A 72089-nucleotide genomic window follows, 5' to 3' on the forward strand; every position below is an offset into this window, starting at 1 on the left:
GTTTTCCAAAATAGGATCCCTCAGGATGGGAATCTTTTACCCGGAAAGCTTGGACTTGTGTGTGTGTGTGCGCGTACAGGGTAATCAGATGTTATAACTGCAAAGGTAGACAAGGCACCTCAAAATGTAGGCACATTCAAGCAAAATTGGAGGACATGACCAAATAAAAGCTAAAACACACTCCTTAGGCTCACTTAAAATTGAGGACATTTTGCATTTTTCCTGGGCAGAAAGCTGACATGTAGGACATGTCCTGGAAAGGTAGACGTCTGGTCAACCCAGAATATGGGTAGTAAGTGGAACAAGATATTGAGTTCTCAACTCTAGATACAAGCAATACACACACACACACACATATATATTTCCTGCTTTGTGGGGCTGGCTTAATAAAGGTATTAGCACCACTGGGAATAACTAGCCCTTATCTTTAACAGGGCAGGTCTCATTCCCTAATACCAGCAGGAGCCTCACTGTGGCCAAGACTCCTGTCCTGGAAAAGGAGGACATCTAGTTACCCTGTTTGTGTGTGTATGCAGTGTGTATATGTCTGCATGTTCCATAATACACACACACACACACACACATATACATACATACATATATTGTATATTAAGCCAACCCTTGCTCTGTGGGGCTGTCCTAATAAAGATCCCCGCACCATAGGGAATAACCATCTCTAAAAGGCATTATTCCTAAATGCCCCCAACAGGCGAGGGCCCAGGGGATCCTGGGAATGGTAGTTTCCCCGCGGCCCGCTGCCTTCCCCTAGTTCTCACCCACCCTGCAGGGCCCGTCCGGGAAGAAGACGGCCAGCGGGAGGTTGCAGGCGATGAGGGCGGTGGGCAGGTCGTGCAGCGACATCGTCGTCTCCATGCCCACGAAGGTCCACTCCAGCGGGTCCTCCTCCGCCACGGCCACCGCCTCCGCCTCGTCCTCCGCCTCCTCACCAGCCCCCTCAGGCTCCTCTTCCCCCTGGCCGCCTTCGCTCTCCTCCTCCCTCCGACAGCCGCCCCCCAAGGCTTCCATGCCGGCTGAGCGGAGGAGGAGGAGAAGGAGGAGCCTCCGTGGCCGACTGAGGGAAGGAGCGAGGCAGCCAGAGGCCTTAACTCTTTCCCTGAGGAGGCGCCCAGGCCTCAGATCCCCCGCCTGAGCCAATCAAGCCGCTCAACAAGTGACCCGTCTCCAAGTGGCTAGGCTTTGCGGCGGCCATTTTGTGGGAGAGCATCAAGGGCGATGCCCGCCTCTGAGGCCTAGTACTACTACTACACTCGTCCCTGTGGAAAAACCGCAAATAGCAAAAACACTATCATGCAGATGATGATGATTATAATTATTACCACTGCACTACACTCTTAAAATGGGGGCTAACCCCACTTTAACTGCCCTGGATGCCTCCTGTTGCATTCTGGGACTTGTAGTTTAGGAAGGGGACTCTGGCTGCCTCTGTCCTGTTGCATTCTGGGACTTGTAGTTTAAGAAGGGTCGTTTGGAATATTATTCAGCCAGAGAGGTCTTATAGGCCTCGCTGAACCACAAACTCCCACAATGCAACAGGAGGCTGTAAAAATGCATTAGCCCTGTTTTAAAAGTGTATTGAAGTGGTCCCCAAACTGCGTTTTTTTAAGGGATTTTGGACTTCAGCTCCCAGAATTCCAGGCTATTGGCTGAGGCTTATGGGAGTCCAAAAGGTCTTAAAGAGGCACAGTTTGGGGACCAATGTTGTAGTGCAATAATCTGCACTCATCTAGGGTTGCCATAATTGTCCACTTTTACCAGGGACAAAATGTGGAACAAATTCGAGACCAAACTGTTGGACAACTGCAGGGCAAAACTCAACCCAAAATGTAGGACATTGAAGAAAAATGGTAGACCTTAAATGTCATCCCTCCATATTTGCAGATTTGATTATTCACAGATTTGATTAATATGTTCTCTCTAGGAATATATAAGTCCTCCAATGCAACTCTATAGTCAACTTTAAATAATCAGCAACAAATCATTCACAGGATTTCACCACGAATGAATTGTTGCTGGTTATTCCCAGGATAAGTCATCTTTAATCACGATACATGTAAAAATCTTCACTGCAATTGTGTGAATATCACTAGATAATGCCTGTTTAAACCCCTGATTTTCCCCATGTGTGATAAACTCCATAGTTAAAGACTTTTCCTGCCTTGGATCAAAGACTGATCAGAAAAAGAGGCTGCAGCCAAGAAACAAGCAGCCTAGGAATGGGAAGGGCAGCTATGAAATAACTAGATAAGCTCCTAAAGCATAAAAGATACAACTGGGCACTGAAGTTAGAATTGTACAAGCCATTGTGTTCCCCATCACCCTGGACAGTGAAGAAAGCAGATAGAAAGAAAAGGACTCATTTGATTTGTGATGCTGGAGAAGAGTGCTGAGGATACCATGGATGGCCAAAAAGACAAATGAACAGATCTAGACTGAACTCTCCCTGGAAGCAAAGATGCCAAAACTGAGGCTGTTATATTTTGGCCACATCATGAGAAGGCATGACTCACTCAAAAAAGACAATAATGTTAAGGAAGATAGAGAGTAGTAGAAAGAGAGGAGTGGCACATGCCAGAGAGATAGATGTAGGGCAAAAATAGACAGCCTTTTAAAACTGGCTTCTAGCTGGCTTGGGGGTGTGGTGTTTAGACACCCCCGACTCACCCGGAAGCCACACTGGCGATTACATGCTGGCTGGCTTCCAAGCAACTTGGGGGCATGGCATTCAGATGTCACTCGCCCCAGGGCTGGTGAAAAGCTGGCTCTAGAGGTGAAGGGATGTGCCTTTTTTCCACCCCAAATAGGAGCAGATTTTTTCTGTTCCTATTTCGGGCAGAGGCTGGCTGGATTGGGGCCGCAGCGTGTGGTTGCCGTGGCCCCAATCCAGCTCTTTCAGGGACAGTGTCATGCCACCCCTTTAGAGCCATCTGTTTCTCTCCTCAGTCTGGGAGGACATGAGCCTGGGCCTGCAAGAAATATGCAGAGCAGTTGAGGACAGTAGGGCTTGGAGATGTCTCTTCCACAGGATTGCTGTGAGTCAAGGCCAACTTGAGAGCAGTTAACAACAACAACAAAAACATATACAGTCCAACCTAAGCATTTGTGGCTTTGACTTCTGTGGATTTGACAAATATGTTCTCTTTAGGAATCTCTAGGTCCTCCTGTGCAGCTCTGCCAGAAGATGACCATAAAGTTAGGTTAGCGATTACTAGAGAAAACTTCTGTAGGCATTTGTAGGTCCTTCAGCCTGATGGTATGGTCCAAATTCTTGCCACTGTTGACCATAGAGTTGTGCTGGAGGCCCTAGAGATTCCTAGAGAGGTGTTTTTGCAAATTTAAAAAAAGTGTTTTATTTTTATTTGTGGTTTTTTCCCCCCACTTGCACAGGGTTCCTGTGCTCCTAACCTTTGCAAATGTGGAGAGCACACCATATACTTTATTCATTTTCATTGAAGTATTTACTTGTCATCTCTCTCAGCCCACCTCATCTCCTGAGGTGAGCTGCATCAAGTAAAAACATAGCAGGTATATGCGGGCTGAAACCTTTTTTAAAAAAGTTTAAAAAATATTTTCTGAAGGTTTCCAAAACGTCACAACAGTATCTGAGTGCCCATCCTTCATAAAACAGATACGAATCACTGCTGAGTGGTTTGGATGTGTATAAATGATTTATTTGGCCAAGGAAGACATCAACAGTACTTAGCAGATGGCAGTGGGAAGGAATACTTGATACACTCTGTTCTCACAGCAAAGATAGTTGCTTAAGCATCCCACTTTAGCTCCTTCTTTGGCAACTGTATATGAAGCTCACAGTAACAATTCACTTTTTGATAATGTAACTGCTATTCAGGATAGAATTCTAATATACATATGGGAGCAAGCCCCATTGCCCAGAGTTGGACATACTTCCAAAACATGCATTAGGCAGTTCTACGCATTTTCAAATTGTTGAAGCTAATGGAACAAATGCAACATGGTGAGTGGGAAGCAGAAAGCTGTGATGGCCACTAGTTTTGACCATTTTAAAAGAGGATTTGGCACAGATGGAGAAAACGGACAAGGCCATCAATGACTGGATCATAATGGTTGACTATTACCTCCAGTGTTGGAGACACATTCCAGATTGTTCTAAAGAAGCAAGATCTCATGATACAGCTACTTGGGTTTTGCTGTTTATGGTTACCTCCTTGCCTATTCATTCTATTCTCTGTTTTGGACTGAGGGAGTAACATCAAGTCCCATTAAATACAATGGCATTGTAAAATGGTGTCTCTTATATAAAATGGCAAAATCAAGGTTTGCTTTTTGGAATTTATATATTTACATATTTTAAAAAAATATTTTGAAGCTATGGTTGAATCCATGGATAAAGAACGCCTGGCTACAGAGGGCTGACTGTATTGTGCAGGAGAACATGGTTGATTAGAACTGGGTAGCAATACTCCAAGTAAAGTGTTGTAGTTTTTATTTTGACATGGTTTATAAATTCATAGTTTTGCCATTATCTAGACACCTAATATCTACAACTATGTTGTTTATTGTTGTTCTTTAATCTTCCTTTGGCTATGTTACTTTGTTAACACGGTGGAACCTCACTATCCACAGGCTTGCCATCTGCAGATTTGAACATCTGCAGACGGCAAGGCCCATTGTCCTAAATGGCAGCACATGCATGCAGCCACACGAGCGGCCATGCATACATCACACCAACATTAATGGCAATGGGACTTGAGATCAAGAATGGATATGTATCCCTGCGGATATGAAGATCCGACTATATTAATTGACTTGTCCTCACATTAATTTTAGCCTTGTGCTGAAGTATCATTCTGCACTTCTATAATAACATTTAGCAGGCCTCTCATCAAAAGGGTGGCTCCAACAAATGAAATGCTATCCAACGTACAGAAAGATTTGCCTTACCTGGGAGCAAAATCTATTTCATTAGTAGGTTTTCGCCTGGAAACTTAGAATATTTACCCCTTGAAAGAGCCTGGAATATTATTCATATGATTATTTTGATACAGTGTTACAGAGTGTTCAAAAGCATGTTTGTTTGGAAGCAAGTTTTACTGAGTTCAAGAGGCATGACCTAGATATGCAAATATTTAGGACTGCACCACTGGGCAAATAACTATAACTCAGAACTTGAAAATGGGACAAGAGATTTTTTTTGGAAGGATACATACTGGAAATCTCAACCAGTTTTTAATTTATATTGTACAGTATTGCTATAGTAGAAAATAAACAACTGTAATCTTAAAAAAGCAAAGCAAAACATATTTCAAATCTATTATCAAACACCGCCACCTAGTGGTTGCTAAGGGAGTATACAAATGGCAATAGTTTACCCCAAGATTTTGTTCCTTATCAGGTAAAGTAGGCACTCATCAGAAGAGGAAAAGCCATTCCAAAGGCAGATTCCACTTCCTGTACCAGGACAAAGACATGACATATGGCACCATTTTCAGTGGGATTGCTTTTACACAATACAATAGATAGTAAGGTCTATAATAGTATACAAATAGAGTAAATGCTGATAAGACTATCTTTGTTTGCATCTGATTCCCCACATCAAACACTCAAAGGAACCCAAGAATGAAAGCTTGATGCTATTGTATAGAGGGGTTGCTATGTATTCAATTTATATGGAGGAAATGCCATCTAAACAGCTGTCTAATAGAAGAGTATGAATGTTATCAAGCCTCCCTTCTCACCCACCTGCATTCCATTATTTTATCTGCTCTTACTTTGTGTGTCCTGTTGAACTTTTCACCCTTCTTTCTAATGTTTGAACCATGATTCAGTATGAACCCTCTTCCTTTTTTTCCTCTTTTCTTTCCTTGTTTCCTTTCTTTACATCCTATTTACCTTGAGGGGGTGGAGGGTATTTTGTCTACCACTGGGCTAGCTACTCTGACCCCAAACTAGGAAGGAATTTGTTACAAGCAACCTAGTTAACTCTGTTTACTGTTTGGGTAACAAAGATACCTTGAAGTTGCATTCAAAAGTAATACAAGTAATAATCAAGTTATCTTTATTGGTTTAACAACTAACATTTTATAGTTTCTATTAAATATTATTTCTAAAGGGAATTTCTAGGCATTTTTACAGGTACTGAACTTTTTTCATGTTTTATGCCATTCTCATCAATCCCAGGGATTCCCTCCTCTCCAGTAATGGAAAGTAATACAGATCAAAATATGCTACTTTATAAAACACTACTGTGAGTTCTGACAACAAACAAGAAACACCAGCAAGCTGTTTTTTAAAAGTAATTTTCCAAATTTTCCTCTTACAAAACATGGAAGCTGTTCTGTTGTATTAGCCTAAACATTGGAATGATTATGGAGAAATTGAGAGAATCTCAGATTCAGAATTCCAAGTTCATGAGCAACTTTTGCTACTTTCAACAGTGCTAGATACTATCTTTGCTTACTAGGCTTTTCAATAATTATTGCCTGATATATTCTTTCCGCCTTGTTTGTAAGCTATTTTGTATTTAACGCTGTATTTTGTTGTTGTTGTTATCCCCCCCCTCCGCGAACAGCAAGATTAGCTGCAAAATCAAACTACAACTGTAAGAAATAAAATTAATTATGCTGCAGCTTAGTTTGGAGTTCTCAGATTCTCTTGGCTGAAAAGAAGAGCTTTTATGCTCAGGTATGCAAATACAAAACCTCTTGAAATCCTTGCTAGTAAACCTAAAGTCATTTAAACTGCCATAATGTTAAGCGCCAAGAATAGCGTGCTTGAAATGTTGTGAAGGTGCTTGCTAATGCTAATTGTTCTTCATGCTCCTCCATTATCCCACTGCCTCTTTCTACTCATACAAATACTTTTCTTCCATCTTGTGAAGCAAACTCCTTCTCAGCAGGATGAATTTAAGCAGCTGGGAAGGGAGCTGATTGCCCCTAAGCAGCTTACGGAGGGGGAGCTGAGAACGTTATACACAGATGGCGTCCTTTTTCTTTTCTTTTCTTTTTTGCCTTGCTGATTTTAGACACTAACTAAACATAATACAGGTCAAGTGTTCTTTGTCTGTTGAGAGCCAGCATGGCTTAGTGGTTTGAGTGTTGGACTACGACTCTGGAGAGCAGGGTTTGATTCCCCACTCGGCCACGAAACCCACCTTGAGCAAGTCATATGCTCTCAGCCTCATAGAAAGGCAATGGCAAACCTCCTCTGAATAAATCTTGCCAAGAAAACCCCATGATTGGTTCCCCTTAGAGTCACCATAAGTAGGAAATGACTTGAAGGCATACAACAAGAACATCATTTGTCCAAAACCCTGAAATACTCCATAATCTGAAATTGTCCACATGGGTGGCTGAGACAGTGACTCCTTTGCTTTCTGACAATTCAAGGTATACATTTTTGTTTCTTATTAACAATATTGTGTATAAAATTACCTTCAGGCTATGTGAATAAGATGTACCTGAAACATAAATGAATTTCATGTTTAGATTTGGGTTCCATCTCCAAGATACCTCATTATGTATAGGTAAATTTTCCAAAATCCAAAACACTTCTGCTCCCAAGCATTTTGGATAAAGGCTACTCAACCTGTATGATGAAGTGCACCACTCAGTCTAAAATTGTACAGTTTGACTATGGGGCTTGAGTTCTAGGGCATAACAGCCCAATTTTCAATCCTCCCCTTCCCCCCTTATCTGCCCAAGCAATCAGTGTACAAATATATACAAAACAGGAGGTCTGCGCAGCCTTTCCAAGCTCTCCCATTTTAGCTCACGCAAGGCATGCGCTCAGCAAGCTTTTATTCCATGACAGAACAGAGAGTCACAGATGTCCCATTCCACACCACAGTCTTATGTGGCCCTGTGTGTACTCTGTTATGCCTCATGGAGTTTAGTTCCTGTCTGGCTATGTCACTATGCCATTGTCAATGGACTGAACCAAATCCATAGTAAACACTAAATAATAGTTCTTTTTCAATCAGTTTCCCTGCCTAAAAACCCTATAATCAATCAAATCTATATAAACAACTATAATCATGCTCACTGTAACACGGATTGTCATAGGCCAATCCTGAAACCATTATGCCATGCTGGCTCGCCATCAAGACCTAAAACGCAAGAAATACTGTGAATTTGGGTTCAAAAGTAGGTTAAACTGCATCTGGAAGATAGGTACCCAGACAACTCATGACAGAGACGTGTCTGAAGAGGACACAATGTTCTTATTTTTCATATGACAACCTAACTGATAAGTCTGCTCTCTATGCTGGACAAAAAGACTCGGTGAAAAAACTAAACCAGTAAAAATCTGTCACAAAGAAGGAAACATTCCACTTTCCTATGACATTCTGCTGTTGACCTGAAAGTCCTTGGTCTTCAGTAAAAGGACTTCAAAGGAATTCTTCAATCTGAGACAGCTCCACTGGTATTTATCAGCAGGTTGGATTGCCTTTGTTTTACTTTAGGACTCTGTCCAAAAAACAGCCTTTTTATCCCACTACAGGTGCTACATTAGCATAGCAAAGCTAAGAAGATAGTATTATCACCAGTTACTGTTGTTGTGAAGGTAGACATTTTAGCTTCAAGAAATACTGCAAACTGTTCTTGAATTTCATGTCCTTTTCTATAGCCCCCTTCCCTCCAATTAATGGGCTCTAGTCCCACCACTAGTCTTAACTTAATGGTTTTATTTAATTGTTATTATTAATTTAAAATATTTATTAACAATTTTTATGCCCATTAATGCTCCTATAACTCACATACAATGCAGTTTTAAAAAACAAAAGTTTATATGGAACAATACAGTTTGGGCTGCCATTGAAAACTCAGCCGAAATACAACCAACTTGCTGTTTGGTGCAAATGTGTCTGAAAAACCTCCCACATTTGTAGGTTTTTTCTAGTTTTAAATCCTGTTTCTGAGCAGGATTCATCTAGTGTTAGAAGGTCCATAGAGGAAGACAAATCCCTTCTGAACAAATCTTGCCAAGAAAACCTCATTATAGTCAGAAACAACTTGAAGGCATACAACAATGAAACCAATAAATATGGCTTCATTTTATAAAGAAACACTGGCACTTGTCTTCTATGGTATATAAATAAGTCCTACATTATTGGTCCTCCCTTCCTCAAATATGATTATGTCTAGCTCATAAAGAAGCAGAGACCTCTTTTTTTTACTTATGCCATTGATCATGTCTGACATGTATAAGGGAGGTTTTTTACAGGGATATTATTCTGTGCCATTAAATAAGTTTTGTTTTATGGTAACCTTATGAGAGACCTCCAAAATATGTTGTCATTAACAGTAGTATTTACATCTTGCAAACTCAAAACCATGGTTTCCTTTATTAATTCAATCAATCTGTAATGCAATATTTCCCTTTCTCTACTGTCTTCAACTTTCCCCAACATTTCTAATGATGTCTGACCAAATAGTGGATGATTTCAGGCTTGAATTATTCTCAGATCTGTTCATTTGTATTTTTAGTTGTCCATGGTCTACAAAACTCTTCTCCAGGACCACATTTTAAATTAGTAGATATTCCCCCCACCCTGCACATTTTCTTCATTGTCCAGTTTTCACAACCATACACAGAAAATGGAAATACCATGGCACAAAGTATGCTGATTTTGGTACTCGATTATTTATCTTTCACTTAAGGATCTTATCTAGATTCTTTATAACTGTCCTTCCAAGTCTTAGACTTTATCCACACTGCAGAAAAAATCCAGTTTGGCATCTCTTTAACTGAATTCTGGGAACTGTAGTTTTGAGAGATTTCTGTGTTAGAAAGCACTGGTATCACAACATAGTATAATTCCCAGAATTCCATAGCATTGAGATGTAGCCTTAGTTGTCTTCCAATTTCTTGACTACAGTCTTCCATTCTGACTGACAACCCATCCTAGGTATAGAAAATCTTCAGTAATTTTGTTGTCTTTCATCAGCTTTAAGTCTTCTGTAGTCGTTCTTTTTATCTTTTCGTCTTTAGCCACAACCCTTAACTTTGCCGGTAGTTATTCCAAAATAGCATAATCGTCTCTGCTATTTTTTGCTAGTAGTATGGTAATACTTGCATATATTACATATTTCTTCCTCTAGTTTTTCTATCCTATTCGGTCAATATACTGTGAAACCAAACTAATTTAAAAAAATACTGTGAAAAGTCATTTACTGACCTGTCTGTTAAACAGATCCCTATATTGATGTCCTACATTCTTCTCCTTCAGGCAAAGGTAATTTTTAAACTCCTATCACTTTGTCTGACTCTAACAAGTATTTGTAAAACTAATCTATTGTTTCATGGAACACTCCTGAACTTTCGTGAGCAAATATTGTTAATCTCAGTAAGACTGTTGGAGTTTGTCCTTGAAATTCTCTCTCTCATTTGGTTCCCACTCCAATGTTAGTTTCAGTCTTCATATTTTTCTACAGTCTTTATTATTTAAATTATTCCTTCAAGGCAAAGTCTCTCTAACACAGTTAACAAATAAGGAAATAGGAACAAAAACATGCAGTTAAATAAGACAACTGTGGAAAGATGGGATTTTGTCTGATTTAAGATGAGATTGTATTTATTTATCAGCTATGTTTATAATCTGTCCTTCCACCAATGTGTTAAAGATGACATACATGACTTACTTATTCCCCATTTTATCATCACAACAACCCTGTGAAGTAAGTCAAGCTGAGAAAATGTGACTGGACCAAAGTCATCTAGGCTGCATCTGCATTTCAGAAATAATGCAGTTTGACACCACTTTAACTGAAATGGCTCAATGCTATGGCATTCTGGGAACTGTAGTTTGTTGTGGCACCAAAATTCTCTTGAGAGAGACAGCTAAATGTCTCACAAAACAGTTCCCTGAATTCCGTAGCATTGAGCCATGGCAGTTAAAGTGGTGTCATACTGAATTATTTCTGCAGTGTAGATGCAGCCATATGAACTTCAGTTTTTCAAGTCCCACTTTAACCATTACTCCACATTGGCCCTTGTTATTGTTCATTGCCATCAAATGGGCTTTAATTTATGGTGGCCCTATGAAGGATAGACCTTGAAGACACTCTTGTGATCAAGTACACTGCTCAAGTCCAGCAAACCCAGGGTTATGGCTTCTTTGATTGAGTCTATCGCCATGGAATTCAGTCTTCCTCTTTTTTCCTACTGTTTCCACTTTATGAACCATTGACATCTTTTCTAATAATCACATTACCACATGATATGGCCAAAGTACAATCAGGCTTGATTTGCACTAGGACCCATTTATTTATATTTTTTGGCAGTCCATGGTATCTCCAGCACTACACTTTAAATGGATTGATTCACAACCGTACATAGAGATCGGAAATATTATGTCATGGATGATGCTGACTTTGCTGTTTAATTATATATCTTTACATTTGAGGGTCTTACCTAGTTCTTTCATAACTGCCCAGTTCCTAGGGTTTCCGCCTGATTTCTTGACTACAGTCTCTATTTTAACGACTGAGCCAAGGTATAGAAAGTCTTTGACTATTTCATTATCTTCATCATCCACTTTAAAGTCATGTAAATAATCTGTGGTCATTATTTTTGGCTCTTCATGTTCAGCTGTAATCCTGCTTTTGCATTTTCGTTCTTTTCCTCAATAGTTGTTCCATATTTTTGATATTTTCTACTAGTAGAATGGTATCATAGACTCATAGAATCATAGAGTTGAAAGAGACCACAAGGACTATCCAGTCCAACCCCCTGCCAAGCAGGAACTCTCAATCAAAGCATCTTAAATTTTCCTTCCTCCAGTTTTCACACTTGCTTCCTTTGAGTCTAATCCAGCTTTACATATGCTTTGTTTTGTTTAGATAGATAGGGGGGCAAAATGCAGCCTTTGTCCCCTTGTCAATTGTAAACTAGTGTGTTTTGCTATATTCTGTCTTGACAACGGCCTCTTGTCTTGCGTATAGGTTACACATCACAGTGATCAAATGTTGTGGCAAACACATTTCTTTTAGAGCACTCCATAGTTTTTCATTATATACACAATCAAAGGTTTTGCAGAAATCTATAATGCTCAGACTAATTTACTTTCAAAATTCCATTGGTGCATGGTACATTCCATTTTCCAGCATATGTTTTGGAATATGCCTCTTCCTTTTCTGAACCTAGCTTGGACATCCAGCATTATTTGCTCCATATCTGGTAAAAGTCATGTTAAAGCTGCCTCTTCCCACTAAAAATGTGTAGGAGAATAATGAAAGGCAGCTTTAACATGACACCTTCCAGATGTTTGGGATCACAAACCTGATTAGTCACCATGCTTACAAGGGATGATGGAAACTGGAGTTCTAAACATCCAGAAGACACCCCATTAGGGGAACACTACTATAAAAGATTTCCAAACAATATAGATGGCCACTAGGAGCCTTATCACACTAGACGAATCCCACTCAGAAAAGGGATTTTAAAAGCAGGAAAAAAAAGTGAGACATTGGATGTTTTTCAGACGCACTTGCAACAAACAGCAATAAAGCAAACAGAAAGTGGACAAAAATGACACCTTTTTACTTTTGGGAAGTTCCCAAAAGTAAAAAGGTGTAGTTTTTGTCTACTGTCTGTTCACTTTATTTTCGCCTTACTGCTGTTTGGAAGAAACATCGTCTGAAAAACATCCTGCATTTGCAGTTTTTTTCTACTTTTAAATCCCATTTCTGAGCAGGATTCATCTATTATGATAAGGTCCTAGGTCCACATTGATCTCAGTGACATCACAAATGGATTTACTGCTACTCTTTTTGACCAGCTTTGTGATGTCTCTGGTCAGGTCTATTTCTAACTGGCTACATTGTGAATGTGTGCTGAGTGGTCAGGGCTAACTCAAGACACTCATTATGTAAAACTGGCTAATTAGCTTACTTGCTGTTTACCGCTATGATCTTTGGAATAGCGGTATATAAATAAAACAAATTATTATTATTATTATTATAAAAGGAAATGAGGAAACAAGGTTACCCATCCATTCAAACTACAGGTTTTGCTGTTGTTGTTGTTGTTGATGATGATGATGTTGTTATTTGTGACTTCAAGTTGATTCTATCATGGGGTTTTCTGGGCAAAATTTGTTCAGAGGAGGTTTGCCATTGCCTTCCCCTGAGACTGAAAGCATGCGACTTGTCCAAGGTCACCCAGTGGATTTCATAGACAAGCTGGGGATTGAACCTTGGTTTCCAAAGTCATAGTACAACATTCAAACCACTACATCACTCTGGTACCAGAAAAGGTAAGTTATTCTGGTACATGAGGCATGAAATGTGACAAATGCAGCTCCTCTCTCCTTGAAGTAAAAATGCAAGAAGAATAACACAAATAACACTTTGCTGCCCACTCATGGCACACAAAAGTCATCTTGGACTAATGATAGGGCTGGCCCTCAATGAACCACATTTACTGCGCTATCACAAAGTACTACACAACCACAAGTGCCCCAGTGGGCTGAATAGTAATGGTGGGCTAGTGATCATGGTGTCTCCCCTGCCAGGTAAGTAATGGTGGGCTAGTTAGGTGTGTGCTGTACCAGAGGTTGAGGGTGCATTGAACTGGATATCCATGGACATTTCAGCACATGTGAACATTGCACAAATAAACCCATATGCAAAGGAATCTGGTAGTAGCACCTTGAAATGAAAGGGAAAAGCTGGTAACATAGCTTTCACAGACTTGAGTTTACTTCCTCAGATGGAGGAAGTAGACTCAAGTCTATGAAAGCTCATGCTACCAGCTTCTTCCTTTAGCCTCAAAGTGGCTGCTAGATCCCTTTGCATACTGATTTTCCAGACTAGCAGGGCTTTTTCTTTGAATTCTACTCAGCCCATGTTCAGAACATGCCCTGCATGTTGGGCTCCTAATCCAGTTTTCATGTAGGACAAAATGTCTGTCTCCATTCTAACGCAATAGTTTGAATAGAAATGTTCAAAACCAGCCAGAAGAGAAGGAAAAGCAACAATGGGCATGAAACCATGTGTGATGAGATCATTCAAGATAAGTAGCTGCACCCCTAACCGTTCTGTCCCAGTTTCCCCATCTGCTCCCTCTTGTGCTTAGCCTTTTGCCACCTGCTCAGACTTCGCTCCCATTTGGCCCTTTCCCCCCTCAGTATTACCTTTGGATTCCCCTGCAGTTAAAAACTCCCCTTCCTCTGCCACCCACACTTTTCTTTTCTACTTTACACCACGTTTTCCTCTCCATTCATGTTTCTCCTTCTCCTTCTCTTGGAGTGACCAGATGTTATAACTGCAAAAGGAAGACAAGGCACCACAAAATATAAGACACTGAAGAAAAAGGTAGGATGTGACCAAATAAAAATTCAAACTAGAAATATAAATTCATGCGTCTTAATCCTGCTCAAAAGGAAGGACATTTTGGAATTCCTCCTGGACACAAGGCTCAAAAGTTGGACGAGACCTCGAGGGCCATCCAGTCCAATTCCCTGCCATGAAGAAGCACAGACCCAAAGCATCCCAACAGATGGCCACCCAGCCTCTGTTAAAATGCCTCCAAAGAAGGAGATGTAGGGCATCCCCAGGAAAAAAGGGGCCACATCCAACATAATGTAGGTCGTGTTCAAGAAAAGAAGGACGTGGGAGTCAGTGTGGTGGAGACCAGGGTTCAAATCCCTGCTTGGCTCTGTAAACCCACTGGATGACCTTGGGCAAAAGTCACACTCTCTCAGCCTCAGAGGATGGCAAGTTGGCACTCCCCCCGAAGAAACTTGCCAAGAAAAGCTCATGATAGGGGTCGGAAACGACTTGAAGGCACACAACAACAACAAGCACTGCCTCCTCCCCGCCGTTTTAGCCCTTGGAGAGAAATCCCCTTGAAGAAGGAAGGCCAGGCAAGGCAAAGGGGAGGAGGAAGAGGAGGGCGAGCTCTTCATCATCTGTTCCTCTGGAGCATGCGCACACCTCCCGGGATGGAGAGTGGGGAATGTGTGACCCGGCGGGGGCCAGTTCTGGGCCAGTCCAGCAGCAGCAGGAGCGCCAGGCCAGGCGGCAGCAGCATCAGGAGCAGGAGCCCAGGGCAGGAGGCGAGGGCAGGGCAGGGCAGGGCAGGAGGGCGCCCCTGTCATCTGCAATCAGCAAAGCCTCTCCCTGAGGAGCAGCAGGAGCTCAGCATGGCAGAGGCGCCAGGGACAGCGCTGCAAGCAGAGGCAGCAGGAGAAGAAGCACCACTTGCCCCACCAGCAGCAGCAACAGCAGCAGCGCAGGAGGAGGAAGGCGGGAAGGGCCCAGAGGAAGTAGGCGCCAAGCCCCCCGAGGAGGAGGAGGAGGAATTGGGGACCCCCGGGGGCAGCCCCCCTCCAAAGCAAGGGGACCCTGAGGGGAAGGGCGAGGAGGGCGAGGCTGGGGAGAGGGGGGCCCCGCAGGTAGCCCAGGGTCTGGAGAGGAGCCCCGGGGGCTTCGAAGAGGAGAGCGGGGAGGCTCCAGGTGAGGCGGGGGAGAAGGAGCTCCCAGGGGAGGAAGGGGGGAAGGCAGGAGGGGAAGAGGAAGAGGAGGGTGAAGGAAAAGGAGAGGAGCCCGAGGAAGAGGAGGAGGGAGAAGGAGAGGAGCAGGGGAAAGCAACGCCTGAGGGAAAGGAGCAAGAAGGAGGGAAGGAAGAAGCAGCAGCTGAGGAGGAGGAGGAGGAAGGAGAGGGAGAAGAGCTGAGAGGAGTAACGCCTGAGGGAGCGAAGGAGGAAGGAGGGAAGGAGGAAGGCGCAGAGAAGGAGGAAGGAGAAGGCGAGGAGTCGGGAAAAGTCACGCCTGAGGGAAAGGAGCAGGAAGGAGGGAAAGAGGAAGGGGCTGAGGAGGAGGCAGGAGAAAAACTGAGAGAAGTAACACCTGAGGGAGCGAAGGAAGAAGCAGGGAAGGAGGAGGGAGAGGGCGAGGAGCCGGGAAAAGTCGCGCCTGAGGGAGAGGAGCAAGAAGGAGGGAAGGGAGAAGGAGCTGAGGAGGAGAGAGAGGAACTGGGAAAAGTAACGCCTGAGGAAGAAGATCAAGAAGGAGGGAAGGAGGAAGGGGCTGAGGAGGAGGAAGGAGAGAGAGAGGAGCTGGAGAAAATAACGCCCGAGGGAGAGGAGCAAGAAGGAGGGAAAGAGGAAGGTGCAGAGAAAGAGAAGAGAGAAGTCGAGGAGACGGGAAAAGTCCAGGAGCAAGAAGAAGGGAAGGAGGAAGGCGCAGAGAAGGAAAAGATAGAGGAGCTGGGGAAAGGAACGCCTGAGGGAGAGGAGCAAGAAGGAGGGAAGGAGGAAGGAGCTGAGGAAGAAGAGGAGAAGGATGGAGAGGCGGGAACCGAGGCGGCGGAGGCTCCTTCGGGCGGCGGATCGCGGAGCCAGGCTGCATCTGGAGAGAGTGGCCCCGAGGAGAGCCTCCCTTCGGTGGATGGAGGAGGAACCCCCGAGGAAGGAGAAGAAAGAGGGGAAGATGCTGCTTCTGCGTCCCTTGGAGACCCCCAGGAGGAAGAGGAGGAGGAGGCCGCCCCCCAAGTCCAGTCTGGCGATGATTCCGCCGAGGGAGTCCCCCAAGGGCCAGAGGAAAGAGGGGCTGCCCTGGAGGTGAATGGCATGCAAGGAAAGGAGGAGGAGGAAGAAGAAGAAGAGGCGGCGGGGGAAGAGCCCAGCCTCCTCGCTGCGCCTCTGGAAGAGAAGCAAGAGCACGACATTTCCCTCTTCGTCAAGGTAAAGCTTCCCTGCCCTTGGAGGAGAGGCACTGGGGGGTCCTTCTGAGGCTACATCCACACTGGAGGAATAACCCGGTATGGCACCGCTTTAACTCTTTGTCTGACTCTTTGCTATGGAATTCTGGGAGTTGGAGTTTGTTGTGGGGCCCAGAGCGGAACAAACTCCAACTCCCAGAATTCCATAGCCTTGAGCCAGAAAAAGAGTTAAAGCGATACCAAACCGGGTTATTCCTCCAGTGTGGATGTAGCCAAAGTCCAATCACAGTGGCAGGCTTAACACAGACAGCAGTATTCTTATTCTTATTATTAACATTTATTCATAGAGTGCTGTGAAATTTGCCCAGTGCTTTACATAGTAAGGGTCAAATAAAATAAGGGGGGGCGGGGGCAGAGAAAGAATAAAAACCTGCCAAGTGGCATACACTCTAAAACAAGAACATTACATGATTAAAATATCTCTAAAATAATACTAATTACAGTAGTATACAATAAAGACAAAGTAAGCAGCAGTAGGTACCTCGCCTGCACTGACTCACACATTTCTCCTAAATAATAACAATCATCATCATAATTATTATTTTTAGTCCCATTCAGATCGAGGCGGGTTCCAAGAAACAGCAACATTGCAAAATTGCGATTCTTCTTGTGGTGTGCCTTTTCTTGGCAAGGTTGGTTTGGAAGGGGGTTTGCCTTTGCGTTCCTTGGAGGCTGGGAGAGTGTGTGCCCAGTGGGTTTCCATGGCAAAATAGGGATTTGAATCTTGGTCTCCAGAGTCATAGTCCTAAACCCAAACCAGGACATCACACTGGGTCTGAAGTTAATAGTCTCACAGAACTCCTCTGCCTGCAACAATGTGCATTTTGCTGGTTCCTTTCCTCCAAGCGTGGAGCACCCCTGACCCTGTTTCCTTTGAGAACACTCCTCCTCCTTTTTTTTGACTTGTGCCCCCAAATCCTATCCTGATGGCACTATTACTTCTCACTTCCTATTCACTAATATCCTAGTTCCCTAGTAGCTTAAAGTTGTCCTACAGCTGCCACTCCGCATGCACTCCACATCCTTTCGTTTTAGTATAGAGGAGGAAAATCCATCCATTTGATATCTGGTGCTGGAGAAGAGTGCTGAGGATCCCATGGACAGCCAGAAGGGCAAACAAATATGTCCCAGAGCAGATCAAGCCAGAAATATCCCTAGAAGCCAAGATGACAAGACTGTAGGCTGTCATACTTTGGACACATCATGAGAAGGAAGGACTCATTGGAAAAGACAATAATGTTAGGAAAGCTGGGGGGAAGTAGAAAGAGAGGAAGGACACATGCTAGATGGATGGTCTTTAGTAAAGAGACCACGGTTATGAGTTTGCAGGAGCTGGACAGAGCAGTAGAGGACAGGGGGCCTGGAGATGTCTCATCTATAGGGTCACCATGGGTCAAGATCAATGTGAAGGCTGTTAACAAGAAGAAGAGGCGGAGGAAGAAACCTCCCATAGCCCCAGTCATCTGTAACCCTGCTCAGGGCTTGCAAGTTCAGGGCTGTTGTTTCCTTTACTGAGGAATCCATCTGTAATGTGCTTGTCCTCTTTTCATACTACCTTCCAATTCACCAGCATTCATGACTTTGCAGTGGGCATCTTACCATGTGTCTGTGCATGGTAGAACAGCTTCAGTTTAGTCAATTTGGTTTCTAAAGAGTTAGGCTTCATATGTTCTCTCTGTGTGTGCTGTGTCCCTTAAGTCATTTCCAATTTATGGCAACCCTAAGACAAACCTTTCATGGGGTTTTCTTGGCAAGATTTGTTGAGAGGTTTGCCATTGCCTTCCTCTGAGGCTGAGAGAGTGTGACTTGCCCAAGATCTCCCAGTGAGTTTCACGGCTGAGCTGGGAACTGAACTCTGGTCTCTAGAGTTGCAGTCCAATGCTCAAACCACTATGCCATGCTGATTCTCTTCATATGCTCTAGGACTCATTTATTTGTCTTTTTTGCCAGTCCATGGTTTCTATAGCACTCTCTTTCAGTACCACATTGCTGGAGGTTATTTCTGGTGGTTATTATTGATTGATTGATTGATTTTTACTAAGCCCTGTAATAAACAACATTTGGCAAGTGTTCATTAAATATGCCAATTGAACAGCCAGTTTTACTAAGATGGTTTAATTATAAAAACGTCTGATAAATCTACTTGTGAGTTCATGATTAAATAGGGCATATTATAAAGCCGTTTCTCTTGCTAAGAAAGCACCACACTAGAAACAGTAGATTTGAGAAGCAGTATCTATACTGTCAGTAGATGTAATAAAACAATCCAAACTAGGATACATTGTAGCTTTCAAGATAATTATCTCACTCTAATGAGACAGATGCATTGTTTCTGTTGGTGGGTTTTACCCATTTTCTCAGGTAAAACCCTTATTGTTTCAAAACTCAATGGTACCTGTTGGGATTTAGACTTTTCTGTAATGGAAAATCAGCCTCTATAAACATCTGCAAAACACACGTTGTATTGGTCTGCTCTGCAAAGGTCTGATTATATTATCAGTAAAGATAAACTTGAAAATTGTTAATCTGTACAGGCATGGCACCTTGAAAATAATAGTGTTATGCAGGAAATATCTTGTGACACTGCTTAGCATGAGAAATAGCTGTGAAATGACCTAGCAGAGATTCTCATAATCATTTCTTATTTGTGCATACCAAAATTATAATAAGGACTGCACCTTAATTAAAACAATGTCAATGTCCTGCTTGCAGGCTTGCCACATAAACAGTAAGTTAACATTTGTAAAAACATGTCTCCAGCCTCTTGGTGAAAAAGCAACGGGCAAAGGCACAATCCAGAGAAGCTAGGCAAATACTGTAGATGTGCAAAATCTTTTCTTCACACATCCACTTCTCTGTTTCATAGTACCCCTTCTCCTTCTGTACAGTGGGTTCCCACACATATGTATTTTGTTTTTAGACCTGTGGAAGTTTTCAGAACCTCAGTGATTCAGTGCTAATGAGAACAAAGTAAAGACAGAAGACATATTGGTGGTACAGTATTTACAACCAGCCCAGGTCTAGAGAAAGATGACAGGAAGCCTCAGGAAAGATGGTCTACTACCTGGGGTAGAACAGGAATTCTGTCCCCTGTCCACAAACCATGTTGTAACATACAGTATCTGAGGCTGGTCAACTTATTTTAGCACCTGAGGCAGCAATCACAAGCAGCAATCTCCCTATCTGGCAGTAAAAATACAGTAATAATACACTGAATAATTGCAGGTTGTTGCTAATTCATGACATGCAAAGTATGGGGCCACAGGTATTTAGGACTGAGCTATCATTTGAATCTGTACCTGTAATATATATCCCTGTGCAGACTGTGGCCTGACCTTGTTAAAATTATCTGAGAGCTTTTGTATTCATCTTCTGGTCTTTAGAATTCTCCAGGCTCAAAATATTGTTACTGTTGCCTTTTAGCATTTGGGGGTTTCCACTGCTGTATGCCAGCTTGAGGGAATATTTAAAATGTTTATACTTGCACAACAAGACAAATGACTGTGCTAAATACATAATACAGTGCAAGATTAATGGCTTAAGGACAGGGCACTTGCTTTTGTAACTGTGTGGGCACCTTTAAGTGATTAAAGGTGAAAGAGTGTGGCAAATGGTGATCCCAGGATTCAAACATTGTTGGGCCGTTTGCTGATGGTGACAAACTGATCCTCAGCCCTGTGAAGAATCACACAGGACAAGTTCCAACATCAGGCAGGCATAGAGTAAACCTCTACAAGTAGAATTGTGTGTTGATTGTGTTACACAACCCTTGTGTTGAATGGCAGCATTGAAAAACTGAATGCATACATGAATGTGCAGCCAATTGGATAGTCAAATGTACATCTTATGCACATGTGGGCCCATGCATATCTTGTATTTGGACATACTGTATGTACATTTACATACAGAGTGGCATCCATGTGTAACTTCACTTTCACAGCCCTGGACTGAATGCACATGTGATACTTCAGACAGAATTGTCCCACTATTTTAGTACTGGGACTTTATCATGCATAAGATCTCAAAAGGATTCATGCCAATGCCTATCATGGGTAGGGAAAAATAAAACCCAGAGGAATTCTGCTTATTGTAATAATGAATCTCCTGCTTTTGCCTGAATCAGTTGTGGTGAAATATTAGATATAACCTTCCACAGGAAGGACTAGACGGTAAGTGCCCTTGCAGTACTTCTTGTCTATGTGCACTTCTAGTTAATAGGCAAAATGTGCATAGATTTAATCACTGTAAGAAATTTGCAGTCATCACGATGGTGTATTGATCTATGTGAATGGGGGCTTGAAGGAAAGCATTCTGTCCTGTCAGCTTTCTATAATCTGCTTTTTTGGCTGATTGTGTCTGGTGATCATGTGGTTTTTGTTTTTGCTTTTTGATTAAACTAGCCCTGCCTTTTCTGCCATCACCAGCGGAGGCACCAGATTATTAATATTAATTTCCAGAAAGGAGGTATGGAAGGGCCAAAGTATATTTCAAGAGAACAGGGTACATCCTGTATCGGTGGAAACCTGGAGGGTCAATTGTTTTTTTAAAATAAACTTAGTAGGCTGCCAACGGGGGGGGGGGAGGCCTCACAGGGTTGTGCTTGCTATTCATATTTGCTTAATACATATGATGCTTTCTGTCTGTGAAAGTGCCTCCTTCAAATATGAAAGGAGTGGCATCCCCAGGGTTGGTGTCACCCGGAGCAGAACTCATGGGTACTCCCATTGACCTCTTCCTTCCATTTCATAGCATGCCATTAAATATCTGCTCATAGTTTGACATAAACAACTAGAAAATTAAAATTAGACCTTCAAAATTACAATACTATCTACGCATAACTAAATTTTACATTTCACAGGGGAGATTGGGTTAAAATGTAAGTTTTAAGAAAGGAAAATTTTAAATGAATATTTTTTCCAAAAAAAAACCAACAATTTTAAAGTTCTGGCGCCCTCCTTTCTTCTCCCACTGAGCTTCACCCTCACTCTCACCATATCTTAGCACTTTAGTAATATAGGCAAGTGCTACAATGTTCTGTCAAAAACAGATGTTGAACAGCAGTAGTGTCACTCCCCTTAGATGGTACAGTCTGCCCCCCGCATCCCCCCTAGTTATGCCATGCTGAGGAGCAGAAATGGGAAAGCAGAGGGGAGTGAGCTCCTTTTTTGGTGGGACACTTATCCCTGTCCCCTTACAGTGATCCCTAGGAATCCCCTTTAATAGAAAGAGTTGAAGAACAGAGCCGCTGTATGAATATGTCAGTCCCATCCAAAAAGAAATTGGACAACTCTGCCGTTTTTATTGGTTTGGCTTGTGCCCAAGAAATAAAATACAAAACACGTTAGTACATATCTATTCGGTGTTTATCCAGTGTATTCCTTTGTTTCACAATTTTCGATGTTACTTTGAAGTTAAATTCAAATACTTAATAGAAAACCTTATATTTCTAGCCTACACTGTTAATATTTAATTGCAGTGTCTCTTCTCTGTTGGATCCAAGATCTTTTAAGCTAAATTACTGTCTCCCTGTCCCCAGCTAATTTCCTAACCTTAATTACGGCTGTTTCAGAATTAATTTTCTGTTGAATTTGTTGCAGCATAAAGTAGAATATGTTTTTCAGTAGATAGAAATAAGCAAATAGATAAGCATTTGCTCTGTGAAATGGCGAAGCCTTAAAGGAGTTGGGGAATCTGGTAACTAGGCTGCTTATCCAATTTAGCAGTGTTCAGGATTTCGCTGCGTGACTTGAATTTTTTTTAAAATGCAAAACCAGAACAGGTGCTGGAAGCGCAGTATCTTTGATAATGTTTAAGAGAAAATAAAACTTCAGTTTTCTACTCTGCGATTACAGCAATGATGTGCAGTTCAACGTGAGTCATTGGAGTTGAGACCAAAGAATTTTGAAGAAACTCTGTTACTCCTGACAATATTTTGGGGAGACAAGTGTGTTGTTTTCTTTTCAGTCATTGTAACATTAGCATTAAAACATTTTTGGGGTTGTGTGTTGGTTTTATTCCAAAATGTTCTTGTTAAGCAGGGGTAGGCAACCTTTTTGAGCCGGGGCCGGGTTGCTGTCCCTCAGGCGACGGGGGGCTGAAGCCGGGGGTGGAGCTTCACACTCTGGGGGCCAGGCCTCCTCTCTTGCGGCCCCTGACGGGCCCCAGGCCCCGTCAGAGGCCGCAAAAAAGCCTTGGGGGCGCTAGCGCTCAGGCTCCCCCTCTTTGCCAGCCCTTTTGCCTGCTGGGGCCCTAAGGGCCAGCAGGCAACCGGCCTCCCGAGCCCTGCTGCCGCCAGGCCTCCTGGAGGGCGCCACAACCGGCTCCCAGAGGCCCGCTGCCGCCGCTGGGGCCTCCTGGAGGGTGCCGGCGATGGCATGGGGCTCCAGAGGCCCGCTGCCCCCTCGGAGCCTCCTGGAGGCCCCACGTGGCATTGGCCTCCAAGGCCCGCTGCCCCTCCGGAGCCCTGTTGAGCGGGCTCCGGTGGCGCAGCGGGCCTCTAGAGGCTGCCGCCAATGGCGGCAAGTCTCACGTGACCTTCCCCGAGGTACACGAGACTACGCTCTAGGCCGCTGCCATTTTGGGGGGGAAATGGTGAACCCGGATGGCGAAAAGCCGCAATTGGCGGTGGTGGCGCGGCCGGACCGGGGCCAGCTGCTGATGAATCTCTGCGGGCTGCGGAGGTTGCCGACCCCTGTTGTTAAGGATTGTTTTAGTGATTTTTCAAAAGAGGCTTTGATCAATTTCCTATTTTAAGGGTTCATAAAATAATAATTATATAAAATTAATTTTAAAAAATTATTGTAGTATTGCATTATTAATGTACTAACTTGAAATGTAATGAATCACTCATACATCAGAAATTTCCAAAGTAATGACTATGTTAAAACATATCTGTGTGTCTGTGTGTCTGTCTCTCTCTCACTCTCTCTCTCTGTGTATGAGAGAGCCAGAGTGGTGTAGTGGTTTGAGCATTTACTATGGCCCTGGAGAAGAGGGTTTGAATGAAAAGTTCAGCCATGAAACGACTAGGTGACCCTGGGCAAGTTAACTCTTTCAGCCTAAGAGGCTGGCAATGGCAAACCTCCTCTGAAGAAACTTGCCAAGAAAACCCTATGGTAGGGTCACCTTAGGGTTGTTGTAGGAAATGGCTTGAAGGCACACATAACATGTGTGTGTGTGTGTGTTTAAAAACATAGACTGAAAAAAAATGGCAGATGTTCCATTAAATATTTTTTTTACCAAAGGTGGTAAAAATGTAGTAAAATCTTTCAAGTGGCAAATCAAGAGCACTTTCAAGCACTTTCCTTCTCTGCACTTCACTTTCCTTAGCATGTATTAGAGTTTCTGATATTTTTAATGAAAGCTGAATAAAACACATGCAAACCAAACCATATAGAAGTGGTAGAACACCTGTTTTGTGTCCAGCATTTTCCCCATCTCCAAGTAAAGTTGAGAAAGACCCAAGTCCACAAATAATATGGAAACAGATGGAACAAATGTCTTACCTGTAAAACAACAGCTTTTTGTATAACTGAGAATTTATGTCAAGATTTGGTCATTATTATTTTTAAATTATGCCAAAACAATATATTTAAGTATTGAGTTTATGTACATGTCAAACAGGATAAGAAAACCTTTTGTGTGGCCAACTTCTCACAAACCGTTGGCTTTTTAGTAACTTTGCTATAGAAGGGGAATGCAGAAACCTTATGGTTCCTTAATACAGCTTAGGAGAAGCTGGCATTATGAATTCCTTTCATAACTTTTCAAGAGATTGAGCTGTTCACCTCCCCCGGTTGATCCCTATAACATTATTTATTTGTTTGATTATTTATTCAACATAGAGTTATTTTCTGACTTGTATTAACATAAAATGGCCAGCTGTTTAGTAGCCTGATGTCATTTCAACTGAAGTCTACCAGTGAATAAATACTGGGAGAAAATTACTTCAGTGAATAAATTTTGGGAGAAAACTAAACTATGTCCATAAGGCAAAAGGAGTTTAGGCTACAAACCTATACTTATTTACTTGGGAGTAAATCACACTGAAGAGCCTAAATATTTTAAAGGCACTAGATCCTGACTAATCTTGAAAACTAGGTAAGGTCAGCCCTGGTGAGTATTTGGATGGAAGGCTGCCAATAAATACCAGATTCTGTAGGCTATATTTCAGAGGAATGAACTGGCAAAACCACCTCCGAGGATTACTTGCCTAAGAAAATCTTGTGACTTGGAGGCACATACACCACATCATACTGGACATAGTACATATTCTCCAACATTTCACAATGAAAATGGGAACATATATGGCCAAGTAACATCAGAATGCAGTCAAAATGGCAAAAGTTAATAATGTGTAGGAATAGACAAGATAGGAGATGCTTTGCTCGTGCCCACTAGCATTATTAGGGGTGTGTAGCCTGCACTAGGTGATACCCCAGAAGAGGTATGACACCAGATCTGGCCTTCCTGCCACTGGGAGGGGGGGAGGGCAAGCACACCTGGTCCTGACTCGCTGCAGTAGTGGTGATGGAGGTTTCTCATGAAACTGCTACCAGCATGGAAAGACAAGGTCAAGTGTGAGGGGCACTTTCTCTCTCTCTCTCTCTCTCGCGGGGGGGGGGGGGGGAGGCTGTGACCACCTCACTCTCCTCTGGTTGCTGTCCTGTCTGTCGGGGTGGCAGTATTGTGTACTCTTTAACTGAAATAAACCAAACTACATAACATCACTGCTTCTTACTCAAAGCCCAGTGTATCTAACATAGACTGCTGTTGTTATGTGCATTCATGTCAATTCCAAGTTATGATAATCCTACATAAGGTTTTCTTGGCATGCAGCAGGAGAGAAGCAACTTTCTCCTTACATCTCCCTGGTGGTGCAGTGGTTAAATGCCTGTACTGCAGCCACTCACTCACAAACCATAAGGCTGTGAATTCAATACTAGTGAAATGGCTCAAGCTCAATTCAAGCTCGCATCCTTCCAAGGTCACTAAAATGACTTTACACTTTGTAAACCGCTTAGGGAGTGCCTAAGTGCACTGATAAGCGGTATAGAAATGTACTTGCTATTGCTATAACATTGTAGCACAGCCATTCTCCTTTCAAAGAGAGAGGGTAGTAAAAGTACAGTGGTACCCCGGGATACGAAAGCACCGCGTTACGAAATTTCCGGGATACGAAAAAATTCCATAGGAAAAAACTGTTCCGGGTTACGTTTTTTTTTCGGCTTACGAAAAAATTTTTTGGTGCTTTTCGGCGCTTTTTCGCACCAAATCGCGGCTTCCAGCGCTAGCGCCTATGGCTTTTTCGGCTTGCGAAAGATTTCGGGTTACGAAGGGCGCTGCGGAACGGATTATTTTCGTAACCCGGGGTACCACTGTATGTCTTTTGCCAAACAGATTTTTTCCAGTGTGATAAAAGACACGCTTTTACAACAATCTCCGTCTGGAAAAGAAAAGAAGTGCTTCAACAGCATGTGGAGAGGCAAGGAGAAAGCTTCTTCCTTCTTACTGAATGTTGGCTTTCTTTTGTCATGTGTTAAGGGAATTAGTCACAGGAGGTTTGCCATTCCTTCCTTGAAGCTGAGAGATTATGTCTAGCTCAAGATCACCCAGTGGATTTCCATAGCTGAGTGCGGGTTTAAACCTTTGTCTTCTGGAGTCTGATTCCAGCACTCAAAGCACTACACCATGCTGGCTCTCATTTGTATTGCAATTTATTCATTTAACACACATATCCCAAAAGTAAAATTAAAGAGCCTATACATTTTCCTAAGTGATCCCCTTTCAAGGCACTGTTCATGCCTACCTGTTTAGCATCAGATATTTTGATGCATTATGCAAGCTTTGAAAGTTTACCTAAAGAAGAAGAAATACAATGTGTATCTGGGACTCAGAGCATTTTTCTACCACAGCTCAGTTATAGGCAGTTTTAGCATATCATTATATCATTTGTTTTAAAAGTAACCTTCTTGGTGTGTGTCTTCTGTGGCTAGTATTTCATTTTTCTGGTTGAATTATAGTAAATTCAAACAATTGACCTGGGCAGTTTAAAAAATACAGTGCATGATTTCCTAAAGTTATAATGTTGCTGTTTTTAAACTACCAGACTGCTTTATAGAAGACGTGAGCTGGATGACATGGTGCACTGAAATATAAGAAGCTAGTTTATTGTTATGATTAATTATTTCAAAACATGATTTATTACAAGCTACTCTGAGAGCAGCTTATATATATATTAAATTAATAAATAAAATATTATACAGAACTGTTTAATAGATTATAGCCACTGTAGCCTTCCGTTAGAAGACATGGCTTGTTTTAATTGTCAGGAGGTTAGTTGTATGATCCTATACAAGTAATAATATCTGTGACAATATCTTGCCACTCAGTAAGTACTCTTATCCTCAGAGTGAGCTACAAATCCTTATTTACTTCTTTAAAACATACTGCCCATCAAAACTGTTTCAGGAGGCCTATAAAGTTAACCCTTTCTATCAAATATGTACAGACATATTTATATAACCAGAAATAAAATATAGGTAGTGCAGCAAAATGAAGATATTAAACAGTACACAAAAGTGCTTACAAAGCCTGAGTGAATTAAAATATTTTTGCTTGATACCTAAAAAAAGGAATTTTGATAGCAGGTGAGCTAGCATATGAACACCTTGGTCAGTCAGTGTCATTTACCTCCAAAGCCCTTTATGCCCTTTCCCTGAATTCCTGCATTTGTTTGTGGGTCTGTGTATATGTCTCTCCTGTTCCAGAATATGTTAGGGAGCTGAGAAGTGCAGTGCATTTCCCCCTTATGCTGGTGAAAAATCATTGTCCATCATTAATGTACTATGTAAATCAGTGGTTCTCAGCCTTCCTAAGGCCTCACTCCTTCCTCATGTTGTGGTGATCCCCCAACCATAAAATTGTGGTGTCTTAGTTCCTAAGACCATTGGAAATATGTGTTTTACAATGGTCTTAGATGATCCCTGTGAAAGGGTCGTTCGACCCCCAAAGGGGTCGCAACACACAGCTTGAGAACTGCTGATGTAAATGATGACATTATGCCACCCTTGTGGCTGCCTTTCTTTCAGTTATGACTGTCTTGGGGCTAAACAGACTGGCTTGAAGCGCTAGTGTGGGGGCCATGTGGGGGTGTGGTGTTTGGATGACATACACCCCAATGTTGCACCCATGCTGGCATCACTCTGTCCGCCCAACCACACGGTGGGCAGCATCACAGTGCTCCTTTGGTGCAGTGTTCACATGATGTATGACAAAAGGAGTGTCAGAAAGTGGTGCCATGGTGGCAAGGGCACCTTTTTGCTGGCTCTAAAAGGAGTGGCATTTCTTTTAGAGCCAGCAAAGTGCCTGATTGTGGCTGTGGTGTGTGGTTGCCATGACCCTGATGTGGAACTGAAAGGGGCAGCACAGAGCCGCTCCTTTGGGGCAGTCTGTTTTGCCCCTTAGTCAGTCTGCTTCTCTCAGCCAGAACCTTTGCCTTTCTGTACCATGGCCTTGGCTTTTAACTTCCTTTCTCTGTGCTCATGATGACACATATGACCATCACTTGCATCACAGTATTTCTTGCCTGTCAATTGCAAGAAGATCACTGGAACTAAACTATTACCATTAATCCAGGTGATGGGGGAAGGGACTCCTGTCAATACACCAGGGAGTGGATATAAAGATGCAGAAAAGGAAGAGTAGGGGCTATATAAAATCATCTGTAACTTTTGATACACCCGGTTGGCCACCACTCTTTGATGCTACCCTGCTCCTTCTCTAGTATCTGAATACAGTATCTAAAAAATATCACACAACATTTGTTCTTCGAACCAAGCTATTTTGAATTGTGTTATAGAATGACTTGTGAAGGTTATCTGATTTTTGTGCTGATAATAAAACCTCATGATGCAGTAAAGAACTGTGTGCATTTCCATTTGCTATGTTTGCTTCAGTCCTGATGAAAGAGTGAGGAAATTGTGTGCCATAAGATTACTAAATCATCACTTCTGCTGCAAAAGTTTGCTTTTCTCGTACTCTATCTCTGACAATATATGTTCCAACTCTGATTCAGAGGTACAGGTGAAACTTTTCTAGCCAAGCTTTAGTATAATAAATTTTAGAGCATTAATGTGCTGGAACTTTTTGATTAGTAGGGATATTGATGGCATTTGTCACATGCCTCAGGTCTCTGTGGTTTCTCTGAACTTAAATGGAACCTCATAATCATTTGGATATCCCTGGAAATATATTACACTTGCAAGGCATGCTGATTGCAACGCACAATATTTTTCGAGAAATTGCATGGTTTCCCCTCATCCCAGGAGTAACATACAGTTGGTTCTTCATACTCATGGACTTTTTATCCATGGAGTCAACCATCCATGGATTGAAATGATTCCAAAAATATATAAATTTCAAAAAGCAAACCTTGGTGGGTTACAGACCGCCGAAAAGCTGCGGTCTGCTGCCGCTGCTGGTTGCAGCGTCCGGGAACCACAGCAGCCAAACGGCACGGTTCCCGGACGCCGCAAAGAAGGAACGCGAAAATCGCACTCCTTCCTGCACCCCGGAAGAGACGCCGCAAGTGCCGAAGCACTTTCTGGGGTGCGATGTGTGGAACGGCCGCCGCCATTTCGTACGGACTCAGTCCGTACTAGGGTTAGGGGCATCTGGAAGAGATGGCCCTTTCTAACTCTAGTACGGACTGAGTCTGTGCTAGGGTGCCCGTTTGTAACGGGCCCTTGATTTTGCCATTTTAAATAAGCGACACTATTTTATTCAATGGGACTTGAGCATCCACAGATTTTGGTATCCATGTGATGGACCAACTGTATGTTACTTCTGTGGTGGGGGATAACCATGGTCCAACACTCAAACCATTATGCCATGTTGTCTCCTACTAGTTTTGCCAAAACACTTTGTTCCTAGTGGAAATGAAAACTATTCTAATATTTTGTTTATATGGATCAATGCATCTCTGTGTTTACATATTTACACTCCCTTTTGGCATACATCTGTAAGGACTGCCTTGATGAGCACTTGCATTTCATGTTTTACCACCATACAGTTGCACCAGATGTTTTTACTACTGTACAAGATGTTGTCCATACTTTTGTTAGATTTGTGAGTAACATACAAGAATTGTAGGAATTCTGAGTGCAAGGGCGTAATTGGAGGCAGTGCTCTGTAATGAAGAAGACAGGGTTAATAGTTAGATGAAATGTACTTTTTCTTCACCACTGAGTAAATCAGCCATTGAGACCAAGGACACAAATTGTTTGTGCCTAGGAGCATACCTGAAAAATACTGAACCTATTTCATGTATCTGGAGGCTTTCTCTCACTTTTCCTCTTATGGCTCAGCACTCACAGACTTTCCAGATACCTGAATAATTATCTTCCTTTTTATTTATGAATATTTTGTACACTACAATTCTGTCATATTTCTAGAACAGGTGTACAGCTTCCTACAGAAGTTTGTTCCATATCTTTCTCTCGTGCATCTTGCTCTTTTAAAATGCAACATAACACCTTATTGTGTATGCTGCAGGAGATGTAAGCAATGGTAACACTTTGGGACTGACCTGCAGGTCAGGATATTGTTTCTAGACATGAACCTAGAGTGTTGGTGGGTGAATGACCAGAGATGCCTGCTAGGTATTGTTTAAGTACTTTTTCCTTGTTCTCATGTCCTCATTTGAGGGAGAAATGGTAATCTTGGAAATAATGCCTTATCCCTCCCAAGTAGGCAGCTGCAGTGTAGGGCTTAGAAAAGTTGTGTTTTTGGATCATAGATTCTAGAATCTCCTAGCCAAATGGGAGATTCTATAAGATGTATTCCAAACTCAGATACGCACACACAGACACACATTTTCAAGCTTTATAAACTGTGTCTGTTTGTCCTTTCTTGTATCACTAAAGACAGTGATTTTCTGCAGTGAAAGAGATCATGAGTGTTTAGGCAGTTTGCTGCTTTCTGTTCAGTATATGCTTACCCAGTAACTCTTCTACAAAAGACACAATTACTATCTGTTGAAGGTGGGGGATTTATTAGCTACACAGTTTACCCAATACACATTTTTCATCTTTTACAGTAGTGCTATTCAAAATATTGGTCCAGGGGCTGATACTGATCCCTGAGCTATAAGCTACCAGTCTCTGGTCAATTTCTCAGAAATAAATAAATAAATTGTAGTGCTAATAATGGTCACAAATATGCTACCAGTCTCTGGTACCTTGAAAAAAAATGCTGGTCTGCAACATCAGATAGCCTGAGAAGTATTAGGAAACATAGGCTCCAGTTTCCTTTGTCTATCTGAATGGAGTGATTTATTTGGTATTTCCCAGTTGGAGCAATGAAGGTGATTGTCCTCTTTGGTGTTGGGGTTTGCAGTTGGGGCCAATGCCAGATTTTCTGGAGGGGGTAATGGAAGAGGAAGCTGCCCATACTGGGTTTCTCCAGCTTTTTTTGAAGCACTGTCCTGAGGCATGTTTTCTGTTGTTCCTTTGTTTGGTTTTTTTTAGTTGAATTTTAAATATTCTTTATAAATGGATGGCCCAAGTGAAAGGAACAAATAACTAGAACTACAAAGGATCTTGGGAAGGTTCATTTATTACCGTGTCACTATGCATTTGTTGTAGGTCTCAATTTTCAAGCTGTTTTTATCAAAAATTTAATTTCTCATGGCAAAACATAATTCCTTTTTTTATTCCTAGTATGTACCAAACATGCTTTCTATAGTAAAACTTTGCATATACATGTATAAGTGTAGAAATTTTAGTCAAAAAGTTGACCCCAAAAACCTGAGTTGACTTATGGGTCAATGTAAGTACTGTACTTTAACTCTTATTTTAAAAAGGAACCATTTCCTGGTGAAAAGCAAGAGCATAACCTGTCCTGTAAGTGTTGAACCCCCCCCCATTCTTTCATCCATCCAGCCTTTAGTATGAGCACAAACAGTTGTGCCTGCAGGGATTTTATAAGTTGTTTGGCATTGTTTTCCTTGCTTCATCCTTTAGATCCTTTGTCACATGCCTCTAAGTTTTACCCTCGATTTATACACAGGTCATATCAAAATCCATAATTTTGGCCCCAAAACCTACCCTCGACTTATACATGATGTCAGCTTATAGTCGAGTATACACAGTACGTCAAAATCTACAAAATGGAAGACACTCATTTTAATGTTTTAATTTCACCATTTAGCCCCAAGGCAGGAATTAGGATTATCAATACTAGATTTCTTCCTTCTCTACTTTATCCCTGCCAAGATTTGCCTGCCTTTGTTATTAACATTTCCCTCCCCCATGGCACATAATAGTTTCTTACTTTAAATGTGGTTTTCATTTAGTGTAGTGAGAAATATACAAAATGTGAAGTATCATATGTTAAACTATAAAACAGGATGTGTAATTAAAATACCAGTTAATCTGCTTTTCCCAGCCCTATAATGTGTTCCAGAGAATAATGCTCTTTTGTTAAAATAATTCCCTTAAAGAATTTAACAAGGCTATAAAGGGTTTTTTTCCTTATTGATGTACAATGTTCAGCTGGTCCACTGCCATATTATTAAATACGGATTAGAAATAGCATTGGTGTAGTGAAAACATAATTCTTGTAACAGGATAAATAGCAAATAGAATTTGATTTGTTGCTTGTGTACTTCTGACCTTCCTGACTCACAGAATAAACTGGCAGAGCAATCTTATGTGGGTCTTCTCAGAAGCAAGCCCCACTGGGTTCAGTAGAAAGGGAAGTCAGATAAGAATTCACAGAATTACAGCCTGTGTCTCTCAGCAACTTTACAGTGAAGAAGAATTCTTTTTTTGATCTACCTAGGCTAAGAATATCACACCCTTTAATCCTATCATCTGTAAAGGAGTCCAGTACCCAAGACTGCCAGCTTTGTGCAAAAGCATAATATTTTGTGCTAGGTTTTGTTGTTGTTACAGTTGCTTATAATATAAAAGTATATGTAGAGGTAATACTACTAATGCAACTACTACTACTACTACTACTACTAATGGAATAATAAAGTGAGCTTGGAAGAAGAGATAATATATTTATTTTCTTCCCCTGGGTGTATATATTTAGCTGGTGATTAAAGCAGATTGAATCTGAGAGGGGGATTTTTGGCCTTAGAATTGATGGATCAGTGACCTTTTTTAAAAAAGGGGCAGGCTGCATATACAGTACAAAGAAAGTAGGCAAAGCTAATTTCCCTTTTTATTTTTGCCAGTGCTGGAATATACCACTTGCCAATTTGCCCTTTTGGGTGCATCTATACTGTAGAAATAATGCAGATTGACACCATTTTCTACAGTGTATTTGTCCCTGGACGAGAAGAGCCTGTTGACAAGATGTTTCAAAAGAAAAACCTGGGGAGGTTATGTAGCTGCACAGATCCATGCGCAGAGACACAGACACAGGCCAAGATCTTACACACTTTTAGCATAGCAAAATATACTTAAGTAAAGTTATGCTGAATTCCACAGTTGTGGAACTGGTTCTGCAGCAGGCCAAATCCCCTTCCACTCACCCACTATGTTACTTTCAACTAGTTCCACAATCCCCAAGTCAAATGTGAGAGGACTATGTATGTGGTTGTGAATCTATTGTCTGTCCCAGGAACCACATTTACCTCTGAAACAATAGTGTTCAACTCAGATTCTGACCAAGTTATGATCAACATTAGCTCGAAGAATGGCATTTGAGACATAAACTTTGCATGTTGGAGGGAGAACCTTAAGAGAATATACACATCATAAAATATTTTTTTCTATAATAACGAAGAAAAGTTATCTTACAGTTCTACCATACAGGTGATTGTGGGTGTTATAGTACCACTAGATGGCACAGTCTACAAAATCCAGATGTTTTAACAGGATGTTACATGAACAACTGGAAACAGTATTATGAAGAAAGAGACAGTTTCTTTTTTTGTGACACAGAAAACTTTGGACACAGTCCAGCCAAAGCTAAGTATGAGTCCAGTTTTATTTCAGTGGGAGATATTTAAGTCTCTTTTCCATTATTCCACTGAATTCAGTCAGATTTCCTTCAGTCTGGCAGAATTGTGCTCCTTATTTGAAACATCTTGCTGGAGACATGATAAAGATACTCTTTAACTTATTACAATAGAAGTGTGTTTCTTTGAACACTAGTTACATTGTAAACAGATAAATCAAAATTATTGCAGGCAGGGTTTTGATAAAGATAATTTTCTTACACTACATGCATCACTTCTCTTCCCTGTACAAATGTTGTTGGGGCTTTCCTTGCAGAATGTGCTGAGTCTATAGTTTCTTTCTTTTCATGTGCTTTTGAAGTTAATGACAAAAACGTTTCATGGCTCCATGGCTCCATCCAAATGGACAGTTCAAGGGGTTCTGTTGGCAAGTAGAGTCAAGTCAATAGCTGATGAAAACCAATTGCTACATTTTATATTACTGGTATTGCAGTTTGTAATTAATTGAATCTATGATTTAATTTGCTTCTTTCATGGTAGCACCTTATTCTTAAACCTGCTTCAGTTAGAGAAGGATATACAGAAGGGAAGGTCAAGACTGCTGTTTCTGATTCTCTGCATTGCCAAGGTGGTGAAATATAATTCTTGTTGTCATTTTGCCTATATTTCCTTACCTCCATCTCCTAGAGAAAGTCAAACTTTTACCTTTTATAGCTGAAGCAAGTTTGAGCTTTATTTTGAAGAACTGATTCCGATATTGAAATTAGTGGTTAGCTTTAAATGTCCATGTAAAGTTGTGTGATCTGAATTGTATAAAATGATAAAGAATCAACATCAGAGAGTTTGGCAAGAATGATTAAAAACACATTTTCCGGAAGGATACTGTGGTGATTTATTACCATCTTTACCTCTATAGCTAGACCTATACAATATAATATATAATACAGAATTCATACCAGTTTCAGTCCCCCAGTTCACCAAGTCAGTGCCATGATAATTCTAAAAAGATTAAAACTAGTGTAATTTTTAAAATGTAGACATACTAGATTATGTGGAGCAGAATCTTGTGAAGCAGTTGTAGGCTTGAGGTCGAGAAGTGATCTCCCCCTCCATTCTTCCTCCCTTTGCAGTCTCCTGTGCTTTTCAGAATCTGCTCCAGAGGATTGGGGGCTGTAAAGGCATAGTTGGGGGCTTCAGGGGAAGCTTCCAGTGGATTTCCATTCTCTCTGTTCATCTAGGGGCAAGCTTGCCAGACAATCTTTTTAGATTCTTTAATCAGACCTGTCAAACATGCAATTTAAGATAACCTATTAGTGATACAATTACTCTCTGAAATTCTTTATTATTATTGCTAACAATGTGTGCATTCTCTCTTTTTTTTACAAAGACTCAAAGGACCTTGAGGAAACAGGCAAATTTCCAGGGCTTACTTATCCCTCCCTCCCTCCCCACCCGCCAGACCTGAACTCCCTCTTAACAATCTTGATGAAAAGTGTCTAGTACAACGTCTTACTGGGAATCAGTAAATATAGACTGACCTGATGTGTCTTAATACAGACTCATCATGCTTTGATGAATAAGTCTCATACAGTGCAGTCATATACATGTCTAGGGTAAAAACTAAGGTCTGGTACAGACCGCTGCTTTGCGGCAACCTGAGGCCAAAATTAAGGCTTGGGAGAATTGAGCGTCCACATGCTCCGTGCTCTCCTGGTGCCATTTTGGTGCACATGCATTCAGATGGTGTGTGCGCCGATGATGTGCCTTGTGCGCCATGTCCAAATGGTGCAGTCCACAAGAGATATCACCACACCACTCCAGGTTGCTAATGGCGCCTTGGCAGTGACGCAAAAAGGAGCTGCGTTTTGGAGCGGACTGTTGCTGCGCCGTGCAGTTGCTATGGCAATGATCTGGGGGGGGTGCCCCTTTCTTCTCATCTGTGCAGCTCCTAAGTCACATTAAGTTCTTATAGAATGACAGCATTTGTTGTATGATATATTTATGAATTGCCCCTCTGCCCTATGGGCATTAAAAACAATGTGCACCTCAGATAAAAGCAATAGCAATTTTTAAAAGGTGTATTAACAGACCAAAGCAATCAGCTAAAGCTAAAGAACAAAGACCTTTATTAGGGTAACACCAGAAAGCAGTACCAAACCCCACAAATAATCATGTATTCACTGCCCACCAAAACCACTCATAATTATTTAACCAGAAAAATGGTGGGAAGAAATGTCACCAAAACAAGTTGTTTAAGGGCAATGCTTATATAAATTTGTGCCATTTTCTCAATACTGATAATCTTTCCACTAATACCAAAGGTTTAATTTAAAAGAATATCATTCTTTGTAGGCTGGAAGCGACGGGGAAAGTATTGGAAACTGTCCATTTTCTCAGCGCCTCTTCATGATTCTCTGGTTGAAAGGTGTTATTTTTAATGTTACAACTGTAGACTTGAAACGGTGAGTTATAATTTCTTATATTTAAAATGAAAATTTGAACTATTTGGAATTCCATCTCAGGAATTTACAACAGATTTGTTTTTTGAAGGGGACATTGTTTTTCTTTTTAACCTATTTGACTTTAACCTATCTTTCAACTTATTTGCTTGTAACCCTCTATTCCTATCTGTATCCTATATAAGCTCTTTCTTCCTTTTCATTATTATAGGTCTTTCTAAACATCTTTCTCTTTGAAATCTACATTCATTTTTCTCCTCATTCCTCCCTAGCAGTCTCTCTCAGCAACTTCACTAGTCTACAGATTCATCTCTTTTCTTACTTACTTACTGTTTTCTGTTTCCCTATTCAGATCTGCATACATCCCAATTTTTCATTTCTTGCTCTATTTGAACATATAGGGGCTCAACACACCACCCCAAAAGGGCAGGCTGGAACCATCCATTTTAGCTCCCAAGGGAACCCGCAGTAGCCAGACCGTGCAGGCTCCCTCCTCACCAAAAAGAACCCAGAAAAACTGAGTTCTTTTTGGCGCACGCAGGCGCTGCCATCAGTGTTCCATTAGCACACTGTTGTGCGTCAATGATGCAAGCATGGTGCCCTGACATATAGACACAGCGCCACATTTGCATCATCATGGCAGCCCCTGTGGGGAAGGGAGGCTGCCACGATGGCGACATCTGTATGGACGGGTTTGGGAGTGTGCAGCTGGTGTGCACTCCCGAACCCTAGAATCGGCGCCGGCATGCTGCTTACCACCTATCTGTTGGGCCATAGAACCTGCCTCTGGTCCACTTAATGACACAACTAGCTGTAATGAGCTACCTTTTTCTTTTTCTTTTTTTGGTAGCAAAGATATAATGAAGTTCCATTTCAAAAGCAATGTGATGAATATGGAAGAAGTTAATTCATTGATGAAATGAGTATTTTCTAGCTACTCTAAAGCTGCTTTTAAAGGATATTTTTAGACATTTTAGAGACATTTTGATTGGAGTTGTTCATGTTCTTTGCATCTTTTAAAGATTTTTCAAAAAAAGTAACAGAAGGTAACAAAGTAATGAGTAATTCAAAAGATTGCCTCTTTAATGTTGCAACAATTAGGGACAAAACATATTGCTTTCAGAACACTGTAACAAGTAATGGGAAGAAATTGTTTTTAAAAACCAAACAGCTATTCTTGAAAATAAGCCAGTAGAATTTACTCTTGATGAATGTACTTACTCAATTTTACAGGTAGTAATATTCTCAGTGCCCCAATAGATAGCAAACTACAGTGGACACTTGGTATCCATTATGGGTTGGTTTCAGGAACCCCCTTCATGGATTCCAAAATCCGTGGATATTCAAATCCCATTAAATACAATGGATACTAAAGTGGTGCTTCCTATATAAAATGGCAAAACGAAGCTTTGCTTTTTGGAAGTCATATTTTAAAAAATATTTTCAAGCCATGGATGCTTGAATCTCTGGATAATGAATCTGTGTATATGGAGGGACCACTGTACAAGGGTGTATACAGTATAGAGTATGTTTCTTCTAAAAATGATTCTTGTTTTAATTAGGAAGCCTGCAGATTTACAGAAATTAGCTCCAGGAACAAACCCTCCATTTATGACTTTTGATGGTGATGTGAAAATAGATGTGAATAAAATTGAGGAGTTCCTAGAAGAAAAACTAGCACCACCCAGGTACTATCCTCTGTTATAAAATGAAATTGTTTGATATCATATAAAATCTTTAACCAGGGGCTGTTAAGACACTATGATATGGAAAAAGTTTATGCTGCCTATTCGCCATAATGAATGAAATGAATGAAGATATGGAAAAGGTTAAGGTGATTTACACCTGGTTAAGTGTTATGATTGACAGAGATGGGTCTTACAGAAATATGTCATCTACTAAAACATTTCATAAATAAAATTTTGGGAACAATGAATTACAATTAAATTCTTATGTCTTAAATTCTTCAGATATCCCAAACTTGCACCAAATCATCTGGACTCTTACTCTGCAGGAAATGATGTGTTTGCTAAGTTTTCTGCATTCATAAAAAACACAAGGAAAGATGCCAATGAAAGTAAGTATTTACACACAATGTATATTATCCTAGGGTGGAGGAACTATGAAGTAATAAGTTACAAGCAACATGATTACCTGTATCTAAATACATGGGAAAGCAATGAAACTGTGTTTTCAAAAAGAACACAGTGAGCAGAAAGAGTATTGCATATTACATTTTGCATGTTACTTTAAATCAGGTGGGAAATGTGTGGCCTTCCAGAGATTCTTGAACTGCAGTCTCCAGGAGCTCTAGTCAGCAGAACCAATGAAGAGGAATGCTGGAAATACAGCTCAACAACATCTGAAGAGCTGCACAATTCCCATCCCAATTGAAATAATGGAAATTGTATTTCAGACCAAGGGTTAGCGATTTTATGAGAGATAGTTATTTTATCTGCCATTCTTCCACTCTGTGGAATCTTTGGCTCTGTAGTTTAGTGAAGTGCTGAAGCTTTCTGGTTGAGAATTCTGAATATCTCATAAAACTACAAATCCCATTAATTCATAGAATGGAACCATGGCATTTAACAGTGAATCATAGTCCTATAATTGTCTAGTATGAAAGGCTCCCAGATGTTGCCGTAGTTAGTGCTTCTCATGCTACCAGCCAGCCAATCTCTCTTCCAAGATACTCCATTCCAACCCCCATAGTTTCCTATTTCTCTTTTCCATCTGATAGCTAATAGTAAACAAACAAACAAACAAACAAACAAGTGAAACATAATATGTGGCTGCTGTGGACCCATTTCATGGCTATGGGTGGGTGGGTGCTCCTTAGATTATATAACAGTTATGTTATGTTATGTATGGCCCAGTACAAACTAGAAGAAAGGGGGGGGGCAGAGGCCACCCCTTTCTCTTCCAGATTGTTGCTGTGGCAACTACATGGTAGTGGCAACAATCTGCCACAAAAAGGAGCTCCGAAATGGAGCTCCTTCCTGTGACACTGCCAAGGTGCCATTTGCATCCTGGGGCATCATGGTGATGTGTCTTGTGTGCCGTGCCATTTGGATGCATCGCACAAGACATGTCACGGATGCATGTGCCCATATGGACGGCGATGCATCAAGATGGTGCCGCACATACGTATTAGAGTTTGGGAACATGCGATTGCTGCACACTCCCGAACCCTAAAATACCGCCGGCATGCCACAAAGCACCCATTTGTACTGGGCCTATATTTCCCTTTCTCCCAGTAGGAGACCCAAGAAGGTTTTACAGCATAGTTTAAAAATGCAGCTAAAACAATGTATAATAAACATAATCAGAGGGAGCTGTGTTGACCACACAGCAGAGTACAATAATAGCCAAGATCCACAAAACAGTGATACTTTTATTGGCCAACCAAAATGCACAAAATACATGATGCAAGCTTTTGAAGCACCACTGGCTTCTTTATCAGGCAAAGGTGAAAGAAAAAAAAATGCTGTTGGAGTGATAGGGCTGGATTTTGTCAAAATGTTGTGTTAGTAGTTCTGAAATTTCATTTCCTGGAGTTTTCAATTCTTTGTCAGCCAGAGCCCACATGGCCAATGAGGAGTAATAGCCTCTGTCAACATGGATATCCCTCTGTATCAGCTTAATTGAAAACAACTATAACAACATCTTGACAAAATGTAGTCCTATGACTCCAAAATAATTATCCCCCCCCCCATTTGATTTTTAACACCTTTGCCTGATGAAGAAGCCAATGGAGCTTCAAAAGCTTGCATTAAGTATTTCATGCATTTTGGTTTTTCAATAAAGCTATTTCTATTTTGTGGATTTTGAATGCATAAAATTAAACATATCTTAATTTTAAAAACTAATTTAAAAGAGTTTTAAAAACATTTACAACATAGTAAAGAAGATAAAAGTACAGCATCCTCTATTAAAAGTTGTTTTTGCAACAAGCACTTAATAGCCAAAGGCCTGGCTAAATAAAAAGGTATTTATTGGCAGGAAAAAAAAAAAAGATGGGAGCAGCCTGGCTTCCCATGAGAGGGAATTCCAAGCCTGGCTGCTACCACTAAGAAGGCCTTTTCCCATGTCCTTGCCAAATATGCCAGATGCTGCATCTGAGAGAAACCCACTTAGGAGTTTATCACACGGGAGGGAAGCCAAATCCCATGCAAAAACTGGTAATCTTTTCAGATGACATTGCTCACATTGAGCATTAACGCAACATTAACCCATGCAGAAAGTGGGCAAAATCAGCCACTTTTTATTTTAGGTTAATGTTGGGTTAATACTGCATTAGCCCAATGTGCCTGAAAACAATCCCTCTTTTGCGGGATATTCCTGGGATTTAAATCCACTTTATCCAGGAGATTTGGGCAATTTTCCTCCCATGTGATAAGGTCTTTAGTTTTGCTTTGTATCTCACCCAATCCTCATATTTTCCCTCTATTTTCTGTCCTAGATTGATTTGTCTGCCTTGCATCCTCCCTATTGCAGTGCTGTAGAGTTGAGTCAATTGACTTAGATTTAAGTTGGATTCAGGTTCCTTCAGTGACTTGACTTGGATTTGACTTGGCAAAAATGATACACTAACTCAACTTGACTTGAGACTTATATATATATTTTAGTGACTGACTTTCTAGTTCCTGCTCCCAAAGTGTGGGACACATTTCTCAGAAGGGAACCACAAATTCATTAGGTAATGGGCTTGAGGTGGAAGGATCCTTCTAAAGCTTTTGAAAAGCTTGAGAAGGCTCCACTTATGTACAGCAGGGACGGGCTGCTGAGCAGACCTCAACCCCACTTCAAGGAAATTGCCTCACACCACTGAAAAACACACTCATCTCTCTCCCCCCCCCCCAGTTAAAATTGACTCTCAGACTTGAGACTCAGCTTGAGACTTGAGTTGAAAGTGTCTTGCAAGGACTTGAGACTTGAAGGTAGAGACTTAAGACTGGAAGTAGAAGACTTGAATACATTGCTGCCCTTTTGTGCTTTCTCCTTTCCTCCTTCTTCTCTTCTTTCCTCTTCCTTTTCTGTAAGTCAACACTGTCTTTCTCCTTTTAGAGTTTGAATCCAGCCTGTACCCTCTATAGGTGACTTGGTTGCCTGGTGCTGTACTTCGGGATTTCATCTCTGCTCCTCCTCTCTTATCTGCACAATGGTGCGCATGATTAATCTTGCTGTTTTCTGTTTTCAAGCATGAACAGAAAGTCACTGTCTCAAGAGCTTTCTATAGCATAAATTTCATTGTTCCTTCCAAACAGGGAAGACCCATGTCATGAATAGAACTTACATAAGTGTTGTATTACCAAATTACTTTTGATTCAGTGGGTCAATTTTATCTGGGATTAAAAATGCACATCTCAGGGTTTCCCTGTATGAATCCCCCCTCTTCCTAGGCTTGTGCCATTTTGCCTATGTACACCGCATACACTGTGCTAGTCACAGGAATGTGATAATCTTGTATGCATTTCTCTTTGACTCTAGATTTGGAAAAATCATTGCTTAAGGCTCTAAGGAAATTGAATAACTACTTAAATACCCCTTTGCCTGAAGAAATTGATGCCTATAGCACTGAAGAACTCATTGTTTCCAGAAGGAAATTCCTAGATGGGGATGAACTGACATTAGCAGACTGCAATCTCTTGCCAAAACTCCATATCATCAAGGTGCTTTTTTTCCCTTTTGAGTATGCTCACCTATTCTTACAACAAAAGACAAAAAAGTGTAGTGTAGTAAATTGTATGTTATTTGTTTTGTAGTAATTGAATATATAAAGGTAAGTGTGTGCTTAATAATGCATTACTGTTAATCAGAGCACCTGGAGGAAGGAGGCCCTGTACAAACAGGCCCTTTAGCACATCCTGGCGACGTGCTAGGGTTGCCTCGGGGCACCGTTTCCAGATGCCCCACAACCCTAGGACGTCACCAGGACATCACAGCTGTGCAGCACCGTATACACAGCGGACAGAGCTGTGACGTCACTGCTGTGTGCTGTTCAGATGGGCGTGTGTGGCAGAGATGTGCTCGTGCGGTCGCAGGCAGTTTGCAACGGTGCTAAAAGGAGCCATTTTCAGTGCTCCTTTTCTTTCCGCATAGCTGCTCATCACAATTTGGTTGTTGCGGCGCAGTTACGTGAAAAAGAGGCAGTGCCCAGCCGCCTCTTTCTGGTGGTCTGTATCCCGCCGGAGTGCTCAATTTTTTTCCTATACTTTGCCAGACTCCTGCCAGGATAGTTGATAGTGAGGAGCAGCACTCTCTGTGCCTTTCCACCTCCTCCTCCTCTTCCTCCTTTTTTAAAGCCCATTTTCCCATCACTGCTCATGGGGAGAAAACATTTTGCACAGCTGATTTAAATCTTTTCTTGTAATAGAGGTTTGGGTAGAGAGCTCAAAAGGTGTCTTTGGATACTGAATGTCCAGAAGCTACCCTGATCTATCCTTGGGATGGGAAGAATATTTGAAGACTCAAGGGGAAAAAACAATGCAAGAGTTCTCAAGTGTCTAAAAACCTTGAAAAAGAGAATCCTCTTCAAGTCCCTTTCTTCCTCTCACCTCAGTACTTGAAGAGACTCAAAGACTACACTCCCACCCACTCCTGCCCAGACTCACCATTTCCCTACTGATCCTTCACAGCCATGTAGTGGCTGCCAGGAGAATAAGGGCAAATATTTCCGTCAGTGTAGCCATAGTGACATTACCCTGCAGGACTCTGGGGAATGCTGGAAGTTCCAAAAGTTGCCTCCATCAGCATATAATTATCAGCCCTCCCACATGGCCATGTGGATGAGAGGGATGGTAGATGAGAGTAGTCAGCTGAAGATGAGGCTCCTCATACATCCAAGCTCATCCCAGTAGCTCAGCTCAGATCCCAGCTATGTGGGGGGTAGAGATTGGGGGGGGGGGGATGTAAAAAGAGGATTATCCATCTCTGACTATAATAGCCTGCATTGGGAGAGCCTTAGCTGCCCCCCTCCTGCCAGCCACTACATATTCCTGCTGGCAGGAAGAGGTGGAAGAGAATAGTCAGCTGAAACTCCTCTGTCACTGGTGGTAATAGTCTGCAATAGGCGAGCCTCCCCCCACTCACATAGTCATTTCATTGTCCAATGGGTGGAAAGGGACCAGAGGAGGTTGGCTCATATGGCATCTGATATGATAACTGGGAAAAGATGAGCCTCTTTGCAGAGATGTTCATGCATAAGGGAGAAAAATGATTTCTTTTCAACTGCTAGAACAAATAAAGTCATGCGTGCTCCAACCCATGTCACATGCCACTGAAAGGGGAAAGATGCCATAACAATTGGAGGAAGGGACATTAATAATTTAAGATACACAGTTGTGTGTCTTCAAGAGCAGGGCAGTATGCAATGATGATTCCATCCCTCTCCTGGTAGCGGGGCACTTTGCAACAGGGATCTGCAATAGGACCCTGCAGGGGTCTGTGCCTTTGCCTGTTACAAAGCACCTTACTGCTGGGAAAAGGCTGGAAGCATCATCGTATACTATTCCACTTTCCAAAGCCTCAGATATCCCTCTGTTGCATGCAGCTGTGCTGCTGAGAAGGTAGATTTTAGGGAACACTTTTGGTCTTTAGTTCCATGTTGTACTGAACACTTTTCCAGCCATTGGGTTTTATGCCAAATTTTCACATAGGAAATTTCAAGAAAATTTTAATATGTATCTAGATTTTATATCAAATGTAGTACATGGGGTGTTTCTGTTACTGTAACGTGCCATCCTGCTATATCCTTTAATTTCAAACCTTATATTTCTTCAAACAATCTGTTTCTTCAGAATACTAGGGCTGAATTGCTATCAAGTGCTACATAATAAAGATCACTGTTTCTATGACTTTTTTTTACTTTCTTCCAGTAATTTGTTGAAAACTGGGGGGAAAAGCATTCTGTTGATTAATCCTGTCATATATGTAATGATTTCTTCCAATCACCCCCCCCCCCCTTTTTTTTTTTAAAGGTTGTGGCAAAGAAATACAGAAATTTTGAATTTCCATCTGAAATGACTGGAATCTGGAGATACTTGAACAGTGCATATGCTAGAGATGAGTTCACAAATACTTGTCCTGCAGATCGAGAAATAGAGTTCGCCTATTTGGATGTTGCAAAAAGAATGAAATAAATTGAGATTTTTCTATGTCTATATTCCTTCAGTGAGTTTAATCTTTAAAAAAATAATTATCAAGAACAAAATGCAAAGTCCACTCAGTAGCAAAGTTTTAAGTTCTCAAACTGGCCAGCCAGATGTAATAATTTTATTGATTTAGTCATTCAACTATTGTATATTTTTATATATGTCACCATATACATATGTCCATATGTGCAAACAGATGTTTGTATAATTATGCTGGCATAATGGATCAATATTCAAAACATTTCCAAACATCTTAGATTCTAGATTACACAGAAATTAGTTTTAGACATAAATGTAGCAGAAGCTCTTGTTTAGAAAAATAGATGTGAAGGAATCTGAATGAAGTTATTCATGCAATCCCACATGTCTTATTGTTATACCTATCATGTATGGATGGTTGTTCAAGTTCAGCAGTGTCTGTATGCCAACCACAGCTGATTGACATTCAAAAACCCACTTCCATACATAATCATTCTGTTGGGATTTGATCAGCCCATTGTGGATGGAAACCAGTGGAAATCATCTGTGGATTTTGATGACTATGGGTTATACAGTACTGTTAACTGAGTCAGAGCCACTTGATCAAAAACAAAATAGAATTTGCAGTGGCTATCATGTGACATTCCTTAAACTTCAGCAAGATGTAGCAGCTTGAGTATGTGTTGATCATATGCTTTTATGCTCCACCAAATACTATAGTTAAAATGCTGCAAGCAATTTTTTTTACATGTTGTGTAGTTTATAGTCCTAAGACTCACTGTTGCAGAACCTTAGTATAGGGAACACAAATAACAGTGGCAATACAATATCACAACATTTGACACTGTAGCAACATTATAATGATGTGATTAATTTCTAAAAATAATTGTGCCAGAAATAAAAGGTACCTGTCAAACCAGGCTCTCTGTCTTCCAAGCTTTTTACGTCTAATTCCAGATGATGGCTCTAGTGTTGGTTACTCATGCAAAAGGAAAAGCCAGCCTGCACACGGAAAAAGGGCTATTGCTGCAAATATTCCAGTCTGTGGTGCCTGCAGTGGCCAAACAGGTCTTGTGAGCCATCTTGGGTCCCTTTTTAGGAAGAAGGTGACATAAAAATGAAATAAAATAAAATAAAAAGCAGAACTCATCAATTCTCTTGCTGTCTCTAGAATGCATCTCCTCTGTCCTAACTGAGAGATATTTGTTTCTTGTAGTCATCATCATACTGTTTTTGTTTTGTTTCAAAGCTGCTGCCAAATTTGTTTGCTGACTGAAGTCTTTTAAAGCTGTATCCTGCACTGTAGAGCCTCCCTAGACCAGAGGATCGAACTAGATGATCTACAAAAGCACTACAAGCTCTATGATTCTGTGAAAGGAAAAAAAAAACACACCTGGATTTTTCGCTCTCAGTGTGTATGTAATAGCATTGGGAAGAACAAAGCACTTGTCCTTGTTATATGACCCTACCAGCTCATACCACTCTATTAGCTTGCATAAAGAATCAAAAGCTTGTAAAAGTGTCAGAGGTTTGTGAACCAAATACTTTTGAAAAGCATTGTGTCTGACATGATTTGAAAGTCCTGCCATAGTTGTTGCCTGGATGGCTTATGCCCACTTGCTACAGTTAATCAAGTAATGAACAAGCAACAGTAAATATGGTTCGCTTTTGAGAAAACTGATCTAAACACGGTTCAGAGTTGAGGAAAAAGCTCCTCATTTTTGGGACCGAATTTATTAGAAAGTCCTTGAAGGATATACATTATCCAGTAAGAAGTACTCTGGCCTGGTTTGCAAAAAAAAGAAGTTAGATAATGGTAAAAAGCAATAACAAGGGTATCAACAATGTTAGATGTTCAATTTACATTACAAACGTATATCATGCAAACTTTGTCTTACATAAAGAATCTAAAATGCACACTTTAACGATGCAACTACCTTAAAAATAATAATCAATTTTAGTAATTATACAAGTCCTGAGAGGACAAAGCCCATGCCAAAGGCTTTATAGTCCTGGATAAGGGCCCCGGGACAGATTGCCGAGAAATGACGGCCTGCCAGCACCTGTTTTTGCTCCACAGGGAGGGTGCAGCCCCCAAATGTCGCACCATCACTGCAGAGGAAAAAGAACCCGGTATTTCTTTCTGCAGCACTGCAGTGATGTTGCGAGTGCACCATTGGTGCACTCAAGACATAAGTGGCGCACGGCACCATGCGGTGCTTATGTCACAATGGTGGTGCCCATGTACACGTGATGCCAGCATTATAACAACTCAAGTATGTACTAGGGTTAGAGGTCATGTGGTTGCCGAGTGGTCCCTAACCATAGTATTGGCCCTGGTACACCACACATTGGCAGTATGTACCACACCAAGTACACCAATGCATTTCTCAGCAGAAGTTCTGTGAATTCAGTCTCAAATTATCACCAGCCAAACGCATTTTGACCTGTGTTCTTCAGTGGCTAGGGTATCAATAAGTATCCTGTACACAAGGAGTTATAGATAAATCACAATGCTTATAATACAATTATCATCCAAAATATTGAAAAAACAAGTTGTCAAAATGTGTACAACTCAGCACTATGATAACAAACAATTTGTGGACTAAATACCATCCAAAGAATTCACCAACCTCTCTCCTATGTATCAGAGCAGTGCTTGGTAGATAAATGACATATCTTAAAAATACCAGAGACACACCTGGTGTATAGGAGAAAATTTACAAAGGTGAAAAAGGTCCTAATCCTGCCAAAACCTTGTACTATGTAATCATTTCCTGGGAATTGTTTCAAAAGAAAGAAGGAAAGAACCATAACTAATAATGTCAATCTTAAATATTCCTGTAGAAAATCTATTCTTATAAATATTTTCTATTACAACAATGGCAACAAACAAAATTAATCCATACAATCAATTTCTATACAATAGATGCAGCATTGAAACAAATCTTAGACACTTGCTTCTTAAAGGATTTTTTTTGTATACATATGCATCAAATGTCACCATTAATATATAACCGAGAACCAACATGCTTGTAAGGATATTCAGTATACAATGTGCCTACATAAATGTCATCTAATCTATCTCTTCATTCAAACCAGAAGGGATTAAACTGTCCAACTGGTGTATCCAATAGGTTCCTCTCCTGGTTAATGCTCTATATTTTAATACATTTGGGACAGTAATTTGTTTGATGCACCAGAATTTGAGATCTTTGATGTCATATTTAAATTCCAGAAAATGTTTAACCAATCATGCATTCATTCTCTTTATTTTTAATGCAACTTTTGTGTTCACCAATTCTGGTTTTAATTTTTCTGGTGGTCATTCCAACATAAAGAAGATTGCAGGGACATTGTATAAATAATCCCACTGGAGTTACAGGTTAAAAAAAAATAGGTGCTACTTTTTTTTTTATTAATGGGGTTCCTAAATTATGTTAGCTTACAATTGTTTGCATGGTATATCTTTGTTTTTAATGTAAATTGAACATCTAACAAACATTGTTGATATCCTTGTTATAGAATATATTACTTTTACCATTACCTTACTTCTTTCTTTTTTTCTAGTCTAGTTAATAGTTAGTTACTAGACTGTCTGGTACAATTTGCATAACAAGGGTGGAAGTGTCATGAGCCTTGGGCTTGATTGCTGCATCCTCCCATTTCCTTCTCTTGTATAGCCAGTGACTTCGCCAGAGTTTTGTTTCAAGTTCCACAAAAACAGGTTTGTTATTATACAAAATACAGATCATAATTTAAAACAAATGGTGGCTCATTTAACAAGACAATAAAATTACCCATTGTTCAATATTTTGAAAAATTAAATATCCACAATAGTTATCAACATTCAATTGATTATTTATACTGCAACTATTAGCAGTTCTCTCATTTATTGAACTATGCAGTTCTCTGTTTCCCCGTAATGTATAAATATTCCTGCATTAGGTATAATTGACTCAAATGTGTATTTGCTAAAGCGAATATATTTTAAAATATACTGTACTTTAGACATTTTCAGCTCAAAAAATGTCTAATTTTCTTACCAGTTACTACAGTGAGCATTTTCTTCTTGTAATGTATAATTATATTTATAATATATAATGTATAATTATACAGTCGCACTGTATAATCATGAAATGTACTTTGTATATTTTTTTCATATTCCTTGTGATTAACTGTAACACAGTATTGAATGTTGATTTTTTTTAAACTTCTATCTATGAAGACAACCTATTTGAAAAGTATGTTGTTTCCCAATGCCAAGACTAAATGCTGGGTTTGATATTTTAGTACTCACGAACAATATTGCTGACTGTTCATATTCAGAAGTATATATACATATATTTAAACTACATGTGTAATCAGTGTAGTTGTTTAATATGCCTTATAAATTTGAACAGAAAATATAAATCTGATTTAAATATGTTGTCCTGTGCTTATTTTCAAGTGACTGAGTAGGAAAAGCAAAAAACCCAAAACAACAACAAACATGCACATACTTGTATGTTGTTGTTATGTGCCTTCAAGTCAATTATGACTTACGGTAACCCTGGCTGCATCTTCACATGCCAGGATACTCTGGGAACAGCCCAGAGTATTCTGGCCCCAGAGCTGCCGTGGATTCCCTCATGATCTGGCCACTCTGGAACAACATTAGGCAATTGCTTGCATTTGCGTCCCACTGTGTCATCCAGTGCTGCTGCCACGTCTGGTACAAGTCACCCCCTCTGAGGTCAGCATGATGGTCTCAGCATTTACTCATGCCAGCAGCAGCATGCAAATGCATGCGAATAGCTGCCCCACATCCATCTGGAGGGCTCTGGATTTTATGGAAAGATCTGGAGCAAAAGCTGAGTTTTTAAAATCCATTTTAAGGGTGGTACAATTGGCCCTCAGTATCTGCAGGGGAACCATTCTGGATCCCCCTGTGGATGCCAAATCCGTTCAAGTCTCATTAATTTCAGTGGTGGCTTAGCCACATGGCTGTGCCACCATTGGGAACAATGGCACTTTATGCCAATCCTCTCCTCCTCTTCCTGTCACTCAGCCTTCCTCTCCTCCTCCTCCTCCTCCTCTTGTCACTCAGGAGATATGGTGAGGCCTGGATGGGCAGGAAGCAGAGCACCAGAGTCTCAGCAGGGCCGGAGCCGAAAGGGACCATGAGGTCAACATGCTGAGCCCCAGAGCACCTCCCCAAGAAGTCGCACACTGGAGTGCTGCTCTCAGACCTTCATTTCCAGCCCCAAGGGACACCCAAGGTTCATGGTTCCCACTGCTCCCGTCAGGCCTGGACAAATTCCTTCAACTCCGTCCGTCCCTTCATCTGGAGTGCTGCTCTCAGACCTTCATTTCCAGACCCAAGGGACACCCAAGGTTCATGGTTCCCACTGCTCCTGTCAGGCCTGGACAAGCTCCTTCAACTCCGTCCGTCCCTTCATCCATGGGGCTCCCTCCTCCCTGCAGTGCATGATCAATGGGGTGGTCGGAGGAGCTCATCCAGGACTGAAGGGGGCAGTGGGAACTATGAACCTTGGGTATCCCTTGGAGCTGGAAGAAAGGTCTGAGGGCAGCGCTCTGGAGTGCCACTTAATGGGAGGAGCTCAGGGGCCCAGCAGGATGACCTCACAGTCCCTTTCAGCTCTGACCCCACTGAGGATCCACAGTTCTTGCCCCTCCAGGCCTTGCCATACCTGCCGGGCTACTGGAGGAGGAGGAGAACAAGGCTAGGTAGGCTTCTGGTGGGCGGAGGGGGCCCTTCTCAAGGTGCAATGTTCCCCAGCAGCTTCCTCCTCTTCCTCTTCCCTGCTGCCACCACCTCTTTTTTCCCCTCCTTCTCCTCCTCTTCACCCCCACCACCTCCTTCCTCCTCCTCCTCCTCTTCTTCACCCTGTCATCTCTTGCCTTCTCTTCTTGCTTCTGCCTCCTTCCTCCTACTCCTCTTCGCTGCTTCCTCTTCTGCCTCCCCCATGGGCTTGCAATACTCAGATGCTGTAATCTGCGGATGGCAAGTCCATGACTACAGAGGGCCTACTGTATAACATGGGTTTGTTGCCAAACTAGCCATATGTTTTCAGGACAGTTCATACCAGAATAGAGGCTTAGGCCATGTTTCACCAGGACTGATCACCATGAGGACGGGTGGGTGGGAGGGTGAGTGTGACTTTTGACCCAAGCGGATACAGCCGCTCTCAATGGGTTTTCATGGCAAGGTTTCTTCTGCTGGCTTCCTCTAAGGCTGACAGAGTATGACTTGTCCAAATTCACCCAGAGGGTTTCACTGGCTGGAGCCCCAGTCCAACATTCAAACTGCTATGTCACACTGGCTTACACAGTGGACCTTTGTTTGGTTCCAAGATCCCCCATGGATAACAAAACCCATGGATGCTCAAGTCCCATTAAATATAATGACATAGCAAAATGGTGTCCCTTATAAAAAAAGGTTTGATATTTGAAATTTATACTCTTTTGAACATTTTCAAACTGTGGATGCTTGAATCCGTGTATATATAAAAAAATCAGTGTATAAGAAGGGCCGACTGTACTTGTACATGACACAATATTTATAGATCAGTTCTAATGTTGATACAGTACTATTTTCTGTTAGATTTGCCTGCCTGAAATTTATTGTTACAATATCCTCTGAGCATGCCCTGGGAATCAGAGGAAGAGTGAAATGCACACGAGATTCTTTCTGGTACCTTCATATCTTTCACTGAAGCAAGCAGTCATACTAAAATATCTTCCTCATATCTGCTACCATCAAATTCAGTCTAGGAAAACTGTATGGCATATATTTTAATGTATAATTAGAAGAAGCAAGGTCCCTGATAGATAGGTATTCAATTTGTGTAACATGGCTTGTATAAAAATTATTTTTATTGTTGGAAATAAAAATAACTGACACAAGTCTTAAATACTGACACAAGTCTTTTAAATATCTGTGTTCACAAGGCAAATATGGTTCAATAATTATGAGTATTAATCACTGCTGAATCTTCATTGTGGAAAAAGTCTTGAGATGTTGAAGATTTCGTTGTCACGCTTTGAAGTTCTTAATCACCAGAATGGTTCGTTGATTTGACGTATTAAAAATTACTTGCCTTGTACACAGTATTTCCAAAAGCAGGCTGAAATAGAAGAAAAGGACCTTTTAACGCAATAGGTAAATGCTTCATAGGAACATCTCCCTAATGTGGCTCTTCTCTTATTCTGGCCAGTTATCCTATGCATCTATGGAAATTAGCAGGTGGGGGGGGGGGGGGGATCGGGAAAGAAAAAGGCATACTCCCAGGATAATTGTGTGACCACACTGAAAATTTTCTGATGACATCGCATTCATCCAGGACTTATCCAGTGAAGATCCAGGAATGGAGCATTCCTGGATTTTCATGGGATAAATCTTGGATAAGTGCGCTGGGAGTATGCCTTTTACTCCCAGCTTTTTTTCCAGGTCTGATAATCTCCCCTGTCCAAATGCATTTGAGGAAGTAGGCTCAAGTCTATGAAAGTTCATACTAACCTTTCATTTAGTCTCATAGGTGCTGTAAGATCCCTTTGCATACTGATTTTCCAGACCAATATGGCTAGGTCTTTGAATTCTATGACCCTATCCTAGCTTCAGTTGAACACTGTCTATCCCACTGTCACTTGTTGTGGAAATATTTCACACTTTTCAGTATGTTTTCATATAGAACAATTACCAAGACACTTTCTATCACAAATGATAGGGCTGGCCATGGCAATTTCTGACCCTCCTCCTCCTCCTCCTCCTCCCCCTCCCCTGTATTTTCTTAAAGGGTTAACAACAGATTTTTCACTGAAGAAAGTGAAGCTAACTGAGTTCTGTCCTACCATATACACCCAGATTATATCTAGGCTTCTTGGAACCAATGTGATGGTGTGATGCCAGTTGGCACAAAATGGTAATTCCAAAGAGAAAGAGCACACACAAGAAGTCTGGGCATTTTGTTGTCCCTACACAATATAGGTATTAAACTACCTATCACAATGCACAACGAACATAATTTCCCTGCTGGGAGACAAACCTCTTTTCTTTGCTTTCTTTGAAGATTGTGGTGCTGCTTTCCTGAAATTTTTTCCACTTAAAGGATATATTTTATTGAGATCCTTCTTTGATTCAGCAACACCATCTTGTTGAGAGACAGGAGAACCAGACTGACCTTCTTCTAACCCATCCTATCCAGAAGGAAGTACACATTAAAATGTCACCTGAAGCACACAAATGTACACCAAAAGTGTATAAAAACAACTGTGTATCCAGAGGTTTTCAGATTATTGATCAGAGGGTGGAAAAGTTATGTTTGCAGATGGCATCTCCCAGAATCATGCCCACAGCATTGTTACTGACTATGCTTGGTGCAGGATCCTGGAAGGGGCATCTTCATGTGTATATTGTTTGCAAGCTCAGGTTTACATGCTTAAGGTTAGTGCTTCCTTATATTGTCCATATTCACAGGAGATGATACCATGGGGGACAGGACATCCCTGTCCTATCCTTCTCTTGCGATTGTGGGAAGGACTTTCATCTGACATCATGCTTATCTGGAAACTGTCCCATCCAGAAAGTATGAGTGACAGTGATCACATGAAAACCTTTCAAATGATGTTGTGCTGATCCTGTCATTGTCCTGTCACTGAAGTGGCATTGCCCCAGCATTTTGCATTAACAGGAGTTCGTGTTAATGCAGTGCCACTTCAGTGACAGGATAATGATAGGATCAGCACATACGATATGAAAGGCTTTTGTGCGATCCTCCCCACGGATGGGATAAGGATGGTAGAGTGATCCTGACCTTGTCCCGTCTGTATGTAATAATCTCCACAGACTCTCTATATGTTCAGGGAAACTTATAGGGAAATCTGTGTTGCAGAATCATTGTTTTAAATGTCTACTTCCTAGGTAAGACAGAACAATTATTCTGGATCAAAGAAAGTATTTTAAGTTGTCTGTTTCTTACCTTGTTGATTGTCTTTCCAAACAGTTTGGCATAAGCTGAAATCAAAATACAATATTGTTTACTAGGTGTTTTTTTTAAAGTCCTGTTATCACTTTATTACCAAAGGTCTACTATAGTCATGATGTTGATGATTAAGTACTGTTACCAAAAAGATGCTATCACAAATATTAATATCTGCAGTACTGTCAAAGTTTAGAAAAATATTGTTTTGGAAAACTCCCAGAATCTCCCCAGGCAGCCTAGCCAGACATTCAGTGAGTTGTAGATCCAATAGCTGCTTTCCTAAGGTCTGGGACTTTTGTAGAAATTAGGAAATGTACTACAGAGACATTTCTGAAATAAAATCCCTTCAAGGCTTCCTGTTCTTCTTGAATGCCAGACCACCCACAGCTTGTTTGTAATAATAGATGGTTTCATCAGCAGCATCAACCACCATTTGTTTGCATCCTCACAAGCAACTTTTAAAGGACTAACCAAATTTCAGGTTGACTGATTTATACTGTTCCCATGCCACCTGGCTGGCCAGCTTCTTTACTGAATTCAACAGGAACTAAATGCACCATAAAGAACAGTTCTACGGCCACCAATGGTATGATCCAAAAACCAATTCATTCGGAGCCTTCTGGTATCATTAGCAGATGGAAAACAGAAGTAAAGGTTTAGCTCATTTGTTCTTTTCTAGCCATTAAAAAATGAGTGCATTGCCCCCAATAAGAATTCTGCACCCTCAAAATGAAAGTTTCATTAGTTCCCTAAATTTCTACTGCTGCAGAGAGTGAGACGTGGCATATTTTTCACACCTGAAACTCTTACATTTACTGTGCTAACATTCCCTGATAGTACTGACTGCCCCTTTTCTTTGGATACGTAAGCTGGATATCTAAACATACAATTTATGTTTTAAGTTACTGAAATACTAAAAGTTTGAAGGAAATGATACATTGTGGGAAGATAATTCTCTGTAGGTCAGTGCCCTCATTTTATCCCCTCCCCATAGCTATGCCACTCCTAGTGACATCGTTCTATGTTGCCCATGTTATTTGAAGAGATACACCATGGGATATACGCCTATTGTCTGTTCAATAACCCTTAATCAACTACATCGTACATGGCCATACGGAGCCTATCATGCAAAGTACTCCCTACTTATCAGACCTTCTTTCTCCTCACCTTCCCACCAGGGCCCTCCATTCTGGTAGTCAAGGTCTGCTGTCTTAGCCCAGGATTTCCTCTGCCCCATCTCGGATTCGCCCCTTTTCACTCGCTGCCCCTCACTCCTGGAACCTTCTTCCCCCCACAAGCAAAAGCCATCACTTCTTTAACCAGCTTCAAAACGGAGTTGAAAACCATCCTGTTCAGAGTAGCCTTCCCAGGCATTGCATAATTGTCGCTTGCTATTTGGTGTTCTTTTGTTGTCTGTTTATCAAACCATTTCCTGTGTTGCTATGTACTGTATATGCATTATCCTACTTCAGAGTATGTATTTTCCCTGGAAAATGATTAACCATCCATTATGAAGCCAAGCCCTCCCTCCAGTCCATCTGCCTTGGTCCAGGCCTTGGAGGTAGAGAGGAACTGCTGGACCTCTTACCCTTTCCCTCCACCACTCCCTTCTCCTTCTGTGTCTTGTCTTTTTAGATTGTAAGCCCGAGGGCAGGGAATCGTCTAACTAAAAGATTGTATGTACAGTGCTGTGTAAATTTACAGCGCTTCATAAATAAAGGTTAATAATAATAATAATAATAATAATAATAATAATCTACAGTATAATAGTTTGAAATGTAGGAAATCCCCTCAGGAAATGTTCTTAGTCTTCTGGAAACCTCTGAGTAGCCCCAGAATTTCTCATTTGTTTTCTTTCAATGAACCACCAATGTTTTCACTATTGTTTTAGTAAGAAAAAAAGAAAAAAAATTGTAGAAATTTCTGGCAAATTTGTCTGCAACCTCCTACCTCACTTTGATTATCACTGTAAGATAAATCTAGCAAGTAAGTCATGACATTCAGTTCATTGGTGTGTCTTTGACTTGAAACTAATGATGCTTTCAGACTCTTGACTTCATCTAGGCTCAACAGAGCAAAGCGGAAAGTCTTTCTTTGCTTTGGCTTAGTGTTCACTCAAATACCTTTGTTGCCTGGACTTCACACCCCCTTGGAAATCAGTTGTATTTATTGCAGCTTCCCATGCCAGCCCTTACATTTAGGGTGATTTAGAACAGTGGCCAGTGCACACAGTCACATTTTTCCTTTAATGGCAACCAGTATCTCAGCAATAGGGTTACCTTCAGCTCTTCAGATAAGTCTGCTAACAGGGTTCTGTTTGCATATTTTCTTTTCTCCAATTAAATGAACATGGACTACTCATGTTTTTGTATTTTTTTCTTAAAATGTTACTATGGATATAGTTTCATAAAGAATCACACATAAGTATTTATATTAAAAAATCATGCTATGGAAATTAGTTATAGTGTTATATGACTTGCATGTATATATCAGAATGGAAAAAAGGGGTGGTGTATTCTTAATTTTCATATATTTTTGAGCAAAGGCTTGATTACCAGCATAACAAATATCCATATGTCCTGAGCAAAAACAACTCATTTAATTTGCTGGTATAATTTAAGAATGTCTCCAGGTTTTTCAAATGGTTAATTACTGATTATATTATGAGTAACTAATGTAATTATTTTAACTAGTTTTAATTATTTTTAATATAATATAATTCATTGGTATTGCAACATGAGCAACTAGGACACTAATAGTGGAACTTAAAGATAAACAGTGACTTTGAGGATAACAGTGAATTTTAGGGTAATATAATATACTTTAAATAATAACTATATATAATAACTATATCACATCATTAAATAATACATCACATCACATCAATTATGTGCAAACAACAATCCATTAAGCTCAATGAACTCACTGAATTGATAGAAACAACAATAATTATTCAAATTAATTGATCTTTGTTTAATTACCTTGAAGTCCTGTTGTCTTGGAAACAGGGCTGGTACTTTTTGGTACCTCATCAAGCACTGATAAAAGTTCTAGGAATGTCCTTTGTTGTTTAGTTATTGACTCTTTCTCATTTCTTTGGCTTTTCTCTGGAAAATAAAGGAAAAGATCCATGATCTTGAAGTGATCCAAAGTGGGGAAATGGATGGTTTTCCATTCAGATTTGTGAGCATAAGGTAGACAAATCCATGGCTTTGATACAATCCACAGGGAAACATGCTATGTAGCAAAATAAACTTTTCTTGTTCAATGAATTTGAAAATGAATTTGGTGATGTTGTAGTAGAATCAGGTAGTAGTACATTTCTATGATGCAGCAAAAGATAAACATAATTTTAAAATATATACACCATTCATTTTTCAGTACACTTAATTTAGAAAGCCATTATCTTCATCCAGCACTATCCAAGGCATTGCATTTAACTAATCCTTTAGGAAAGGGTTTTAAGTTAACTTACCTTCTACTGGTTGTAGTTTGTCAGACAGTGCCAGAGGAGACACTGTCTGAAATGCTGATGAAAAGGCAACAATGGCCAAAAGACTAGCTAGTAAGATACTGGCTTCCATTATAAGAAGATAAGAATGTTTGGCTTCCCAGCTCTGTAATGTGACCACCTTTGCACAAGTTTGTCAAGACTCTTTCATCCAAGTTTTCTCTCTGAACAAGTACGCTTTGCTTTTTAAACCCTTGTTTCATGAACCAGAAAATAAATTCCCCATCAAATTCCACTCTACTAACCTGCATTTTGACATTTGGCGACATGTTTCTTTCTGTTTCCTGGGGTTTGCTTTGTGCCATTCTGGTGATAGTCTCCAACGTCAGAGCTCTTTTCTCTTCTTAAGCAAACACATTAACATTGCGTTATCACTGCTTGAACAGGAGCACCTCCAAAATGCCTACGCAAACTTTGGGATAAAGTAAAATGGGCGCAGGGTGGGGTGTGTGGAAAGAATCAGCGACTAAAGACATAGAAAATAACCTTGTGTTTTACATTACCTCTATTCTAAATCTTAATAAGGAAGTTCATTGAAAAAGCAACGTTGTCATAGGACATGCTGGTGCCGTCAGCAGGTGACCTAGCAAACATCCCAGAAACAGAACAAATAGCAAAGACTTAAAAAATGAGCCACACAGAGGCTGGCATGAAAGGAAATGATGAAATAAAAGTAGGGTGATAAAGTCAGCTCCGAAAGACTTTTCGGAAGTGTGCCTAACTCAACAAATATTCTTCTGCATGCCAAAACCAAAGCCCTTCACCATTTGTAATAGCTTTGAGATCCCCTTTATCATGGCTCAGAGGTATTCTGGGGTCAGAGAAGGATTCTTAATACAAAATATTCTTCAGCCGCGTCACCACAGTTATACATAGATACCAGGTTCTTTTAAGAGTTGACAGGAGAAAATAACCTAGATTGCAAGACACACTCCTTATACCAAATGTGTCTCAAGCCTTTTTTCAGATGTTATGGTTACTTGTTTGGATTGTTTTTGAGTCCCAAAGTGAAAAAAGCTGCCTGGAAATTAAATAGTTTAGCTCCACACATCCTAAATCCCCCAACCTCCCCAACTCCTCTGTTTCGCCCCCAAAATAGGCCCCACATAGTAACTGGAAGTGATGTGACATCACTTCCAATGTGGTGGGAAGTGCCTGTGTGGTGTGGGGCAAAAATTGGCCTCCCCCTGCATTTACCCACTCCAGAGTTAAATGAGTGGAGGGGCTATGAGGGAGAAAGTTGAAGCTTTAAGCTCTATCCCAGTGGTCCTCAACCTGTGGGTCACGACCCCTTTGGAGTTATCTAAGACCATTGGAAAACACATATTTCCAATGGTATTAGGAACCGAGACACCACTCCTCTATCAGGGGGGTCACCACAACATGAGGAACTGTATTAAAAGATCGTGGCATGAGGAAGGTTGAGAACCACTGCTCTACCCTCATCTTTGGATGCTCATCAGTAAATTAATGTGTGAAAGACTTTCCAATGAATACTTGTAGGTTGGGTGAAGGGGCCTACTGCTGTGATTCTTCTCCTTATGACATGGATCTGAATTTTGCCCTGGAAAAACAGGGGATTCAAATGTTTTAAAACAATATCAAGCTGATCATGTGTTCTCTTATGGGGAGATCAATAACAGTGGACAAGCACCCATGAAAGACCACTTGTTGTCCAATCACAAATCTTCTTTTGCAGCCTGCAGCCACAGGATTGTGTTGGGTGGGTGCAGATCCTAAGTACATATAGGTCTTATGTCATAGGGTTATAGGTTTTCCTAACTGGACTGACCAACAACTTCTTGTGAGCGAATTGTGTGCTCTAGAATAGGCTCTAGAATGCCTTATGGTATACAAAAGTTTGAACTCTGGAACTCTGAATTCTTGTTACATAGCTTCTTGAAGAGTTGTATTGATTGTTTATTCAGATCTGGTCTGGATTCGTGATTCTGGTGCTTATCTTTCAAACTCTAAATGGTTTGGGACTTAATTACCTGAAGAAACATCTCTCACAACTCAAACCTGCTGTGTCTGAAGAACTTGGGAGGATCTTCTTCTCTAGTTCCCTTGTTGTGGATTATTTAAACAGACTGCAGTTTACAAGAACTCAAGAATTTAGTGCAGAACTCAAGAATGTACTTGGTATTTGATATTTTGCGCTTGGTGAGCAGAGCCAATGAGGAAACGTGTGACTCAACCAAGGTCACCCAGTGGGCTTCCATGTCCAAGCAGGGAAATTAAACCCTGATCTCCAGAGTCGTAGTCCAATGTTCAAACCACTAGACCATGCTGGCTCTAAACTACACTGTTATAGTGATATTATTGCTCTTTAACTGTCATGGCTCCATCCTATGGAATCCTGGGATTTGCAATCTAGGGAGGGGCATTTATATCACTCATACAGAGAGCTCTTGGGCATCACTAAACTACAAACTCCAGAATACCATAGAATGTTGCCACTGTAGTTTAAGAAGCTTTTCACACCAGCTTACCCCATGGTAAGCACTGGTAAAACACCGGTAAAATGTCAGGGAAGCACGTGTGTATGAAAGCTTGATGTGCTTCTCAAACGGCAGGGAATTTTCCCCTTTCCTCTAGTGTTTTTGAATTATTCGCAGAGCAGCCATTTCTATAAATCCAAAGTTTCCGTTCATAGGAAATTGCTGCTCTGCGAACGATTCAAGGACACTAGAGGTGAGGGGACAATTCCCTGCCGTTTGAGAAGTGTGTCAGGCTTTCATATATGTGCACTTCCCTGATGTTTTACCAGCACTTTATCAGTGGTTACCCCACAGTAAGCGCTGATATTAAAATCTTCAAAGTGGAACATAGCACTGTAACAACCCCATCATGCATCACTACAGTTCTTTAACATGGTTGTGTATTGTGTTAGTAACATGGTTACCCTAAAGTTATGTATGTTATGTATCTATTATGTAAAGTTATGTATTACAGCCTGTGATACAGGATCTCAGCCACATTTTGTAACTGTGATGTTTCTCTTCATTCTGGTGCAGTCACTGCTGGTAGCAAAAATGGAATTATGAATAGGCTTTTTGAGAACTTCATTTTGCACAGTGGATTCTTTGCTGGCACACGGACCTTCCATTCGCAGCAAAATAGTTCATATGCACTTTCAACTAGTTATGAAGCAGTTACACTTTATCTGTCTACTCTCCTTATTTTGATTTGTGTTGCTATTTTACTAGCTGACACTGCCCTCTGGTGGTCCAAGAAACACCACCACCAAAAAACCTCCCAAACCAAAACAACAAAGCCAACAATTCCTTACTAGGAAGAATCAATTTTAATTAGAGCAATTGTCTCTGTGCAAGAAGAACAAATACAAAGTTTGAGTCAAATACAGAGGAAGAGACACTGAGAGCTTAGCCTGAAAGCTGGGAGCAAAGAAGGGGGCGTCAGAAACAGGGATGGAAATTGGGCAGGCTTCTAGATGTGGCTGAACTGCAACAGTGTTAACTAATGCAGCCAGAGGTGAAGTGTGCTGGGAGTTCCAACATAAGAAAATTGGGAGGGGTGCTTATTGTGTTATTTGCAGTGTTCTTGCCACGTTTTGACCTGGCAAATCTAACAGGAAGCAACAAGACCTCAAATGGGAACAGTAGAGTGATTAAGTGGTGCCTCCACCTATACTTAACCTGTCATAAATCATATGTTACAAAAGACTCACACGTCTAGCAAATTGCCTCCAATGGAACCAAATTTGACTGAGCACAGCATCCCTGAAATGTATCACTGCCGAAAGAAGAGGGGTGGATATGCACTTGTAGAAGGGGAAACTATATTACTGTACTAGCAGGATTGATCCCTGACCTTGAAATGTTGGAGCCCAGACCTCAGACTTAGGTATGATCCCCTTGTGTTGTCATCATGCCATTGGTGCTATTACAAGGGGTGATGTTACAAGGAACAATCCATTGTGTTGTCATTAAGCACTAGCCACACTTGCATTGAGAATGTCATTCAGATAAAAAACACCAATGGCTAAACCGTATTCTTAATCTAGAGTAGAGCCATTGAATCAATTGGATTTACCTGTGTGCTGACTGACCATACAGTGGATCTAGTCTGGTTGAGACTGACCAACAGGATTCCATCCCAAGTCTAGATAATGAGGAACACACATGCACACTTTTCAATGAAGTGCACTCACCATGGGATTCTTTCCTCTTATCCTGAGGCCAGAGAAGAGGGCCAAGGTCCAGAAACTCTGGACACCTAATCATTAGTTGGTTGCATGGCTGTGATGGCTTAAGGAACTAGATTTTTTCTGTCCAGTTTCAGTGAGTGAAGGGAAATTGTCAGGCAGGTTGGGGTTAAAATTTAATGCTATGGGGTTCTAATATTTAGGAAACCAAAGACGGCGAGAGACATGGAGCTAAGGAAAAAAACAGGAATGGCTCAGAACTGAAAAGCATGATTGATGCTGTGTGCAATTGGCTGGAAGGAAGTTGGGGGGAGCGTATGGACAGATGGAAAGGCTTTATTCCTACTACATAGTAAACTGGTTTTCAAACCAATCTGAACTGGTTTAAATGGTCCTTGTTCACACTTGCACCAAATTTCTGGTGCAGTTTGTTGAGGGGGCATGCAGTGCCAAACCCATTGAAACTGATTCTTCCAGATCCTTAGTATTCCCCACGTCTTTTGAAATGAATCAATTCAGACCAAATGTGAATGTGCTGTGTTTTTTATTTGTTTCCTATGGTGCGGTGACTCCACGAGGAAATTCCATGTTGAATTGATCCATTGCTGAATGTGAAGTGGATTAAATTGAAATGGGTAGGTTCGATCAAGGCTTGAATCGCGTGAACATCTATTCGGCACTAAATCACTTCATTATTCGATTAAGATGTGTCGCTGCTGCCTTTTTTGGGAAAGGTGACCAAGAGAGCAGTTGCTTTCTAGCTTCAAGGGATCTTGGATGAAACAGATTTTCTAGACCCATTTCAAACCGGCTTCCGGGCAGGCTATGGAGTTGAGACTGCCATGGTCGCCTTAGTCAATGATCTCCATCTGGGCATGGACAGGGGAAGCGTGTCCCTGTTAGTGCTTTTGGACATCTCAGCGGCTTTTGATACCATTGACCATGGTATCCTTCTGGAACGCCTGGGGGAATTAGGTATCGGAGGCACTGCACTCCAGTGGTTCCGTTCCTACCTCTCGGGTAGATTCCAGATGGAGCAGCTGGGGGACTCCTGCTCCGATAAGAGGGAACTTACATCTAGTGTCCCTCAAGGAGCCATTCTGTCCCCCATGCTATTCAACATTTACATGAAACCGCTGGGAGAGACCATCCAGAGACACGGGGCGCGGTGTTATCAGTACGCTGATGACACCCAAATATGCTTCTCTGTGTCTCCGACTGATGCAGTGACTAGGGATGGCATCTCTCCTCTAAATGCCTGCTTGGAGTCGGTAATGGGCTGGATGAGGAAAAACAAACTCAGTTTGAATCCAGAGAAAACGGAAGTACTTATGGTAGGCTCTCCTGGTCCGGGTGGTGACATTTGTCCACCTGTCCTGAATGGGGTCACGCTCCCCCTGAAGGACTCAGTTCGCAGTTTGGGGCTGCTTTTGGACTCGTCACTCCAGTTGACTTCTCAAGTGGATGTGGAGGTCAGAAGCACCTGTTACCAGCTTCGGCTGATACACCAGCTACTACCCTACCTAGACCGGGGGGACCTTGAAACAGTGGTACATGCTCTGGTAACCTCTCAGTTGGATTTCTGCAATGTGCTCTACATGGGGCAACCCTTGTACCAAACTCAGAAGCTTCAGATAGTGCAGAATATGGCAGCTAGGTTGGTCACTGTATGCTCCAGGGCCGACCATATAACACCAATTTTGTAAGATCTCCATTGGCTGCCTGTTCACTTCCGGGCACAATACAAGGTGTTGGTTATAACCTATAAAGCCATAAATGGCTTGGGCCCAGGGTACTTGGAGGACTGCCTCTTCCCATATAACCCCCCCCCCACACACACACACATTCAGGTCAGTCAGGAAGAATTTGCTGAGGATCCCGACAACGAGATATGTGTCAACCTCTCAAAGGGCCTTTTCCATCTCGGCCCCTAGGATCTGGAACACTCTTCCTGACGAGCTCCGCTCCACCACCTCCCTGGATCTCTTTAAAAAGAGACTCAGCACCTTCTTGTTTCGGCAAGCCTTCCCCGATGTCCCTTGAGATCATGTGACTCCCCCTATATGTATTGTATTATTGACCGTATTCAGCTAGCTTGGTTTTGATGTGATGGTTTTAATTTGTATAATTGGGATGTTTTTATTGAAAGTTTTATTTATGTATTGTAATTTATATTCTGTATTCTGTATTTTGTTATTGCAATTTTTACTTGTACACCACTTTGATCATCGCAGAAAAGCAGTTTAAAAATAAAACTTCTTCTTCTTCTTCTTCTTCTTCTTCTTCTTCTTCTTCTTATTATTATTATTAAAAAACTGTTAACAGTGCACCTGTGTCATACACAGGTGCACTTTACGTGGCTTTTAGCATACGCTGAAAGCCGAGCGTGGAGAAGGGGCAGCACATCCCATAGGGATGAATGGGGCGCATGCCTGTGGTGCGCATGCACCACTGCGCCGCCACATGCACAAGCCCCATTCATTTAAATGGGGCTTGAGCATAGGTGGTATTTGCTTTATGCAGGGGAGTCTGGAACGGATCCCCCGTGTAAAGTAAGGGCACACTGTATTTTATAGTGAAATGAGGCCACAGAGTAGCTACAGCATTCTGTTGTTTGTGATGTTCCTGCAGCCTTGTGACTGGTAAATCTAACAGGAGGCAACAAGGACCCAAAAGATGTATGTGCATCTCCAGTTCTTTGGCAGCAAACATCTAGTCATCTGTTATTTCTCACCAGAATTTTTCCTTGGATCTCTTCTTCCATTTCTTCTTCCACATTTCATTGGCTTCATTTAGACTTTGATCCTTGAGAATAAATTGTAGTGAATTAATAAGGCTTCCTTCCAAGTAAATGTGGTTGTAATTATGATGTTAGGCCTTGACCCACAACCCTTTATGACTCAAATGGATTAAAAATGTTTGCACTGATTTCACTGGCTTTATAACAACATACAAGCAGCCTTGATGGGAGAGGGCAAAAGGCCATCTGGTCAGGATTCTGTTTCCCACCATGACTAACTAGAGTCTCTGGGAAGTTAAAAAACAGGACTGGATGACAACGGCCCCATCCTGCTGTTGCTTTGCAGGAAATGGTAGCCAAAGTAAAAAAAAATTGAAAAATACTTTTTGGGATTTCAGCTTTCAATAATCAGTCATTGCTGCCTGAGGCATTCAGGGAACTGTAATCCCAAAATCCATCTTTTCTAAAATCTAATTTGAAGGTTTACTGCCTATGATAATGGAGAATTTATATATGCAGATTAGGTTTGGGCAAATAGAATGGCCAGAGGAGGAACTGATATATCATTACAGAATAAAGCAGAGCAAATGGAATTCAGTGAATTCAGTGTCCAAAATATTGAAGGGAAAATATTTCTCCTTCAGTTTGTAAGAACAAGAATTCCTGCTCTCTCTCCCTGCTCCCATATATACAGATATTGGCTCAGTTTGCTCCCCCTAAGGCCCCCCCGGATTTCCCCCCCCCCCCTGAGTCATATTTGAATCTGGTCCCTCATTCCCATTACAAAAGGGTGCAAACAGACTCAGGTTTTTTTGACCCATGTTCTCGTTCCCATTGAAATGTTCTCAGTTGTAATTTGAAGCGTACTTTGTTGCTCCCTGTTCCCATTGCCCTTCCGGAACCTCTTTTTTTAAAAAGCAGCAGTCAATCTAGCGCCTAGGCACTTGATATCTCAGCCAATCAATCACTTAGGTGCTTTTCCCCTCTGGGAAAGGGGAAAGGAGCCTCTATCTCCCAAAGTCCATTTGCCTCCCAGGCTCTCCTGTGTCTTCCCAGACTCCCTCTGGGAAAGGGAAAAGGGAGCCTCTATTTCCCCATGTCCCTTTGCCTCCCAGGCTCTCCTGTGTCTTCCCAGAGTCCCTCTAGCAAAGGGGAAAGGAGCCTTCATCCCCTCAAGTCCCTTTGCCTCCCCCATTGCTCCCTGGGCTGTCTGGGGGACGATCGAGCAGGCATGTAAAAAAGAAAAAAATAGTTTAAAATGGTGTTCAATGGCTCTCCTTACATGTCAATCTATGAATGTGGAGCAGGGAGGAGGTTGCAGGGGGGCGTAATGTTTTTACTGCATTTGGAGGTCAGTGTAACAATTTGCTATGTTTGGACACCCAATAGAGTGCCTAGGTGATCGAAAGCTTAATTTTTTAAAAAATAAATTTGTCTACACATGTGTTTGCCTTACCCTGCTTCCCACTCCATTGGGGGAAAGGCTATGCGAACAGAAGAAAATGGTGCCGGTAATGTAGGAAAGAGAACAAGTGGGTGACACTCCCAGGCCAGCCCCTTGAGCACTGCTCCTCCCATCCCCAAGTTCCCGAATCAGACACCCTTGTCATTCCCATTCATTTGCCCCGAATCAGACTCGGGAGGTAAAGGAAAAATCTTCAAAAAAGTACAGTCAAATTAACATGGATTATCCACCACTGATTCGGGTTTTCCCAGGAAAAATTGATTACATGGGGATCAGATCCGAATTCCAATGGGAACGAAATAGGCGCAATGAGGATTGAATGCTCACTCAAATGGGAACAATGCCCCCATAATTCACATCTTGATCCGTTTTAAAAGCCAGTGGGAATGGTGCCTAAATCATTACCACTTTCTCCTTCTTGCTATAATTCTCTAGTGTACAGTGTGTTTCTGCAAGCAGATATGGGCATTTTCCTAGTCTTCTTAGTTCAGTCAGGGGTGTCATTAAGGGTGGTGCAGGAGATGCAAGGTGCACCAGGTGACACCCTAAGTGTGTGTGTGTGTGTGTGAGTGGGAATAACACCACTCATCCCCCTTTTGGCCAAAATGGGCTATGACATTCACATTCATCCCTTTAAAATGCTGGAGGTCTATGGAAGAGATAGTGTCAGAGGGTGGAGCAAGGCCTTAGGTTTTTTTTAAATAAAATTTAAATTTTGTTTTTAAAATGTTTTTTAAATTATTTTTTCTTTTTTTCTTTTTTTAATTTTACTTTAGCTACATGAAACAATATACATATAAATACATTTAGGCTGTGCATATAATATTGTAATTTAAAGGCATAATTTTAATTTAGCTAGTTGTTTATGTCACAGCTATTGCCATTACATTCGGTGATATACAGGTATTATGATTTACAAGTAACATTACTACAGAAAACATTACTGAGGATTCTGTGTGATTTGGTATGGGAGGAGTCTGATGGGGGGCTGACACCATGAGTTACCACAACAGATGACACCGACTCAAGTGATGCCACCAAGTCCAGTATTTGTATGTACTTTGATAGTACCAGGAGGTGGAATACTCTAGAGCAGTGATACTTAAGCTATCTGATGGGAAGCACTGGCATCCCCCACTATAACATTCCAGGGACCAATATGATATTTGTGCCCATTGGCCACATCATGTCTGTCTTTTTTGGAAGCTCTCCAAGGACCACCATCAAATGGCTTGGGAACCAATACTAGTTCTTGGACCACCATGTTGAGTAGTTTTGCTGTAGTGGTCCTAGTCAATGTCACAGTTACTGTAGCATGCACTGTGTGCCTCTACGAGGGTCATTCAACAAGTACTTAGCCTCACCGCCCGATGGCGCTGCTGTTACAAAAGAGTTTTACCATTGTGCAGTACATTCTTTTAGAAGCCTACTGTCAAAGTTTCAGTCAATTCCCTTCATTTGTTTTGTTTTGATAGCCTTTGGAAGCGAGCGTGTCGGTCGGTTTTACAAAAATGGAAAAAGAGCAGTATCGTTCGGTGATTCGATTCTTGCTTTTGGAAGGGAAAACACGCAGCAAAATCAAAGAGCACTTGGATGCTGTGTACGATGACTCTTCTCCTTCGATGGCGACCATCAAGAATTGGTTCAACAAGTTTGTTCGTGGCCGCATGCCGGTTTTTGATGAGCCATGCCCAGGTGCCTGTTCTATCAGCCGGAAAGGTGATGGTCACCGTTTTCTGGGATTCACAAGGTGTGATCCTCATTGATTACCTCGAGAAGGGTAAAACAGTCACGGAACTCTACTATGCTGACTTATTGGGCCAATTCGATGCCTAATTGAAGAAAAAACGGCCCCGTTTGGCAAAGAAAAATGTGCTGTTCCACCACGACAACGCTCCAGCTCACACCTCTGCGGTCGCCATGGCCAAATTGGTCAAATTGGGCTACGAATTGCTGCCTCATCCACCGTATTCTCCAGATTTGGCCCCATGTGACTTTTTTTTTTTTTCCAAACCTGAAATAGTCACTTGCCAGGAAAAGATTTGGGTTGAATGAGGAGGTCATCGCCACCACGGAGGCCTATTTTGCAGACCTCGGGAAAACATATTTTTCGGACGGGTTGAAAACGTTGGAGCATCGCTGGGCCAAGTGTATCGAGCTAAAAGGAGACTATGTTGACAAATAAATTGCCACTTTTCCAAAATTTTCATTTTTCTTTTGTAGGCTAAGTATTTATTGAATGACCCTCATATATTTGTTAAATCTGTACCACCATTTCTGCTGAGTTATGTTACATTACTGTAGTTATAAATTGTATTCTGTATAAAGTGTGCAGAAATCTGTTTTAGAATAAGGAATGCAATAGATATCTCCTCCCTCAATAGAGAGGCAATTATGGAGAAAATTTCAAAGGCTAAACATTTGTAAACATGCACATATTAAAGGAAGAGGAACCTTACAAAATTTATATATATATATATATATATATATAAATCACCCCTCCCTTTTCATGGGGGATCCATTCCAGACCCTTCCACAAAAACAGAAATCCACCAATATTCAAGCTCTACTGCATTGAATGGCAGCACGCCCTCGCGGATTCAAAATATGCACAAACGGAAGGACGAATGTATAAGTATTCTCTCCAATGTGAAACAAGATGTCATCAAATCAAATCCAAGTTACTAAAGTTACAAAATAACAACCCAGCGTCTCTACAATATTGTTCTTCTTATTATTTTATTATTAATCTTTATTTATGAAGCGCTGTAAATTTACATAGCACTGTACATGCAATCTTTTTAGTTAGACGGATCCCTGCCCTTGGGCTTACAATCTAAAAAGACATGACACAGAAGGAGAAGGGGGTGGTGGAGGGAAAGGGTAAGAGGTCCAGCAGTTCCTCTCTACCTCCGAGGCCTGGACCAAGGCAGATGGACTGGAGGGAGGGCTTGGCTTCATAATGGATGGTTAATCATTTTCCAGGGAAAATACATACTCTCAAGTAGGATAATGCATATACAGTACATAGCAATACAGGAAATGGTTTGATAAACAGGCACCAAAAGAACATCAAATAGTAAGCGACAATTATGCAATGCCTGGGAAGGCATTCCCATCAACTGTCAAATGCTTGTCCAGTCCCCCATCTTGTCTAAGTTTTTTCCACCTTTTCTCTCATCAAATCTACTAGTCAAATCTCATGGTCAACTGCTAGACATCTTACTGATACAAGCTACTTGGTGTGAGATGCTAATGTTAAGGGAAAAATACCTATAATGAAAGAAAGGTTAGCTTAAAGTTGTTAGAGGAAGAGTTAATTTAGTGGAGCAATTACCAATCACACCCCACCTTGAACTCACTAGTTGACCTCTCTTAACATTGACCCACACACACACACAAATCTTGTGTTACATGGGGTTCATAGTCCTGACTTATCTTACTGAATGGCTGCCAGCATGGAGCCCTGGTGGCACAGTGGTTAAATGCCTGTACTGCAGCCATTCACTCAAGACCACAAGGTTGCGAGTTCAAGACCAGCAAAAGGGCCCAAGCTCGACTCAGGCTTGCATCCTTCCAAGGTCGCTAAAATGAGTACCCAGACTGTTGGGGGCAAATAGCTTACTTGCTAATTAGCTTACTTGCTGTTCACCGCTATGATCTTTGGAATAGCGGTATATAAATAAAACAAAAAAATATTATTATATTAATATAATGGCTGGTATCTTGTTAGTGACCGGTTCAGGTATAACAGAAAGTTAAGCCTGCATGTTGAAGTTTTTTTGAGTTGTGACTTTCTTCTCAAGCCACCTATCTGTTTTCTAGATGGCTGTCCCCCTCTCTATGGTAATTCAGAGGCTGAGGGAAGGCAAGGAGAAGAGAAGGGATGGTCAGTTAGCTCCATTCCTGCAACCATCTTCAGGAAGAAAAGCATCCTCCTAGACCTGCCAAGGAGTCCTCTGGAGATCCAGGAGGATGGCATCATTTTCAATTGCACTGGCCATTCATTAGTCATGTTGAGAGGGAGGTTCAAAGCCAGAAAACAGGTAGACAGAGTGTGCATAAAAGACATGTTGTGATATGAATCGGCCAGTGTGATACAGGATTTTGGCCAATATATGTAAAGTGTGAGGAGCATGTGCCATATAAACACTAAGTTGACCTCCCCCAACTGAGTGTCCTCCAAATGTGTTGGACTACCAACCTATTATACCCAGTCAACTGACTGGATATGGTGAGGTGGTAGTCCAACACATCTGAATGGCACACGGGTGGGGAAGTTTGCAGTAAGTCTTATTATTATAACACAGTGAACTTGCAGTGGATCCTTTCTAATCTAAAATAGCAACTTCAATGAAATGCCAAGAGCACCATCAACTTAGTTGACATTTATTGAATCCTTTCCTTTCCCTTTCTAATTCTTGCTTTTCTTTAAAACTTGCCAGTAGTGTGTGTGTGTGTGTGTGTGTGTGTGTGTGTGTGTGTATGCGTATGTGCATCCCTGTGCACGTGCATCTGTGTATGTGTACAGTCTGCTCTGTCCAGATGTGGTTTGTACTGTCACAGTCAGCTGTCTAGAAGGAGCCTTCTCAAGAACAAAGAGTTGGAGCCTATAAGGGAACTCTGCACTCAACACAATAATATTTCAATTGGCAAGGGAATAATCACAGCGCTGAATTTACGACCAAGCCAATAAGGCGTAATTGCCAACAATTATGGCATGCACACACATCAGATGGCTTGTGAAGCATATATTTCCTTCTTTGTGAGCCCAGTTCTGAAAGGCTGATATAAAAGACAGTGAGCATTTTTTATTTTTAGTTCTGTGACACTGGTGGAAGGTGAGAAGCTTGGGCATGTCAAAGTTTCCCTGACTCCCTGAAATTGTGCTAATAGAAATGCCTGGCTGCATTAATATTGTTTGGATATGTATCAGTGGATGGTGCATATTTACCTATAGGCTAGACCACCCCTCTACAGCCACCACCCCAATTTGAATTTACTTGCTCTTGTCTGATTTTTGAAGCTTAAGCAGGGTTAGGCATGATCAGTAGGCAGATGGAAGACCACCAGGTAAGACAAAAAGTCTCCAGGTAAGGCAAGGAAAGAATCCTGCCTGAAACCCTGCAAAGCCACTGCTCCCAATCAGACTTGAATTGACAATACTGGGATAGATGGATCAATAATCTGATTCAGTGTATGACAGTGTATTGTGGCTTCCTATCTTCATAGGGTGCATCTGCACAGTAGGCACCATTTTAACTGCCATAGCTCCATCCTACAGAGTCCTGGGATTTGTAGTTTGGTGAGACACCAACACTTTTGGGCAGAGGAGGTCCTTGTAAACCTTTGTAAAAGTTCAAATCCAAAGATTTCATAGGATGGAACTCTAGCACTTAAAGTGGTGTCAAGCTGCATTATTTCAACAGGGTAGATGCACTCATAGATCTAATCTGCACTGTAGAAATAACACAGTTTGACATCACCTTAACTGCTGTGGCTCAATGCTATGGAATTTTGGGAATAGTAATTTTGTGAGCCATTTAACCTTCTCTGTCATAGAGCACTGGTACCACAATAGATTACAAAACCCAGAATTCTATAGCATGAAGCCATGCCAGTTAAAACGGTGGCAAACTGCATTATTTCTACAGTGCATCTTCGACCTTAGCCTGGCTGTTGTTCTCTTGCTGCTTCAAAGAACCTTTTTGAAAAGCCACTTGTCTTGAAGGTTCTTTATCTAGGGAAGAACCCCAGATGTATGCTACCACCTCTCTGTTGAACTCATAATGTGATGTGTGACAGGGGGCAATGGATGGCACTCACCTGCCTGTTCCATGTAGAGTAGCTGACCAGACTGCCCATTGTATCTTACCTGAACACTGTCAGTGGGAGAGCATTTTCTACAAGAATCTGAGGCAACCAGCTTGCTTCATGGCACAGGGTAGGCCATGTGGCATGCATAGCTTTGACCTTTTCCTGAAGAAAGCAGCAGGATGTGTGTGTGTTCAGAGGGAACAGTGTTGAGGACCTATCAACTGACCATCCCTCTTCAGGACTGAACCCTGAGACAGTAGACTCATTCTACCTAATGATGGGACTAGACTAAAGATGCAGGTCTTCCAGGCAGATGACTGAAATGTGAAATACAGTTTGCCCTCCATACCCGTGTGTGTGTGCGTGTACATGGGCATGTAAGACTCACTAGAAAAGGCCACAATGCTTGGTAGAGTGGAGGGTAATAGGAAAAGAGAAAGACTACATTTGAGATGGATACATTCAATCAGAGAAACCACGACCATGAATCTGCAGGAGCTGAGCAGGGTGGCTGAAGTTAGGGTGACTTGGAGGTCTCTCATACATAGGGTCACCATGAGCCAAGATCAACTTGAAGGCAGTTTATAACAAATATAAATTCCAAAGGCAAACCTTGGTTTTGTCATTTTAGATTAGGGAAACCATTTTACTATGTCATTGTATTTAATGGGACTTGAGCATCCGTGGATTTCGGTATCCACGGGCGTCCTGGAACCAAACCCCAGTGGATACACTGTACTTTCTCCTGAAGAGGAATATTACAAAAATGTTTTGCTGCAGCATTCATGTGAAGCTCCTATGCCACCGTTTATGCTGTCAGCCTGGTAAAGGCTGGGTCCATGAATCCATTCCTCTACTGCATCTAAATATCAGAACTGGACTAATGATTTCAAACGAGAATTAATTTGTTTTAATTTTAGAGTGCTTTAACCAGAAACGCTTGCCTATGTGGATCTCATCCCAGGAGAAAGGTGGGGTATAATGCCCATACAGAAATAAAATGAATAAAGTTCAAACATAACAGCTACCTGCCTTTATCACTATTGAATATTATTATATAAGACAAATAACATTATTTTCCTTAAAAATCAGAAGTTAATGTCTACAGGAAATCTA

The 72089-nt window shown here is 41.3% G+C and overlaps 2 protein-coding genes across 3 annotated transcripts in view; one reads left to right on the plus strand and one right to left on the minus strand.

The window, feature by feature from the left end:
* RCAN1 (regulator of calcineurin 1) overlaps window positions 1–1310 on the minus strand; it is a 52136-nt gene extending 50826 nt beyond the window's left edge. Inside the window, exon 1 of the mRNA XM_042458426.1 lies at window positions 781–1310. Within this exon, the coding sequence (XP_042314360.1) occupies window positions 781–1026 (246 nt within the window). The 5' untranslated portion in view covers window positions 1027–1310. The remainder of the gene's footprint in view (window positions 1–780) is intronic.
* Window positions 1311–16185: 14875 nt separating this feature from the next.
* Window positions 16186–45969, plus strand: CLIC6 (chloride intracellular channel 6). 2 transcript variants are annotated; one of them, XM_042461063.1, is made up of 7 exons: window positions 16186–16687; window positions 36050–36159; window positions 37719–37844; window positions 38127–38233; window positions 41647–41828; window positions 44136–44328; window positions 45538–45969. In XM_042461063.1, the coding sequence occupies exons 1-6, from the start codon at window positions 16574–16576 to the stop codon at window positions 44295–44297; spliced, it is 801 nt and encodes a 266-aa protein (XP_042316997.1). In that variant the 5' UTR covers window positions 16186–16573; the 3' UTR covers window positions 44298–44328; window positions 45538–45969. The 2 variants fall into 2 exon arrangements, with proteins under 2 accessions (XP_042316997.1, XP_042316996.1); XM_042461062.1 differs by having other exon boundaries at window positions 44136–45969.
* Window positions 45970–72089: the final 26120 nt, after the last annotated feature.

This window comes from Sceloporus undulatus, chromosome 3, assembly GCF_019175285.1.
Source record: "Sceloporus undulatus isolate JIND9_A2432 ecotype Alabama chromosome 3, SceUnd_v1.1, whole genome shotgun sequence".
NCBI lineage: Eukaryota > Metazoa > Chordata > Lepidosauria > Squamata > Phrynosomatidae > Sceloporus > Sceloporus undulatus.

Coding starts and splice junctions, on each gene's coding strand:
- CLIC6 (XM_042461062.1), top strand. CDS start 16,574: ATGCAAGGAAAGGAGGAGGAGGAAGAAGAAGAAGAGGCGGCGGGGGAA. Junction 36,160..37,718: donor ACAACTGTAGACTTGAAACG/GTGAGTTATAAT, acceptor TGTTTTAATTAG/GAAGCCTGCAGATTTACAGA. Junction 38,234..41,646: donor AAGGAAAGATGCCAATGAAA/GTAAGTATTTAC, acceptor CTTTGACTCTAG/ATTTGGAAAAATCATTGCTT.